This window comes from Paramisgurnus dabryanus, chromosome 17 (genome assembly GCF_030506205.2).
Source record: "Paramisgurnus dabryanus chromosome 17, PD_genome_1.1, whole genome shotgun sequence".
Lineage (NCBI taxonomy): Eukaryota > Metazoa > Chordata > Actinopteri > Cypriniformes > Cobitidae > Paramisgurnus > Paramisgurnus dabryanus.
This window is the reverse complement of record NC_133353.1, coordinates 36,955,600-37,010,034: the sequence shown is the minus strand read 5'-3', so window position 1 is coordinate 37,010,034 and position 54,435 is coordinate 36,955,600. Positions and strand designations below refer to the sequence as shown.

The following is a 54,435-nucleotide window of genomic DNA, read 5'->3' as shown; positions in this document are numbered from 1 at the left end:
ACTCTTTGTTCAACATCTTAACCAAAACACATCAAAACTTAAACAAATTCACAGGAGATCTTCTGACAGTAAGAGAAAAGACCAAAAGCACAGATGTAAAGTAGCCATAAATAGTAGTTACAATTAACCCCTGTGTTAGTACTACTTGCTCACCACAATACTCAATATAAACTCTATAATGTCAACTGTTTTCAAGAATAGTTTGTGAAACAGCTGTGCAGCTTTTCCTAAAACTCAATCAGACTGTTGTCTTCCTACACACTGTGTTAAGTGTTGACAGAACTGGAAATAATAAATGAAATGATAATTGTATTGTATTGTGGGATGCAGAGAGCACACTGTTGCATGCTGCATATTTTGGCAGGTGGATTAAATCATTTGTATATTAAATGCATGCAGAAAATGTGCAAACTACATACTACTGTATATACTGCTGAAAAATAATCAGAACAGTGATATTACAATAAATGTTCAAACTATTAAATGTACACATAAAAAGTGTTATTACAATATACAGTGATACAGTTTAAATGATATGCTAGATATCCTTATATTCTAGACTTAGACCTCTATAAATAGCAAATAATTGAATTATTAAAAAGAGAAGCTACGTAAGTATTCAAACTTTTAACTGTAAGGAAGAAATAAAGATTGATGTGTTTTTGTAAGATGTCCTGAATAAACATAAGGAGCTGAAAAAAACATTGAAACCACTGTGTTTAATAAAAGCTAACCCATGTTAGCAAAAGGTAACTTAAGAAAATCTAGTAGGTTGTTATCTATCTAAATTTATTTAAAGTCGCAATGAAATTGAAATGAAAAACTATATATGTATTTTTAATAGTGTGGTATTATTAACAAATGACTTATCTGTGAGCTTCATTATTTTTTAAAAATTCGTGTGTGCTCATAATCTTTAATCAAAAATGCAAATCTCCTCCCCTCCTCAAAACGATCTCTCTTCACTTCCGGTCAAAAGTATGGCAGGTGGGCGGGGTCCGGGAGAAGATCGCAGTGATTAGCAATTAGCAACACGACCCAACTTCAAACGATCCAATCAGATCTCGATGGACAAATTCAAATCCAGCCCTGCCTTATTTCATCTCAAAAGCCGTTTCATTCGGATATACGTCACCACGGGGAAAATAAGGCAATCGCTACTTCCGTTTCATGGCGACTTTAAAATAAAAACACCAAATTAACAGGATTTTAAGTAAGGAATAATTGACTACAGGCTGTTGAATAATTTAAAATAATCCACACCCAAGGTGGTATTCAAAGGACCGGAGTCAATATGTGGTTATCGAAATACCTGTGGAACATTTCTCAACCAATCAGAATACAGCATTCAACAGCCCAATGGTATAATTTCAAATAATTCAAAGGACCGTAGTCAATTATTCCTCTTATACCACGGTTACCACAAACATTGCTCTGGTGCTTCTTTTTAAGACATTTGACAAGTTAGGTGTGCGGTTATCGAAAAATAATGCATACCCGAGGAACATTTCTCAACCAATCAAAATAAGGCATTCAACAGACCCGTAGTAAGAAATAATTGAAGACGAGCTGTAGAATTATTTAAAACAATGCACACCCAAGGTGGTAATGTAGCATAACGCAAAGTGGAGTGTGCATTATTTTCAATTATACCACGGGTCTGTTGAATGCTGATAAGAAATGTTCCGTGGGTGGGTATGCATTAATTTCTGATAACTGCACACTTAACTTGTCAAATGTCTTAAAAATAGGCACCAGAGCAATGTTTGTGGTAACTCTGCTTCGCGCCGCATTGCACCTTGGGTGTGCATTATTTTCTTATAATTCAATGGCCCGTCGTCAATTATTCCTTACATATATTCAACAGCCCTGTGAAATAGCATGGTATAATCTCTCAGCTATAAACCAGATAGATATATTTGATATTATAATGCATATTTGATATTTATTATACTAAAGCAATACTGAAATGATTATTGGTAACAGGGTTGACTAGTAAAATTAAATGCTGCAGTTAAAGTGAAAACAAACGGGGAAAACTGTTGATAACAAAATGTATTTTTGCTGTAGAAGTCTGAATGATATCATACATTAATTTTATGGAATGCAAATAAAACATAAAACAACTTTCAGTCATTACATTTCACAGGTGTGCTACTCTACAAACTAATAAACCAAAGATCCTATGATGAAACAGACAACATCATTTAGTTTATCTCAATTGCAGCATATGGTGAAGTTTAACACTGAACAAATAAAGACATGTTTGAGGTGAAACACACCTGACGTGTCGATACATGATAACACTGTTAGATGAAGGATGTTTGAAGAGCGATGATAAGAAAGCTCCAGATGTCAAGATGTGAAGATGTTTAAAAGGCAGTGAGTCTCATGACTGTAGTACATCGAAGACATCATGATCTTCACACTGTTGTCTTGTCTTCTACTCAACACTGCTGTCCAGGCAGTAAGACATCTGCACCATCACACACAAAACATCTTAAAGGTTAATGCATGTAATTAATATGAGCAATATATTTATTTATTTATTATTATGTGTGTATTTATGTTGTGTAGGCATTGGACACCTGGACTAACGGCACCACTGATCCAAATGAAGAATGTGTTTGTGAGGCGTTCCTGCCCAATGGCACTTTTCCAAACGGAGAGCTGATTTTACTGGAGAGCACATCGATTGAGATCCAGCGCAAACTGGAGATCGAGATCAACAAGGTTTCCATCAAGACCTAAAGCAATGTTAACATCTAAATTGCATATATAAAAAGTGTAATGGTTCTTGTGTTGTGCTTGTACAGCTGGAGATGTATGAGGCTCAGGTAAAGGTCTACATTTCAAAGATAGTGAATCTGACGGTGTTAATAGAGTCGATGGAGGCTGATCCGGATTCATACAATGAACTTCACATAGAGGAGGTGAAGATCAAGATCAAACAGGTGGAGGCTTTAATCATGGAGCTACAGGCGTCTGTACAAATAACATCTGCTGTTCTTATAACTATACGGGAACAGGTAACACAAACATGACCTCTCATCAATCAATCAATTTAACCAGCATCATTACACTAATACCACATCTTGTTTCTAGCTTTGTGTCATTGTGTTTGACTTTGTCAGACAGTATATACAAACATTCAAAATTAAACTAACAATGAATGATAATGTGTGAATGTGAAAGATGATCCAGATGTTGTTTTGATGGAAACAGATTGATGTTATGATCTCTGCGCTGACTCATCTGGAGATCACATACGACAGAAACCTTGTTCTGGTCACACGTCGACAATACATCATTCTTCAACAGAAACTGCTGGAGTGTGAGAGACGCCACAATGAAATCTTTAACCCCAACATCGGTGAGTTTCCCTGAACCATTCCAGTCTAACTAACCTGGATTTCTTTATAACTCATGTCATGTTAATGTTTATTGCAGGAGTCTGCAGTCACGGTGGAATTAACCGAATCAGTAAGCCGATCATCAGTCAGCTGAATGCCAATCTGAATTCAGGTTATAAGTACGGAGGTTGGGGTAAAGACTCGAGTCCAGTGTCAGGTTCAGAGGATATGTACTGGTACGCTGGTGCTGCTGACACAGTGTTCAGTACAGTCACACTTTACTCCGACTATTATAAACTCATCATCAGACAAGCCTTTCAAACAAATCAGCTTTACGTTGCATATAAATATGACTGGAGAGGCAGTGGTAATAATTACATTGTGCGCTCCAATGCTCTTTACTACCAATACAATAACCCGTTCAGTATGGCAAAGTTTAACCTGACCAGCGCCACGGTCCAGACCAAAGTGCTTCCAGAAGCCACCACCAGATTCTCCTATCATTACTCTCCAAACCAGAATCTGGACTTTGCGGCCGATGAGTCCGGACTGTGGGTCACTTACGCTACAGAGGCTTCCAATGGTAAACTGGTGTTGGGAAAGATCGACGAAAACTCACTTGAACTACAGGAGGTTTGGCAGACGAGTGTTTTTAAACCATCTGTAGGTAATGTGTTCATGGTGTGCGGTGTACTGTACGCCACTCGATCTGTTGACTCTAAAACTGAAGAGATCTTTTACACCTTTAACACTCACACCAGACAGGAGACTTATGTTAGTATTCAGTTTGAGAAGTTTCAGGACTCCTACGTTTACTTAGACTACAACCCCACCGATCAGAAACTTTACATGTACAACAATGGTTACTATGTCAACTATCATGTTTGGTTCAACCAGGATGATACTCCTAAGATAAACCATGAAAACTAATCTGAATGATGAATATTTTTACATTCAGCTCTTCTGGACTGAATGTTTTATATTTCTGTTTCTCTAATAAACTCTTTCAAGCATTCTCGAGTCAGAGTCATTCCTATTATATCAGTGCATGTTGAATTTGTCAAATAAACTTTATAATGTCTCATAAATTAAAAATCTTCATTCATACACATTAAATACTGAGAAAAAAACATGCATATATATCTCAACAGCAAAAAATAATGTGAGGTTCACTTGTCATCCTGCTTCACTGTTTCTCTTTATTTTTAAGGAATATGGAAAAGATCATTTGGGGCACAAGTAATGGGGCTTATATTTGAATTATACCAAATTTTTTTGGCATGCACTGTAATGTGTTGTCCAGACATAAAACAAAAGCAGGATCTAAATGTTTAGCTCCATAGATCTAAGTGCAGATAGTAAAGTAATCCATGGCATGAAGGACAAGGACAAAAATCAGAAATATGAACAAGAGTAACAACGTTGCATCACATAAAGACAGCATACATTCAATAACCAACCAGAGACAAAGGAAACATGAGGGCTATATATATATATATATATATATATATATATATATATATATATATATATATATATATATATATATATATATATATATATATGGAAATTAGAAACTAGAAACAGCCATGACGATGAACAATATCAAAATAAAAGACATGAACGTGAGAACTTCAAAATAAAAGACTTGAACAATGAACAAGACAAGAACCCTTACATGCACAAATAGAATCCGTACGGTATGCCTCACAATTTGCACAATTTTATATGTTGGCAAAATCAGTAATATTAATAATACTGTATCTATATTTTGATAGGTGTAGGTTAGCTCTAATAAATCACTTCAACCAACATGACACTTTAGAAAAGCATAAATCTGCCTAAAATAATTACACAATTCTCTCTCCTATAAGTCATTTGTCCAAAAGCTTTAATGCATGGAATTTAATTGAAAAAAATGTAATTCACAAGTCAAAACTTAAAATAGTAGGTTGAATTGACTTGCAAAACCGAGTTGTTTTTAACTGTTTTAACTGTTATATGATATAAGTCTGTGTAGCTTAACAAAGGTAATTAATAAAATGTAGACATTTACTGATGCAACTTCACTGTAAAAATACTTTGCTGCCTTAATTTTTTGTTGTTGAATCAACTCAGATTTAAAAGTTATTTAAACTCTCTATTGTTTATCTTGACTATAGAGATGAGTTGTTATAACTTAAGATGAGTTATTAAAACTTATAAATATAGTTGAAAAAAGTCAACTTCATTTTATAACAAGTCATCTCCTGTCAAGATAAATAATAGTAATAGCAGTTGACATGACTAGTAAATCTGAGTTGATTTAAGAAAAAACTTTAAGGCAGCAAAGATTTTTTTACAGTGTTAATTTAAATATCTATCTGTCCAATATATATCTGTAAATATCTAGATGTTTAAATGTTGCTGCACTGTAAAACATTTTTGCTGCCTTAAGTTTTTTGTTGAATCAACTTAGATTTACTAGTCATGTCAACTTACTATTATTTATCTCGAATAGAGATGAGTTGTTATAACTTATAAAATGAAGTTGACTTCTTTCAACTATATTTGATAAGTTACAACAACTCATCTCTATTCAAAATAAATAATAGTAAGTTCAATTGGACATCTAAAATTATTTCTTATGAGGTCTGTGTGTATTAGGTTCTGACTTTAAACAGTGTTACACTCATTACTAGACCATGACTAATATTATTCCAGTCAATCAATTTAACATCTGAAGACAATCTCCAACAAATTATTGCATTTTTTAACGAATGTATACATTATTTAATTTATAAATTATAGAATCATTACAAAGTAATTTGAATATAAAGATGGCATAAAATAAAGAACTTACTGTATGTTATGAAACTTTTCACATTCCTCTAGAGGTGTTTTTTTAGGGATTATTAGTAACTCAGGTATAGAAAAACACCTGACATACAGTGCAGTATGTGTGTGTGCGTGTGTGTGTGTGGGGGGGGTGAGTCAACATGAACAATTTATGAGATATAAACTGTTACACTCATCAAACACACAGGAGATCTTTATATCCACACTGACTGAAGACCATAAGCTTTAAACTGACAACTAAAACTGTTGATCCTCATTTATGGAGGGACGGACAGACACATATATGACCAAGGCTTGACCGTTATGATCCAATTTTACATCCTACAGGTCACATGACTATTATAAAGAGGCTTCAAAACAAATTTACCAGGTTTTATAAACAAGCTTTTTTTCAGGTCCTTCAAGTTTCAATAATCCACAATCTCATTCAGACCACCAATAAAATATGTACGACATCATAAGTAAATATTGAGCAATTCAATGTTTATCTATTATACAATAACCTGCAATGATTATGGGAGTAGTCCATATGTTTGAGATGAACTCTGATAAGTTATTGTATATAAAGTCACAGTTGTGTTGATATCTGACACATACAAAGTACAGACGGCTTCATCATGATGTTTCTGCTGCTGCTGCTGGTCGGTCCTGCTCACGCCTGGGTGGTAAGAGTCGACAGATATCATAAATAACTTCTATTAAATGAAGAATAAAGTATTGAGAGAGATTCTGATCTTCTCCTGCAGTCTTTAGAGGACTGGGGCTCAGGCAGTGTCGAAGGATCTGTTGGAGAGTTTGGACAGTGTGTTTGTAACGTTTTTCTGCCAGATACGACATTCCCAGCCGACCGTATGGAGAACATGCAGACATCATCAAATGATCTCTCTATAGAGGTCAAGCTCCAGATCAACAAGGTACAGCTGATTCAAACTTTTACTGAAGAGTCAAGAGTTTACACTGAACATCATGGGATGATGACATAATACAGAATCAATACGGCACAAAACAGCAGAAGTTTGATTTATAATTCAGTGTTTGATTTTTAAACTGATTTTAAACAGTTTCATATTTATAGTCACTGTATATATACTGTATGTTATATGTTATTTTGTTGATGTTTTTTGTAGATAAAGGCATCATGCTTTTATCAATAACATATAAAGAGATCTGATGCAAAACGCCCTGCTGAAAAAACCAGCATACCAGCAAGACCAGCATATGTTGTGTTTTGGTGCTGGTTTGCTAGTGAACACCAGCTAAACCAGCATCAAACCAGCATCAGCACCAGCATTAGCACCAGCTAAACCAGCACCAAACCAGCATTAGCACCAGCTAAACCAGCACCAAACCAGCATTAGCAACAGCTAAACCAGCATTAGCACCAGCATCCCATGCTGGTCATACCAGCATATGTTGTGTTTTGATGCTGGTATGCTGGTGACCACCAGCTAAGCCAGCATAGACCAGCATAACTCCCATGCTGGTCTATGTACACTGTAAAAAATTCTGTAGAAATTACAATGGTATTGCAGCTGGGTTGCCGGTAACTTACCGTAGATTTAAATTTATGTTATTGACTGGCAACATTTTGTTCAAAGTTAAATGAACATTAAACATTTACAAGTCTTTGTCTTTACAGAATAAAACAAAAAAAAACAGCATCAAGCAAAACATTCTGGGAAACAAAATCTGATGCAAAAAAACAGAAAACGGTTGATGATGATTTCTAGTTCCCAGAATGCTTTGCATGAGGCTGTTATTGTACAGTTTTATTCTGTAAAGATAAAGACTTGTTAATATTTTAAATTAATTCAATTTTGAACAAACTCTTGCCAGTAAATAACATAAATTTAAATCTACGGTAATTTACCGGCAACCCAGCTGCAATACCATTGTAATTTCTACGGATATTTTTAACAGTGTACCCAGTCTCACCCCATGGCGTCAATATTTGACGACACTTGACCATGCGTCAATATGTTGACGCGGAGGGTACCTTTCGCGTAATTTTTTGACGAACTGGGGACTTCAATACTATTACGTCCGTTGCATTCTCTTTCCTATTTTCTTACCATTTTCGCGTCGGTTTAGGGTTAGATTTACATAATGACATCCCTACCCAAAACCTAACTCTAACCCCAACGCCAGGTGACAACTGTTTAATTTCGCGTACACTGTTTAATTTTGCGTAATCTAACCCTAAACCGACACGAAAATGGTAAGAAAATAGGAAAGAGAATGCAACGGACGTAATAGTATTCAAGTCCCCAGTTCGTCAAAAAATGACGCGAAAGGTATACCCTCCGCATCAACATATTGACGGATGGTCAAGTGTCGTCAAATATTGACGCCATGGGGTGAGACTGTGTAGGAACTTCAGCAGGGGTCCTCTAAGTGCATCTGACATGTTTTCTTGTAAAACAAGACTCTTAATGGATTCTGCCCAAAAACCGGTATTTCTAAATGGCCTGAGGTCGGGTTTAAGCAAAAGTATTTTATAGCAACCTGATCTCACGAATTTCCGTGGCATAGTCACGGAATTTTTTGCTCATTTTTCCGTGGCATTCTCACGGATTGGTTACTCAACTGTTTTGTCCTATTTTCTTACCATTGTCGCTTTGGTTTAGGGTTAGATTTACATAAAATGACATCCCTACCCAAACCCAACTCTAACCCCAACGCCAGGCGACAATTGATTAAAGTTTAGAAAATATAAAAGAATACATCAAAAAAAATAGTATAAACCAATACTTAAAGTGAAATCCTAACGCAAACACCAAATCTAACCCTAAACCGAAGCGACAATGGTTTGAAAATAGGAAAAAACAGTTGAGTAACCAATCCGTGAGAATGCCACGGAAAAGAAAGTCCGTGTCAGGGCCACGGAAATATGAGGAGATCCGTGAAAATGCCACGGAAAAATGAGCAAAAAATTCCATGACTATCCCACGGAACTTCATGAGATCATGTTGCAACATAGACATGCAGACAGCATTATATCCTTAGCCTATCTCATTTTTAAGGGAGGTGGCATTTAGCAGCTTTTGTGTCTGAGCTCCTCATATGCAGTTTTAGACAGTTTGATTTTATTAAAGGTTCAGTAGAATGTAAAACTGTATTTATCATAGATGAATAATAAGAGTTGTGTACATATCATGAGCCTCAAACACGATTGTTTCCTCCTTCTTATGTAAACCTTGTGCATGCAAAAGACGCTGGAAAACAGACCAATCTCAACATAACACAGACAGTGACGTTACAGCCAAGATGTACACCCAACATTAAATTAATTACAATGTTGTTACAATGATAAAAACAAAGATGTGAATGCTGAGTTAGCGCTATATGCTAGTTAATGCTATATGCTAGTTAACACTATATGCTAGTTAATGCTATATGCTAGCGTTTAGGCTAAAGTTCTACTATTGACGTTACAGTTACGTTTTGCAGGTCCATACAAAAAAACATAAACTTACCACTCAGAAACGTCCATTAACAATCTCCAAACAATTGATTATTCCTCAAAATCTGATAGAGACTCAAACATAAGATCTGTTTACACACACACACAGAGCTACTGAAGGAGAAACAGCCAATCAGAGCAGAGCTAAACATTATTATTCATGACCCTTTCAAATAAGGTAATAATAGATAATTTCATTCTAAAGACAAATCCTAGGGTTGTAAATGGACATGAAAAACTGACTCTGGGTCATTTTTGCACTTAATAAAGCCACAAACCTTCTGTGTAGATATTAGAAAACAATTGAACAGATTATTACAATGCATTCTTTGACATCTTTAACAGAATTGTTCTTATTTGCTCAAGACCAAAGTGTTTTCTGTCAGAACAGATGTGCGATTCACGGAAGATGCTGATCATTCAGTGTAATGTAGTAGAATAGACTGAATGTTTGATGTTTTATTTATTCAGGTGATCAGTCTGAAGGGTCAGCTGTCTGTTCTTCTGAGCGAGCTCTCAAACCTGACTATTCGTCTGGAGGTTCTGGAAAGCGGACCTGACAAATACATCAAACTTGAGTTTGAACTTCTCAGAATTGAGCTCAGAGAGTTTGAAGCTCTGGTCACACAGCTGAAATTATCTCTGAACTTCTCTTCACCGGCCATTGAGAGTCTCTATGCAGAGGTACAGTTGTTGTCTTCAGCTCTACACATCTCATTATAGTATTCATGCACTGTAAAAAACATATTGTGAAATTCACAGTAATTAACTGGCAGCAATTGACAAGTAACTTACTTTAGAAAAAGCACAGTAAGTTACTTGTCAATTGCTGCCAGTTAAATACTGTGATTTTGCCGTACTGTAAGTTACTTGTCAATGGCTGCCAGTTAACTACTGTGATTTTTCCGTACAGTAAGTTACTTGTCAATTGCTGCCAGTTAACTACTGTGATTTTTCCGTACAGTAAGTTACTTGTCAATTGCTGCCAGTTAACTACTGTGATTTTTCCGTACAGTAAGTTACTTGTCAATTGCTGCCAGTTAACTACTGTGATTTTTCCGTACAGTAAGTTACTTGTCAATTGCTGCCAGTTAACTACTGTGATTTTTCCGTACAGTAAGTTACTTGTCAATGGCTGCCAGTTAACTACTGTGATTTTTCCGTACAGTAAGTTACTTGTCAATTGCTGCCAGTTAACTACTGTGATTTTTCCGTACAGTAAGTTACTTGTCAATGGCTGCCAGTTAAATACTGTGATTTCTTTTCCACAGTAAGTTACTTGTCAATGGCTGCCAGTTAACTACTGTGATTTCTTTTCTACAGTAAGTTACTATTGTCAATGGCTGCCAGGTAACTACTGTGATTTTTTTCCACAGTAATTTACTGGCAGTCATTGACAAGTAACTAAGCAGAGATTATATGTTTTTAATATATAGTTCATTGTGGTTTTCCCTACAGCATTTGATTGGTTAGTTATTTTCTGTAAACATTCATCAATGTTAAAATAAAGTTGTAACGGCCAGCCTTAAAGGTTGAGTTACAATTATTTAAAAACTCAAGACTGTTAAAAGAAGGAAATACAAAAAACAATTCTAAAACAATATAAAAGTCCAAGCGTGTTAAAAGTCCAAATGTGCAAAGTTTCCACTGTGTATATAAAATCCAAGAAAGTGATATTCAAAGTCCATAAAACGTAACTGGACAGGTAAGCCCAAATACACAAACTCCACAACCCAGCAACCGCTTGTTTTAGCTATAGCGTCAGCTAACCATGTGCTCCTGCTCCTTCCTTTTATACAAAGTTCCATGTCATGTGACCCCTCACATGACAGGCAGACGAAGCAAAATAAAAGACATACACACCAGGGCCGTGCAGAGACAATTGGAGGGGCAGGTGCTCAAAGAATAAAAAGGGCACTTTGCTCGCCGACACGCAAGCACACAACTGAAACAAATAATAAAGTAATACAGAATAGAAAGATGATAAGTCTAACGTTTTTCTTTATTTTCCTTGCAAATAGAGTGAGACAGAAAAATCTTTATAGACTGAATTTTATATCTATATATTTATGCATTTGGCAGCAGCTTTTATCCAAAACGACTTACAGTGCATTTCATTTAGTGTTTGTGTGTGTCAACACAGTATATGCAGTTTTGAAATTATATGATATCATATATTGCATTGTGACATTAAGATATTATTACGTTTACAGGTGTTTTTGTTGTCATATTTAAAATATAGTTCTATTCTATTCTAATCCTGTTCGAAATTTGTATACAAAGAGAGTAGCCTACATATTTTAGTTTTGAATCGTGTTTGTGTTGTGTTTTTGCACACTTTGATGCCTTGATGACAGGGCAATAAAATATTGACATTCATCTCTCCTTTCATTCATTTCATGAAGCCTCTAGTACTTTCTTTATTTTCAGGTAAACTAAAACTGGTTGCAAAGCTGGAGAGGTTTTGACTCAGTTAATAATTTAGCACGAGTATAGCTATATTACCCAACATCAGCTCACAATGTCTTTTATCAAAGGCGAGTCCAGGAATCGTAAATTCAATGTGATACAAAAATGAAGAGTTTTTTTACCGTATTCATCGGATCTTGCTCTTCCAACAAACTCCGCGTGACAAGTGGATGACATTAGAACAGCGCGAGAGCGATTTGAAATCAAACTCCTCCGTATTATTTCCCGAATATTTCGCGCGGTACTTTGATGTCATGTGCGATTCGGTTCTTGCATTGCTGCGTGAAGTTGAGCACACCTAAAAACTCGAGACAGCTACCTGTATGAACTCCCGGCAGAGAACGTCCCTGCCTTTGCCTCATCCATTGTTTTTATATGGGAAGAATGTTTTATTTTCAGCGTGAGAAATACAAGGTGTGGCGTGTGAAGGCTGAAATGCGTGAGACTTGAGAGCCCTGTTTGCATCTAACGTTCTAGAGATGTTAATACACACAGACAGCAATAAACAAAAGCTGTGCATGCTCTCCTCACGTTGTTCTTGTAAAATAATAATAATATAACAAGCATACCACTAGGTTCAATGCCGGCTCGAGGGGGATCCTCCCTGTACTGCGCACCGTGTCGTGCACGTGTGGGCGCTGCTAGCGCTGTGAGCTTTCCCTAAAGAGATTGTCCAATAAAAGGTCAATACGTCATCATGTGACTAATTTTATTTGCGGCTAAATTATTTTTTATTAATTTTACTAATAGTTAGATTGGGCAGGCCTTCACAAAAGGGCATTTAATAACAAAAAATGCCTTGACAAAAAGGGCACTTTGGTCATCCAGGGGTAAAGGGGCAGGTGCTTGGGCACCCGCCGCCCCCCCCTCTGCACGTGCCTGATACACACCTAAAATAGCAAAAGGATAAAATGGCTAAGAAAACACGTAAAACTAATTTGAACTCAAATATACATAAGTCACAATATAATGAGTGGTAAAACATGTATCTTGTGTGATCATGTCACAACGTTAATTATCTAATTTAAATATGCTAAATTACAAAACAATACAATAAGTTTTCTGATTTGAGGGAAAATGCTACTATTTCACAGATATGTACTAAATTAAAAAAATTTTTTTACAGTCAAATACATTCAATAAATGCATGCTAACATTTGTAAAATAACATTTTAATTTGGATGAAAAAGTATGAATTCCCAAGAAATGTATCTTAAAACATCTTAAACTTTTGTTACAATCTAAAAATATCTAAATATAATTCAGTACAATCTGTAAATAAAACAAAATCATTAATTATAAATCAAAAGTACACTTCAAGTAAACTGTTAAAGTTTCCTCTAATTTTTATTAAACACAATATTACTGTGAAGTATAATAACTGAAATGCAAAACAAATTTATGTCTACAATATTTTCACTCCAAAATAAATAGTTCTAACACAAACATTGATTCTAAAAATGATTCTAAATTCAGAATCCTAATTTTACAGTGTATAAGTAACATTAAAATATGCCCAAAAAGGTCAGTGAAACCATACCACAACAGACAATGTTAAGAGATTGAAAAGCTGTTTTCATTTAAATTGCTAGTAATCTACTGGATCCTACAGTATGAATATTTACAAGATTTACTAAAAGTTAGAATGTATGTTTTAATTCTATTCAACATGCTTAAACACATTATTGTTTAATTTACATTAAACGTGCCTGTATTGACATTTAAGTACGAAATAATATCAGCTTTGAGTGGACTAGTTATCAGATGTTTAAGTGAATCACCAAAACATGACTCCAAACAATGGACCTTTTCCAATAGATTATGTATCATATATGTGAACAAAGTTATTTATTAAGTTATTTATACACACTTCACTTTGATGAAACTGTGCAATTTTATTTTCTGTGTGCAGGTTTAGCCACTGGTAAAACTCTAATGGGACTGCTCTCCATTCAGATGGCTTATGTGTTTTCATGTCTCACCAGCATATGGCCAAGATGATTTCAGTGTAATACTGTTTAAAGTATCTATTAGCCTACCATGTATATTTTCTCTAAAATTAAATATTTTAGCAGCAAAAGAAGTCACTGAAGAAGAAGCTAAGCAAGTTAACCCACAAACGAAGAAGAAACAGCAACTTGTTGTGTATAATTTGAGAAGACCAGTAATGATGGAAGTAAATAAACATCGACTTTTGATGCAATTTGAGTTAAATCACTCCTCAACTTGGCTCATTTTTGTTTTCACTGTCACAAACGGAAATACCTATGACGCAGATTTTTTTACCTGACGGGAGGGGTTCTGGTGGACCAATCTGACGCGCTGTAGATAGACGCGCGTCAGTAGATCTGATGCGCTGTTAAAAATTTTGTGAGGTGCGCGTCAGGCTACGCAGAGCTATGCACAGGCTAGGGACCTATGCACGACTATAAATCGCCCTTTAAACTGACATACTGGGTGCATCCCAATTCAGGGGCTGTGGCCTTCCAAGGCCGTATCTGAAGGCAAATGACATCACCGGGCTGTGACGAAGGCTGTCACAATTCGAAGGCTCATTCATATAAAAGCCTCTTACTGTGGCCTTTTCCCCACTGATTCCGAGTTAGGGCTGTAACGCTATAGCTTGTCCCATTATAAAGACCTGCCTGATTATGCATCAAAAATCATAATCATTCAAAATAAAACAAAATCATTCAAAATATTCTTTATTATCATGAAAATACCTGAAACTATTTGAAGAACAGCAATATAAATATTCTTGTAGACATTTCCTGGAACAGCGTTTGCAATGCTAGCCTAGTTCTTCTGTGGCACAAAGGGAGTTTCTGCACGAGAGCGCCCCCTGGCTTTTGGATGTGGCGGCATTTCACCGTAATTCATGCAAATTCATTAATTGAGAAAACGCGCATTTGCACGATAAATCGTTACAGCCCTACCGAGGATCCATAGATGTATCCTTCACAGCCTTGGCTATCCCAAAATTCAATATGAAGTCTGGGTATTTTGAAATAAACATTCAAAACTGTAGTTAAATAAAATTGTATATTTTGCTAATTAAAGGTCCTTGTGTCTGTTTTACTATTATAAATGATGTTTTAGTGATGTAAATTAATATTATTGCTGCAATGTTGTGTGTTGCATTTTGCTTTTGTATATTTCTAAGGTTGGTGAATTTTACATACTGTTGGATAGTTTAATCTGCATCAATGTGTTATATTTTCTAAAGTATACAAAGAACAATTCCCGCACACTATCTGCTTGCTGAAAAAATGTATTTAATGAAAGTTGCGTTGCAACGTTTCGATCAACTGATCTTCATCAGGCAACTGATGAAGATCATGTTGCTCTTTATGTTGCCTGATGAAGATCAGTTGATCGAAACGTTGCAACGCAACTTTCATTAAATACATTTTTTCAGCAAGCAGATAGTGTGCGGGAATTGTTCTTTGTATATTTTGAGACTTTTTGTCGTCTTATCCTACGCACCCATCTATTGACTTCAGGTGTGCGACGCTAATTTGTTTGAATATTTTCTAAAGTAAAATAAAAAAATCTGCCACCATATTTATTTTTAAAAGTCTGATAGGTCTCAGCTTTTGTGTCCCAGTGACAAGCGTAGTGGGCGGGAAAAGCAAGTGATGCCCCCGTAGGCTAGACCGTCTCATTTCATTTCACTCCGTGGCGTTTAGAGGCTGCTGCCTTCAAATATTGAGCCTTGCCTTCAAAGTCCGCGGCCTTAAAAGGATCCAGACCCTGAATTGGGATGCACCCTCAGTTTGTTCAACAGTCATTGGCCAGTTTACTGAATGACAGTCATATTAACCAATTATACTCAAAGCAACATGATGAGTCAGCCAATACAATTTGGTAACACTTTTTTTCGATAGTCCACTTTAAACATTTTACTAATTATAAGTAACTTTGCAACTATTTATCCTACCAATCTTTACCGTATTAGTAGACTGTCTGCTTAATATCTATTCACACTTTATTGTGATGATATTGTGATAAGTATCTTTGCAGGTGCATGTCAACTTATTCCACTAACCCTAACCTCTTCCCTAACCCTAACAGTCTACTAATACTCTAAGGACAGTTAGACAGTTAGTTGAGATATAGTTGCAAATTAGTGAAAGTTGGTTCACATAGTTGAAAAGTTATTTATAGTTGTATAAGTATTAAGTGTAACCTACAATTTATTTCAGTGTGGTAGCATATTTAATGGAATGTTGTGTGTACCATATTGTAGACAAAACAATAATCATAGTGACTTTCTCCTTTAAAGAAATAGAAAATAAGTCTAATTTGTCATTACTAGCATAATACTCAAATATAATATAATAAATATACTTTAAAAAGGAATTCCCAACAAAGATTATTGAAGAAATAATTTTCTTCAGTTTATTTTGAGTATCCTTAATAAGATTAGACATCAGCATGTTGCTAACAAAAATTGTTGTTGACTGGACTTAAAAACATTTACTGTAAAATGTGCTGTAACACATCATGAAGTTTGATTTCTCAGAGTTTTTAAAAATAAAACTCAATCGGGTTTAAATGTCAGGAGTTCCTGTCGGGATGAAAGTAACACTTGTTACTCTTCTCCTACTGCCAATACTGTTGCATTATGTTGAAAATGTATATTTTTTTATTTGATTTAATTTTATTGTGTTCAAACTGTTAAAAATGTTTTTTTTTCAACAATTCAAGTTTGTACTGTCAGGTTGCTTTAGAAACATTTGATGAAACCAAAATTTAACCGAAAATACATATAAACAAGATCATAGTCATGTTTATTTACTAAAAACAAGTGTAACACAAAAATCTATCTTGTTCTGTTCTGCTTTTGAGCCACCTATGTGTTACTTTCGTCCCTGCTGACAGAGTCTAAGGCCATTTTGTTTCCAAAATTTCACCTGGAATTCATAGTCCACACTTGAGTTACTGATCACAGCAAAAATATATCTGTCTAAAACTTTATCTTTTAAAATTAAGTTTTTCTGAAAAATTGTACTTTCGCCCCTGCTCACCCCTACTGTGAGTATCTACAGTACATTGTTGGTTACTGTGAGTCTCTACAGTACAATGTTGGTTACTGTGAGTCTCTACAGTACAATGTTGGTTACTGTGAGTCTCTACAGTACAATGTTGGTTACTGTGAGTATCTACAGTACATTGCTGGTTACTGTGAATCTTTGCAGGATATTTTATTTACTGTGATTTTCTACAGCACATACCTTTTTACTGTGATTTTTACAGTTTAAAAACACTACTGTGATTTCACACTGAATGCACTGTAATCCACTGTGAACTTTATTACAGTTATTTGCTGTGCATGAACACAGTTAATTACTGTAGATTTCACAAGCATTTTTTACAGTGTGTATTGACATGTAGTTTTTGTTTCTTTACAGATTCGTAATATGAGTTCAATCGTCGACCAATTGGAAAGCTATGACAAGAGCAACCTGGAGGTGATTCGGATCGAGTTTGCCAAACTTCAGAAGAAACTGGAGAAATGTCAGGATGATAGAGAGGACGTCTCCAATGCACAGATAGGTGGGTGAATATTTGAGCCGGTCACAAATGTGAAGTTGTTGTGAAATTGATCTTGAAACTTTACGCAAACATTATTGTCATTTCTTAGGCTCCTGTAAGCACAGAGGTATTCTCCGGATGGGAAAGCCAATCATCAGTCAGCTGAATGCCAATCTGAATTCAGGTTATAAGTACGGAGGTTGGGGTAAAGACTCGAGTCCAGTGTCAGGTTCAGAGGATATGTACTGGTACGCTGGTGCTGCTGACACGCTGTTCAGTACAGTCACACTTTACTCCGACTATTATAAACTCATCATCAGACAAGCCTATCAAACAAATCAGCTTTACGTTGCATATAAATATGACTGGAGAGGCAGTGGTAATAATTACATTGTGCGCTCCAATGCTCTTTACTACCAATACAATAACCCGTTCAGTATGGCAAAGTTTAACCTGACCAGTGCCACGGTCCAGACCAAAGTGCTTCCAGAAGCCACCACCAGATTCTCCTATCATTACTCTCCAAACCAGAATCTGGACTTTGCGGCCGATGAGTCCGGACTGTGGGTCACTTACGCTACAGAGGCTTCCAATGGTAAACTGGTGTTGGGAAAGATCGACGAAAACTCACTTGAACTACAGGAGGTTTGGCAGACGAGTGTTTTTAAACAGTCGGTCACAAATGCATTCATGGTCTGCGGTGTACTGTACGCCACTCGATCTGTAGATACTATGACAGAGGAGATATTTTACACATACGACACAAACACTGATAAAGAGACTTATGTCAGCATTCAGTTTGAGAAGTTTCAGGATTTTTATGTGTATCTAGACTACAATCCTGCAGATCAGAGACTTTACATGTACAACAATGGTTACTATGTGTATTATAATGTGAAGTTCAGGGATGCTTAGTGAATCTCCTGCTTCAGCAATACTTTCATCTGAGGAAATTAATGTATGAATTTAGAAATGACTGTAATAAACTCTACCAGCATCACAATATTGTCAGATCTCTTTCACTTCTCATTCATGTCTTATATGTATACGCTTATGTTTTGCATCAGGGTCCTGATCAGTCTGTTTAAAAACCTGTTATAAACATAGTTTTTTTTGTTTCAATGCGACATGAATATTATTTCATTATTTTATAAATAATGGCCAAAAAATATATTGGTGAAAAATACTTTTTAAAAAACATATTCCAAATATATATTTTAGCAAATATATTTTGGCCATTTTTGGTATATATATATTTAAAACATATTTATGTGTCATATGGGATGAACATTATCCTATACTTATACTTGCCACATGAGTAAATCATTGTATGACACTAAATATGAGTTAAAAAATTCAAAGCTGATATGAGAAAAGAGTCAAAATAGTAAGTGATACATTAAACATGTTAGTAGTAGTGATGGATATGACTCTCAGTGTGTTTTAATAGTTTTAGTGGTTGTTGTCAGGGTATAACATCAGAATAACACGACTGACCAATCAAAATCAACTAGTATTTCTGCAATATGATTCACATTATAATTATAACATTGATTCAACATCACAAAATAAAAAATGATTGTCTTTTAATTGTTATATCACATAACGTGTATTTAAATTTTATTTTTCCTTTGTCAGTTATGCTTCTAATAATTCTATTAAAAACTATTAATTAAGCACAGCTTATATGCAATATCTAATCCGCAAGAAATGTTATATTAACACTTTAAATGAAATAGCCTCGGTTATTTTTATATGATATTGCAGTTTATTCAAACCCAAGAAGAATATGAAAATAGAAATGAGGCAGTGCGCCTGCGGTGTTGTGACGTCACCGCGTGACATAATGATCCACCAATAGGAGCGCTTCTGGTCTCGTGTCAGGACGCTCTGCAGGAAGACAAGCGCCTGGTGCTGATGCTGCGGAGGACGCGACGCGACGCTCGCACAAGGTTTGTTTTTGTCAGAAGTTGTGTTTGTCTGTCTTGTGTTGTTTGTGTATGTGAATGCGTGTCATGTCATCATCATTACTATGGGCTGAGACTGAGGAAATGCTTGCGATTCTGCGGCGTGACGTCAAGAGCGACACCGCAACGCGCCCTCACGACGCTTCTTTAATTCATTTAACGTTATTTGTGTTTTGTTTCAGCAACATTGTGTGTTTTCTGATTCAAATACATTTAACTACCGAGCCCTTACAAATGATTACTGCGGTAAACACAGTTAAATGTTCTTTGATTCTTGTTGTTGTTACTTATATATAATATATGTAATGTCCTTAAACAGTGTAAGAAGGTTTTGTTTAATGTTTGATCTATATAAAGGCATCATCACAGTGTGTGTCTAAACAACTTGAGCAGGTCTGTTAAGAGCAGATTTTTGTCGTTATTTGTCAGATGATGGTACTCAAATTATTGATCTGATGTGATGGTGTTGCATTATAATCTTTATGGTTTGCTTGTGATGATTTAATTCAGACTGCAGGTCCGTGAGAGACGATGGTTCGATGGAAACACTGAGTGACATGGATGTGACATCATGTGACATAACTCAGGGTCAAAGGTGACTTTAAGAATACATGAGTATACTGTATTTTGTTTATTATTTGCCTGTTTGTCTTATTAATGATTGTTAATGTACACGTTGTGTTCAGCTTGAAACTTCTTAAATATGAGATTTTGGCTTTTTATAGTTTTTTGAATAATTCAGTGAATAAAATGCATGACACATGAAAGATTCCTCATTTCATTTAAGTTTCTTCTCTTTTTATTTGAAACTAAATGAATGCAAACTAAAATATATTTACAGATCCTTGATCAGGTTCCTGTGGACGTTTATCATTCTGATAGACAAATATGGCAGTGAGAGATTATCTGTTAGACGCCGCTCAGCAGATCCGCATGGCTCTGGATAGAGAAGTTAATGAAGATTATGAAGCGGCGTTCAGCTACTATAAGAACGGAGTCGATCTGCTGATGAATGGAGTTCAAGGTGCTTTATATCTTAAAAATATCAAGTCATTTCATGTTTATATTCATTATTACGTCCAGTATTAGACAATACCAAGTGTATAAATGATCCAGCAATAACATTGTACAGTATTTATGAAGTATTATGGCTTAAAACTAACCAGACACATAAGACCTTGTCTGATATGGTGGATAGCAATGGTTCTTAAGCTGGGATCGGTCAATCATAGCTGAGTTTTTCATGTCTCCAGTGGATCCCAACAAGGAGAGACGTGAGGCTGTGAAGCGCAAGACGACTCAATATCTGAAGAGAGCCGAGGAGATTTTCATCTCTTACCTACAGGACAACATCTCAAAGGGATCCAGTCACTTAGGAGTGAGTACAGTTAGTATTCACAGTGACATCTGAGTTTATATGATGTGTGGCTCATTTGATGAATATTTGGGATATTCAGTCCATACTCACATACAAAATCATCAGATTCTTCTATTACTTTTGTCTGTTTGTTTTGTGAATTATCTAAGTTTGTTTTGTTTTGTTGTTTCAGGGTTACAGCAGTTTAAGGTTCAGATCCATCAGACATCTGAGTTCACCGGTGGAGAATCTGGCCATGTGTAGAGTGATCGGTGTCATTGATAAAGTGAGTATAAAATCTATCTGATGTATGGACGACGTCACTCTTCAGTGTCTCAGCAGCTGAACGCTCGCTCTTCTTCATAAATACAGAAGTGAAACATGAAACAGTCAAACATCTGTGTCTTTCTGCTTTTCTACAGGTGCTGACAGTTGAAAGTGTGATAAGCAGAGAGACGTTCATCGTGAAGGTACTGAAGCTTCAGTCTTTCTGCTGGACTCTCAATCAACTTTCTCAGATCTTTTGATGTTCCTCAGATGAACATGAACATGTACATGAACATTAGTTTAGTACATTCTCATTAGAAAATGTATATATCATAGTGTAAATTAAAGACACTACAACATTTCACTGATTCAAAAAATACATTAAACTGATCGGATGAGAGTCTCATGTAGCGGTGTACGTAAGGAATAATTGCTGACATGCCGTTGAATTATTCGAAAATAATGCACACCCAAGGTGATAATGTAAAACGACGTGTAGCGGAGGTGTGCGTTATTATTAAATCGTTCAAAGGACCGGAGTCAATTATTCCTCTTATACCACGGTTATACTACAGACATTGATCTGGTGGTTATTTTAAGACATTTAACAGGTCAGGTGTGCGTTTTACAGAATACTAATCAACACTCGTGGAACATTTCTTAACCAGAATCAGTATCAGAATACAGCGTTCAACAGACCTGTGGTATAATGTATGATATACTATGGTCAGAAGAACATTATGATGGTGATAAATGAAGGATTCTGCTTTGTTTTCTCCACAGAGTTTAGCCAAGTCCAGCTGGGAGAGTCGTGACAGATCAACCATTATTCCTCAGGGTGTCCCGTTCATGGTGAAGTTACTCAAGTATTACATCAGTGAAGACTCAGTGTTTCTTCATCTAGAACATGTTCAAGGTGAGTCAGACACATTACACATCATCATGATCTACAGAGAAGACAATGATGACAAGAAAGATGACCAGTTCATATTTAAACTCTTCATGGACAACACAGAAGATTATAGAAACATCACACAAGATTCAGAGTCAGATGTGCCCCCTTTGTGTACGGTGCATCCATTCGTGCCCCCCAAAGAAAATTTATAACATTAAACATTGTAAAACTGAACATTTGAGTTAAACAAAACATATTAAATTATACAATGTAGTGCGGTTGGTTAGTAGCCTTATTTTTCTGAGGTTTACTTTCACAGAATTTATGATAAATGAATGTTTTTAATAAAATGTCATAAAACTGGGCCAAATCAAATCTTTCTTTCACATAAAAAAATAAAACAATTTGAACTGAAATTTTTCAGTGTTCAGTGCATTGAATATTTAACACATTAAATGTGAATTTTATTTGTATTATTTATTTGACCTGACTGTTTTTTTCCTATAACCCTTTTCACACACAGATTATGAAAACAGGATTTATCAGAGGATTGTTTGATTTCAGTTCATTTATACTGCCAATGATTTTCCAGAATCTGTGCATGCGTTTACACATCCCACACGTTTTCAAAACAACACACCACTTACAGCATTTGTTTACACCGGACACGTTCCTTAAATATTACTGCATTATTATTGGGTTCCCTTTACGAGAGTGATCCAAGATAACAAATCCAGGATGTGTTTGCATTCACACAGAAGGCATGCTGGCAATTTTTGTTTAATTTTCTGGGATCAACACACTGTGTGAAAAGGAGTTTATGTTTCTTTGTGTTATTATGCGTTATGTGGCTTTGCAGAAATGCATATTATGAAACGTGCTGTAGAAATCCATTTGAATTGAACATTTCTCTTATTATCGGTCTTGCAGACACTGCAATACTGAAGTACTCTATAGAAAATGCTTATGAATGATTTATTACTACTTTAGGATCTGTCTAAAGCTTTCAGATGTGAAGAATAATAAGATGACATCATGATATGATAATACTGTGATTGTTTATATTAATTGTTGTGTTACTGAGTCTGTGTGTGTCTCTCTCTGTGTGTGCAGGTGGAAGGCTCTTTACCAGACTGCATAAGGTCAGAATAAAAGCTGTCACAGAGAATCCAGACTGTTTTAATCTCAACCAACACAAGATTCATTTGAAGAACAGCTTCACGCTTCCTAACCTCAGCCAGAAGGATGACCTGAAGGAGAACAGCCTGGATCATCAATGTCTTCATTCCTACAGTAAAGTTTCTCAGTGTTTGTATGCGGTGAGGACACAAGAACCTCTCGCCTCTGTCGGTCAGCGTGTAACGTCTTTAACTCAGGATAACCTTCCTCTTCCCGTTCATCCCTGTGTGATCGTGGATACTCGGGATCCACTCGATGTCACTTCTGACCTTTTAGGAAACGACGTCCGCATCGAGCGGATGGACTCTAGCATAGATCTGAACGGAGCGTGGAATGATTTGGAACCGGATCAGAATCTGAAGAACTTCACAGTTTCAGGGTCTGTTTTGGGAATGGACGTGGCAGCTCGGATCACTCCGGCTTCTTTATTTGGTGAAGGCGCACAAGTGACGCTCTGTAGCACCGTAGATGTTCTTCCACAGAGAGTGAGGATCGTTCCCAACGCTTCCCATTTACCTTCACAAAGCCAAGAGCGATCCGTCCATCACACTACACCTTGTGAAAACGGACACGCTTCACAGTTTGTGGCTGAATTAAGTGTCGTTAATTCTCCAAAGCAAGAAGGAATCTCTTTGGATATCACAAAGATGAACCTGTCATATAAATCACCAGAATCTCTTTTGACCCAGATGGGTTCTGATAGAGATGTCGTGGACGGTTTGAGCAGAAACTTCAGTGCCGAATCAAAGCGAGATGGATGTGGTCTTCCAGAAGAAAAGGTTCGATTGTGGGGAGCTCAGATTCTTTTGGCTTTGGAGAGCCTTCATGAACAGGGAATCATCTGTCAGGACCTGAACCCACGAAACATTCTCCTGCGTGACAGCGGTACGATACCTCATATACAAACTACTATACACTAATATGCATTATAGCAGACACAAGATTTCATTTCTTACATGAAGGCTGTAGGGAGTTTAGTCCACTCATTTGAATGGTCAAACATGAATCTCTGTCGGTTCACATTAAAAGTGTATTTTTGATACATGTCTGTAGCTGTAGTTTCAGTCATGTGGTATTGAATCTCTGACAGGTGATCATTCTGACCAGACAGGGTTTATTTCTTTCTATAAACAGAATCTCCTCCAGAGTTCCTCTTTCTTATTTAATGAAAGCGGTTGTCATCATTTTCCATCAGCACAAAGACAGAAAAAAAACATTTGTTTTTAGCATTGTAACAACATTGTAATTAATTTAATGTTTAATTTAATGTTGTGGTGTTCATCTGGACTGTAACGTCACAGTGTATTAGTTTAGTGCTTATATTTTTGAATCTTAACAATATAAAAGTTGTACAGAAGAAACCAGTATTCTGCCCAACATCATATAGAAGTGATGTAGTATTTCACTAAGATTCATTATTGTAGATTGATGTGAATTGGTGTAAATGTTGCTCTGACAGGTGAGGCGTGTCTGACATACTTTGGCCAGTGGACGGAGGTTCAGACTGAAATTTGCCCAACAGCAGTGGATCAGATGTACTGTGCCCCAGGTCAAAGCATTTCAGACTCACATATCACACACATGCATTCATAATATAACACACTACTAAATGAAAACAAATGTATTGTTTTTATTTGTTTGCAATAGAAATTGGAGGCGTGTCTAAAATCACGGAGGCGTGTGATTGGTGGAGTTTTGGAGCCGTACTGTATGAACTTCTTAGTGGATTGGTGTGTAAACTTCTTTAATCTCTCACAATCTCTCTGATAATGGTGTGTTGTGTATAAAAGTAAAGTATATGAGTGTGTGTTTGTGTAGCCTGTGTGGCGCTGTCATCCATCAGGTATTCATCCTCACACTCCTCTTTACATCCCTGACACCCTGAGCACTGCGGCTGCGTCTCTTCTCACTGAGGTTAGTATTAGATTTGTTTTCAAGGCATATATATAAATGCGTAGTTCTGAAATATTCTATGTTCTTAAAAATCATTTCATCTGAAGGTGTGTGGTTAAATGCTTGAAATTACTTTTGTAGACAAAAATATAGCTGTGTGCCAAACAGACTAATTTCTGTATTTTAAAATATTAATTTTGAAATAGAATGACTAAGACTGAATATTAAAGGAAAAGCAGCCTATAAGAGCTCAGATTAAATGTGAACTCCTTCAATATTCTTTAAAATTCATCATAAGGTGAAACTTTACGAGGATGTTTTTGCAATTTCTAGACAAAGGAGGATTGCACTTCAGATAATAAAATATAACAGTTTTGATTTATTTTGGATAATTTTAGTCACCAACATCATTCCCACAGTTACATTTGTGTTATGCCATAGTTTTCATGAGTTTATATTTATTCTGCAATGTGGAAAAATCTAAAAATAAAGAACATGTAAGTGTTTCAAAACGTTATATATGTATATGTGTAGAGATCGATTAAATGATGATTTTGCAGTGTGACAGAATTGATGTTTTTTTTTTGTCTTTTGTAGTTGCTGCAGTTTGATGCGTGTTATCGTCTGGGCTCTGGAGGAGGAGGTGTAATGGACATTAAATGTCATCCGTTCTTTAACTCCGTCCCTTGGCGTAGACTCAGCAGTTAAACCACCGGCGGTGCCTTCTGAATGTTTTCATCTCTTTGTGGATTCAAACACTTTTCACACTTAAAGAAAACCTTTGACTGCGAGATTTATTTTTCACCTGTTGAGATTTGGACAGCTGCCCTATGAACTCGTCTCATGTTTTCTGTGCTGATTTTATTAAAGCAGAATTCTGTGGCATGAATGTAAAGATGGTGAACTGTGGGTGAGATCACATTAGCCAAAAGACATGAGCACACAGATGAATGTGTAGATGTTTGGAAACACTGAATCATGCTGCGTTTGATGAGATCTTAACAGTTCCAGCTTCTCCAGATGACTAAATCTTTATATTTAATTAAGTGTGACCAAGGGTGGCTCAGTGGGTAGCACTGTTGTCTCACAGCAAGAAAGTCTCCGGTTCGAGCCCCGGCTGGGTCAGGTGGCCTTTCTGTGTGCAGTCCCTGTGTCAGTGTTTAGTCCGGGTACTCTGGTTTCCTCCTACAGGCCAAAAACATGCAGTATAGGTGAAAAGGGAATGCCAATTTGTGTGTGGATCAAATTGTGTATGGGTTAACCAGTTCCCGATATGAATACAGCAATAGATGCTGACATGGTGTTAAGAACCAACAAACTTAGTGTGACCCTCAAGATACCGTAATACCACAGCAAGTGTTGGCTGTTTAAAGAAACAAGGTTGAAACTCTAAAGTCTGTTTCAGTTTTTCATTTCTATTGGTGAAGCTCATCAGATGTAAGGGAATCTCTGATTGTTGTACTTGACCTCCATCTGCTGGTATAAACGGCACAATGCAGTGAAATGAAGGGAACGTCAGTATTGATGCATGTATGAAGATGCTGAGAGTCGATCAGTGTTTCATTTAAGGGCATTAAAACTTCATTTTACTGCAATATTACTGAAACCAAATGTGTTCCAAACTGAGTTTTATTTTTTAACATTGTTTATGTTAAAATGTGACTGCAATTATTAAAATCATTCATTTGTACTCATTTATTACACAGGCTGTTGAGCCGTTGTTGCTTCTGTCTGTAGTTTTAAAATGAAGATGAACAGAACTGAAGAGTATACAGTCTTGTTCAAAATAATAGCAGTACAATGTGACTAACCAGAATAATCAAGGTTTTTAGTATATTTTTTATTGCTACGTGGCAAACAAGTTACCAGTAGGTTCAGTAGATTCTCAGAAAACAAACAAGACCCAGCATTCATGATATGCACGCTCTTAAGGCTGTGCAATTGGGCAATTAGTTGAAAGGGGTGTGTTAAAAAAAATAGCAGTGTCTACCTTTGACTGTACAAACTCAAAACTATTTTGTACAAACTTTTTTTTTCTGGGATTTAGCAATCCTGTGAATCACTAAACTAATATTTAGTTGTATGACCACAGTTTTTTAAAACTGCTTGACATCTGTGTGGCATGGAGTCAACCAACTTGTGGCACCTCTCAGCTGTTATTCCACACCATGATTCTTTAACAACATTCCACAATTCATTCACATTTCTTGGTTTTGCTTCAGAAACAGCATTTTTGATATCACCCCACAAGTTCTCAATTGGATTAAGGTCTGGAGATTGGGCTGGCCACTCCATAACATTAATTTTGTTGGTTTGGAACCAAGACTTTGCCCGTTTACTAGTGTGTTTTGGGTCATTGTCTTGTTGAAACAACCATTTCAAGGGCATGTCCTCTTCAGCATAGGGCAACATGACCTCTTCAAGTATTTTAACATATGCAAACTGATCCATGATCCCTGGTATGCGATACATAGGCCCAACACCATAGTAGGAGAAACATGCCCATATCATGCTCCATGCTTCACTGTCTTCACTGTGTACTGTGGCTTGAATTCAGAGTTTGGGGGTCGTCTCACAAACTGCCTGTGGCCCTTGGACCCAAAAAGAACAATTTTACTCTCATCAGTTCACAAAATGTTCCTCCATTTCTCTTTAGGCCAGTTGATGTGTTCTTTGGCAAATTGTAACCTCTTCTGCACATGCCTTTTTTTAACAGAGGGACTTTGCGGGGGATTCTTGAAAATAGATTAGCTTCACACAGACGTCTTCTAACTGTCACAGTACTTACAGGTAACTCCAGACTGTATTTGATCATCCTGGAGGTGATCATTGGCTGAGCCTTTGCCATTCTGGTTATTCTTCTATCCATTTTGATGGTTGTCTTCCGTTTTCTTCCACGTCTCTCTGGTTTTGCTCTCCATTTTAAGGCATTGGAGATCATTTTAGCTGAACAGCCTATCATTTTTTGCACCTTTTTATAGGTTTTCCCCTCTCCAATCAACTTTTTAATCAAAGTACGCTGTTCTTCTGAACAATGTCTTGAACGACCCATTTTCCTCAGCTTTCAAATGCATGTTCAACAAGTGTTGGCTTCATCCTTAAATAGGGGCCATCTGATTCACACCTGTTTCTTCACAAAATTGATGACCTCAGTGATTGAATGCCACACTGCTATTTTTTTTAACACACCCCTTTCAACTAATTGCCCAATTGCACAGCCTTAAGAGCGTGCATATCATGAATGCTGGGTCTTGTTTGTTTTCTGAGAATCTACTGAACCTACTGGTAACTTGTTTGCCACGTAGCAATAAAAAATATACTAAAAACCTTGATTATTCTGGTTAGTCACATTGTACTGCTGTTATTTTGAACAAGACTGTATACTGTAGGACCATCACATCTAGACACCATGGGTGCTTTCCCGGACAGGGATTATCTTAAACCAGGACTAGACATGTCAGTGCAAGATGTTTTCATTTTGGACAGCTTTTACATTTATTTTAGTCTAGGACTAGTCTAATCTGACCCCATGAGTTGAACTTCACAGTGATGTGATTGACCGTAGTTTAGGATCACAGTCGTTCCTGTCCGGTTCATCTGAATGAGACGAGCGAGCTGATAGACCGCTCAGAATTTAAAGCTGGATGAGTTGTTGAGTTGGTTGTACTGTTAAAGAGACCAAATAGAAATCTTTCAAGAAATGTCGTAGAGAGAGACATGGGTCTAAAGTATATTTTTTTGACTGCCTGAGTTTGTTTAAACTTTCCACTTTTTCCACCAGCAATGCCAGAGTGACCCGACATACCTAAAAACCCCTGATGTGGCACAGCCAGGGACGCCACTGGGGAGGAGGAGGAGGGGGTGTTAAGGGCCCATGCACTATTAAGGGCCCTCAGATATCATTTTTTATAAGTAGTAACATCATGGGTGTGGTAGAGAGCCCAACCTCTTCATTCTTTCATAGGGCCCAAAATTGCTAGTGGTGCCCCTTATGTCCTATATACTGATCAAATATAACCACTTATCAACTAATCATCTCATCCTATTTGGTTTGTAATCATTTAAATCGTGAGAATAACAAACCAAGTGACCACAAAACCATCTTTAGTATATGACCAAACTATTAGTTCTGTCACCACATCCTGACGTTTAGCTGAAGATACGATCGACTGTAATGTTCTCCTGAAACTCGTGTGCGTGTTAAACTCGACCACACAAGAAGAAACCTTGTCTGATGTCTTCAACTTCTCAACACATCTGTGTTCACACACGTCTGTGTTCATAAAGTACTTAAAAATAAACTTGAAATACAAGAAACATCTTCAGGAATGGCCCAGATTAGTCAGACACGAGAGAAGAGCTGAAGAGGGATTGAAAGCAGTTTTTCTACCGATTTCTGGACAGTTACCCCAAAACATCACAGAATTTATTTAATCTAATGCTGTTATATTCACAATTTTTTTTTGTTGTCATCACGAACAATGAACTGACTTGTGTTAGTAAAAATCTATAAATCAACATTTTAAATGATATTGTGCTATAAGAAAGGTTTTTATGCATTCAGCAGATCTTTAATGTTATAAATACGCAAATTGATCCAGTGTATTAGGACCAGTGTTGGGCAAGTTTAACAAAGAAAGTAATGAATTACTAGTTACTAATGACATCTTCAATCATGCTATAAGATTACTGTACACATTACTAAATATAATCTTAAAAGTATTTTAAATCTTATTTCGTACATGATACAAAGATCGGCTTGAAACAGATCAAATAAATCATATAAAAGTGCATCAAACTTTTCAAGGTCCAATTCTCACTTCTTAACTAACTACTTTTGCCTAAATATAGTCCTAATTACTTCTTATTAATACTTAGTAAAGTAGTTGTTAAGTATTGGTAGGATTAAGGATGTAGAATAAAGTTTTGCAGATTCATGCATTAATGTGTGCTTCATAAGTATTAATAAACAACCAATATCTCAGTAATATTAATGCTAATAACCAACCAGTTAATAGTTACCATTATACTTATTAACTCGCCAAAATATTTAAAGTGAGAAGGATACATAAAAACATAAAGAATGCATTTTAACCTTAGACATAATGGTAATGTTTAAATATGCACATATAAGCCGTGTACTGTAATTTATTTATACGGCGGGTCTGTTGAATGCTTCTTTCTGATTGGGTGTTGATTATTTTTCAATAAACGCACACCTGACCTGACCTGACCTTTCAAATGTCTTAAAATAACCACCAGAGCAAAGTCTTTGTGTTTCATTTTTTTTTTATTGTTTAAAACCTTTTTTCTTCCTCATATAGTTTTGGTTGACAGAATCTGTTCCTTTGGAGTTGTGTGGATAATATTGTGGTGTTGTAAACCAAAGTGCGTACAAAAAGAGGTTTCTTGAACACGCCGAGACATAGTGTTTCTGGATTGTTGTTCATTTGATAGAGGTTATTTTTAACACGGAAAAGATTAAATATGACATATTGTATATAACTATAATCTTTTTTTTTCCATTTCGAGAACAAAATTGCACAGATTGCTTCTTATGCGCCCAATTGTACATACAATTAAGGAGAAAGGAGAGCGGGAAACTCTTAATAGCCAGCAGATAACAGAGTAAAACAACATTAACATGAAGCTAATCAATGTAAATCCCAATCCGATCACCCGCTCCATGTATTATTCTAAGATGTGTCCACTAAATTATGTGTGGTTACAGGGATCCTGCGTGAGATGAAGACGACACGTTTCTGTGTTCAGAAGGGATGGCTGGCGGTTGGAGCTCGCTCACATGTCCAACAAGAGCACACGAGGATCCTCCACCACTGATTTGATCTTCCTGAGGAAAGTGACCGCCTCTCTGCCGTCAATCAAACGGTGGTCGTATGTCAGAGCTACGTACATCATAGGTCTGATCTCAACCTGAACACAAATCAAAAACAGCGTTGAGATTAAGAGCATCCAAATCTTATGTTTTTATGAAGTGATTAAATCAATTGTCAGAAATTTGCATCTCATCATCACATCTGACCTTCCCATTAATGGCTACGGGCCGATCGAAAATGCCGTGCATGCCCAGGATAGCAGACTGTGGAGGGTTGATGATCGGTGTCCCAAACATGGATCCAAAAACACCTCCGTTGCTGATGGTGAATGTGCCTCCGTCCATGTCCTCCACCGCCAGCTCATTCTTACGAGCCTTTAGCAGAAGAGACACAAAACAAATGTGTGTAAAATAACACGACTACCCAAAAACATCTCATTTAATTAAACATACAAGCAGAAAGATTTCACTCAGATTTTATAAAGACACCGAATAAACCGCAACCTTTTTTAGAAATTACACAGTTTGATCTTTTCTCGTTCATCTGCTGTTTATTTAGGTCATGTAACATATTAAGCTAAATAAAGATGATGGTTAGTTGTTCCATTTTCCAACTAAATAACCGCCTCATCACCAGACAGCAGCTCAGTGTTGAAGCACGCAAAAACAGTCGCGTCCCATTTCTCTCTGTGAGAAACACTGAAGGATTTCTAGCATCACTTCTTACCTTCTCACCCAACTCATTAATAGTTTTCTCAATGTCTGTAAAGTTCATTCCCTCCACGCCTCGGATGACAGGAACCACCAGACCCTGTGTCAGATCAGAGTTTAACAGTCATACACTACACGACACAACCAGTTTAATCTCACTATATAAGAGGAGTTATTCAGTCTTTACTTTACAAATCATGACATGACAGACTGTGCTAAAATAATCATTATTTGTTATTTTAAGTTGAGTAATTCCATACAAATGTCACCCTTACCATAAAAATCAAGTTTTTATCAACTGGATATTCCAGATATCAATATTTGGTGACGTAAATACCAATGCAAGGGTCTTCATATAAGTTTTAAAACATTAAGTGAAGCTTTCAGAATTGTCACATCCATAACATTTCTTCCTCAAATGCGCACACAAAAATTATAATAAGATAAATATGAAATTTAATAGTCACTGCACATAGTCCTAACATAATTAAGTACATTTTAATAAAAAATTCAGTGCGTTCAAGTCAAAAATCTGAATATGAAGTGTATAAAATCCATCAATTCAAGTGAAATGAACTTCAATTTATCAGCACATGTTGTAAGGAATACCCATAATCCTTTGCGCCTGATTATTTAAGCTTTTTCATACAATAAGAACTGATGAAATTCTTAACTACTTAAATATTTGTTAATAAAATGTCAAAGATTTCAGCTTTTATATTATCGATGTTGTTTTGTTGTAAATGTGTGTTATAATGCCATTTATAACACTAAGAGTAACTAAGTCTATACAACTATGTTAAACAAAATAACAAACAGTTAATACAATCTACCATGCAACAGTACATATGAATTATTTAATATTTTTAGGACAGCAATACTTCAATATTAAACAAGTAATAGACTTTACCTAAACAATTCAAATAAATCTAACTTCTATAATAAAAATAATCAAGTGACATTTACTTAATTATTTAACAAATTGTTCATGCATTATTAAGTAGATTTTATTTGATTTTGGTATGTAAGTATGTAAAAAAGCAGTACATTTTATTTAAAGGACACATATAATAAAAAGTGCTATAATTGGATCCCCAGTGCTTCTATCAACCTAACAAATGTGAAAAAGATCAAACCAGTAACTTCAAAAATTGAAAATATTTTAAAGGACTCACACAAAAACTGCATTTTTGCTCACACCTACAAAGTGGCAATATTAACACCTTATAATACATTATCTAGATGGTATTTTGAGCTCAAACTTCACATATGTACTCTGGGGACACCAAAGATTTATTTGACATCTTAAAAAAGACTTGTGAAATGGACCTGTTAAAAAAGTTTGTGCAAATTGTTAGAAGGTTTTTTTTCGGTGTTCCTACTAAGTATGCTGTCCCACAAAAACTTGTGTCCTGTTTTGTCACATCCATAACACATGGAGACGTGACTCGTGCTGGCAAAATGAGTCTAAATTCACACTGTGTAATTTTAAGCTATAAGGTCAAAATAAATAAATATAAATGTTGGTAAATTGAGGTTTTCCTAAAAATAAGTACTGTAAGTCTTCGTCTAACAATCTCAAAGCTTCAAACCGTCATTTAACATCTCAAATGATTTTTATTTGTATGTTTTCTGGGAGGTGTATCGTCCTAAATGCTAATACAAAGATGCTCCATCCACATGCGCAGGAATTAGAAAATAAAGTTCAGGAATGGATTGATGTTAAAAGAGTTACTAAGAGAGATAAGACATGAAAACGATCTTCCTTGTGCTGACTGACAGATCTGAAGCATGCACAACATAGACCCCCATATATAAAACATCTACACAGAATTACAGTTATAAAAAGATCTGAATTCACACAGATATAATCTGTTATGTCTTAAGTTAATGTTTGGTTAACTGTTGGGTATCTGATGTGAAAGATTATATTACAGTCCATCTTAAAGCTGTCTGTCTCAATGTCAATTAACAATAAAAGAAAGAAAAGGTTGAACACATATTTTCCTATAGATATTATTTTTGACTTTGTGCTAAATCTATTAGTTTCACTTTGATTTTACAGTATGGAGGCACTGATTTTGCTTTTCAACCTTCACAAATCTGTCAAAATAAAAATTCGACACAATTTGATATGATCCTAATATAGCCAATATTACGCACTTTAATTATTTATTGTACTCTGTTCTTGTACAAATGACAATAATGGGCATTGACTTTGAGATAACAACTGTCATGCGATTCATCTGTGAGATCTATAAGAGGGCAGATGTGTAAAAGTTACCTTTGGTGTAGCAACAGCCACACTGATGTCCACATAATCCCTGTACACAATCTCTTTGGTTGTGTCATCAATCACTGTAAAGTTGAACACAAGAGTTGAAGACAGTGAGCGATCACACACACAAATATATGTAGGATGAAGATGGCTGCAGTTGGACTCATATAGACACACGCTGGTCTGATGAAAGCATGTTTAACGCTGGATTTAATGTAGGCCAAACCACTGAGGGTTTGGAAGGAAACAGAAGGGGGGTTGAACATGTTTCTTTAGACACAGAACAGACGACCACAGAACCGCATACATTTGCCAGCGGTGCTATCTGAAGTGAAGACCTGAACTAGAGCAAGGCTCAAGCGTGTGTGTGTTTGCGTGCGTGTGTGTGTGTGTGTTTGTGTACCTGCATTAACAGCAGGTTGGTCTGAAAGAGCGTACGCCGCCGCTTTCACAAATGCTGACATGAAGCCCAGTTTGACACCATGTTTCTTCAGGAAAGCATCCTTATACTGTTTCCTCATCTCTGTGATGTTGCTGTCAAAGAAAAATAAAAACATGTCAGACAAACACTCAAGTCCTTCAAAATCCAGTACAACTTTCTCCGATGGCTTTCATGCACAAAAATGTGTCAATCCAACTGAATTGAATCCGATTGCAGGTTACGACCGTACAGTTTACATGCACCCTAAAAACAGAGGACTTGGCAACACAGCACACAGCATCTCTCGTGGAGTTCAGGATTTATCTCTGGATAAAAGTCAAAGTTGAGTTGGAGAAAGTTGTTCTTAAGATGTTTTCAGATATAGATAAAGAAAAGCCACTTTTCAAAAGGCCCCACACTGCTTTATTTCTTTCTGTAATGTTATGAAAGACATGAACGCTGCAGAATGTACAACACATGACCCCATTACATTTAATAATGCACGTTGCCATTGCCTTGTTTCTGTGACGAGAATCCTGTGATATGCAAATAAAAGGGATAATATAAGAAGTGAACTAAAGCACAATTCTTCTGCGCATGTGCATAAATTATTTTTGCATCCAATTGAGAAAATACTTTCATGCGTTTACATGCAGATTTTTCTCCTGATGATCGGATCACAGATCAGACTACATCGCCCCTTTCAATACAATTGAAATTTGCATCCGATCGACCACAATCGTATTAATTAAGGTGTTTACATTACAAGGCTTTTCAATCCGATAGAACCATCAATTCGATTACAAACTGATTATTTGGTTGCATGTAAACGTAATTATTGTAACATGAAATGAATGACAGGACTCAAGTCTTTATTACTGTTGAGCTTTAAAGGACAAACACTGACACGTGTCCTGCTGAGAAATGTGACACAACTACAAAGTATTTACATTAAAAACATGACATAATAAAAGAGTTTTTATTGCAGGTAAACTTTCGTTTTTAAACAGAAACGTTTACTGAAAAATGTTGCGGACAACGTCTGGTCGGGTTTTTAAAGTATGGATGAAAAAGGCCGGCTGAAGCTCTTTGTAATTCTCTATTTTCCTGTCTCTAACCCCGTTTAGCGTCTCGTGTTTCTCCGCTAACAGAATTAAGGCCGTCCCAAGACACACGCTCTCAGAGAAAGAAGAGAAGACGTGATAAAAATCTTCACTTTCCCGATCCTTCAAATCTTATTGGCTCGTCATAATAGCCCATAACGTCGCGGGCGTCTCGCGCGCTCCCTCCGAAGGGCGATCTCGAGGGACGTCGGGGCAGATGCTAGCGGGCCGCCGCCGTGCGTGCTCTTCTTGGTCTACAGACCGGCCCCGCCCGCCGGAGTCTTCCTCCATCCCATCGATGTCAATGAGATTAATGTGAGAACACGAACCCGCGGCAGCTGAAAGGCGATACGGCCATTTACACGGATGAGAAATCGTCAAAGAGTCCTCTTCAGGGGTCAGGGACGGAGACTGTGGACATTAACGTTTCCTTGTAAATTAATAAAGCGCTTTTTACCCTTCTTATCTTTGTTTTTACCAACATTAGGAGCAAATATTTACATTCCAGGCTTTAAGTGGGGATTTTGTTTCAGAAATCTCTTCCTGTACGCCAGATTCCAATCTATAACCATTTGGATGGACATTGCGCAGCTTCTAATCAGATTTGGGCAATAAGTGAAATTTTTACAGGGCCATCAGCAGGCACTACATTGTATTAAAAATAAAGCGGTTTTAGTGCGGCTCGGAAAGGAAAATCTCAACACGCCGCCGGGTCGAAGATAAATAAGACATATTTGAAATTAGTCTTTGTTCTGACCAACTATAAATCCTATCAATGTAAAAAGTTTAGGGGTAACAAAGATCCAGATGCCCTAAATGTCATTTCTCATAAAGTCTAAATCTGTACAGTATTTATTTAATTTGATTCAGTGCTGTTTAATGTTGAAATACTGAATTATTTTAATATTACTTTATTCACAAACTTATATGAAGTGTAGATGACCTATATTGAGAGATCTTTCATCACTTCTAGGACAAATGTCAACATAAATACGCTATGTTCTGAATTTTTGACAGTAATGGGTCATATAGTTTTTCTGGATTTCTCTTCGATTGTGGGTACATTGGATTAGATTCAGTTGAAACTTCTCTAACATCTGCAGAAACAAACTGAGCTGAGCTGACAGTAGCTGTGTTTACATGGACAATTTAAATGGTTCAATCCAAATGAAAATGCTCCATGTAAACACCTCAATCAGAATAAAAAAAGAGAGTCAAAACCATTAAAAATCTAACGGCTTTGAGAGGAGTGGTTTATACCTTTTGTAATCTCTCAAAATGACACTCGACTGGATGGATAAGGTTTAATCCTCTTTTTCTTTACTTTATTAATAGAGGTGCATTTACGCCACCTACTGGACTGGAGTGTGGAGCATATGCGCATGTGCAATGATGAAGAATTGGCGTAATTACACAAAGAAGGTGAGCTTGTGTTGTTGAAGGAAGGCACATGAAGTGACCGTCTTGTCGTTCTTAAATTATAAATCCTAATCTAAATCTCCTTCCAATCCTCTGTAAAGTGTATATTTTATCAAAACTATATTTGTGTAATGTGCGCGTGTCAAATGATCAAATCTGATTGATGCTTGTGCCATGTAAACACGCACATCAATCCCATCACATTATTAGGTGTTCATGTAAACGCTATGATAGTATTCATCAATCAGAAAGATTTCATTCCGATGGAGGTGAAAGGTGTCCATGTAAACGTAGCTACTTGTGCAATAATATTGACTGCTTTGAGTTTTCTGTTGAAGGTACAAACCTCATGTCCACTTCATTAAAGGTGGTTAACATTGCACACGTGTTTTGTGCTTCTTTAAGCCTCTGAGCGATCCTCAGTCTCATGCGGTTCATCTTCACCTGATCATAAACACAAACTGATGTTATCACAACATCTAACAGAGACTAAAACTCTTTCAAATCTAACAAATATAAATCTAGAGGTACATGCTGATAGATCTCCTTTAGTAACTTCATTCAATGATTTAGAGGTTTCTTTACAACTTTAAAAACAACAGAAATGAACAGTCAAATAAAGAGATTATAAACCAATTGGGTGAAAAAAACAATAAATCTGAAATGAATGTTTTTACATTTACTCATTAATGAAATGCATTCATGTTTCTTCTACACAAGTAAAGAGATGTCGTACCCTGTGTTCTGATCGAGCAGCTTTAGCTTCAGTATCAAGAGCAGATGAAGGAGGAGCAGCACTGGGTTTAATGGCTGAAACTACAAGAGAGAGATTTCTCATTATAATACACACAACACAACAAGATTTTATAAAACCAATGGGTTTGGACATCTTTGCTACATGCACAGTGTCATCACATCATATTTAGACTAATGTTGACATTTCACATCTGTTTTGTTTCACTCAGATAATACAACATATACCATATATTTCTTCAACACAACAAGCATTACATTACATCATTTGTCAGCTTCTGTATAGACAACTGCACGTCAATTTATTACAATGCGGTCTTATTTTAAAACCGAAAGTAAAAGTTTTCCTCATGGAAGGTCTGCATTTGTTAAAAATGAGTTAATCAAATATTTCAAATCAATATTTTTTACCTTACATATGAGGTACATATCTGTGTAATAAGCAGGATAATGTGCAGGCAGACGGTTGTTTTTGAGAAATGAGGCCCGACAACCTGCTGCCTATACATTAACCCTTAAGTATCGAGTAGATACTGAGAGAATTAAACAAGACCACACGCTCACAGGGAGCACACAAAACTAAGGTTTATCATTTATGGGAATGAATGTGTGCAAACAATGACTCTTGACATTAACTAACCTGGTTTAGACTGGATGGGTTGACCAGGCAGAGGAGGCACAGGGGGCATTGTGGTGGGGATTGGCCCCGCAGCAGCAGCAGCAGGAGGAGGAGGAGGAGGAGGAGCAGCGGTGGTCACAGGAGGCTCTGCTGCAGGAGGAGGCGCAGCTGCAGTCGTACCAGCTCCAGCTATAAGATTAAACCACACACTCACAGTGTCATTTATTTATAATAATGACCACATCCTCTCTCTCAAGACAGGACATTCACTTCACACACACTTCAACATCTCAACAACAACAACAACCACTTTCCTTAACTGCTGTATGTACACTACATGTGTTAGCATGACACTGTTGACATAGTTAACTGTAAAAAATCTATATTATCCAGACATGTGCCAGTATTAGGGTTATATGTCAGGATATTAGGCATTATATTTACAAAAGATTCTAACAAATAGTGTGAGACAAATCTTGTCTTATCTTAAAACTTAATGTAAACGTCTTTTCCTCATGGAAGGTAAATATTAATAATCAATATTTTAAGGCTTCTCTCCTTAGTTATGAGGCTTCTATTTAATAATAATATTAATATAATAATAATAGCTGTGTAATTTTTGGGATAATGTACAGGCAGCACGAAATAAACCCCTTCAGTGTGATACAAGACCCTCCGCTGATACCCTGATCACACTGTTGGTGCTAATCTCTGAAATAACAACCTGCTGCCTATACATTATCCCTTACATAATATCTTAAATCTGAACAATAACAGAATGTTGATGATCAACAAATATAACAAAGCGTTACGAGTAGACTCAAGCTTTCGGAAATGATCTTCACTTTATAATGAATCTGCATGTTTACATTTAATAATAGCAGAGGTAAAGATTCAGTATAAGTCGTCATCCTTCATCATATACAGTACAGTCAGACAGGCATTATTTACACTAAACTGTTTATATTGAAGGGGTTTTTACTCTGGTGCTTATGTGTGTTCAGCTAAACTAAAACTATTTGTCTAACAGGTTCTAATCTGTATTTTATACAGCATTAGTAAATATCGGCACAGGTCCAATCCAAATCCATGTCACGACTTTTAATAGCGGTATAGATGGTATATTGACAGCAGACAGGAGAGTATTTACAGGAAGTGTGCCAGTAATGTATAACCAGAAGATCACCCACATATAAAAATAGTCACAGCAGGTCATAAAACATACTTTATTACTGATATACGTTTATGAGCCTGAGAATTCTGCATTTAAACCCCACAGTACAACTGATCCTTTAACCACACTGAGTGTCTTTCTTTCTTGTTTTTATTAAAACAAATAATCTTCTGTAGTAAATGAGAGAACATCACAGGTGTAATCTATAGATCTTAAGATGCATTTAACCTTGAATGATTTCATTTCCCACATGAAACACACAGATAGTGTGCTAATAACAGCTCTTTATCAGTTCATTTAGATCAAGATATGTTGAACCTTTGACATGTTATAGTCATCATGATAAAACATAAATGCTAAAATACAGAACAGGAGATGATGGATATTAAAAAGCGAAGTGTCTTATGATCAAGATATATATTATTTACTCATGTGGTGCTATAAGATCTTGGTCATATCACCCATCATTACAAACAGCTAATATATTAGAAACAAGAAATGTAGTCGTGGACACTGCACAGGGATCATGTGACTATTACTAACCTCCTTTCTTCAGTCTGAATAGAGGAGTCCCTCCTTCCACTTTACCCCCATCAGGAACCAGTAACTCCTCGATGACTCCTGCGGCAGGAGAGGGAACCTGAACCGATGTCTGTGTAATAATGAAGGGCAATCCTGTTATCTGTATACTGACACATTCACTTAAACACAACACTTTACTGAAAACAGCTTCTCAAAGCCTGATGCACATACATACATACATACATCTATAGAGTACAATTCCCTGCTGAAATACACACACACACACACACACACACACACACACACACACACACACACACACACACACACACACACACACATATATAAATATATAAATGATTAATACAAATGCACTGAATTTTTGACCACTATTTTCTACTGAAACTGGAATAAAACATCACTTTTAGTTTTTAGAGAAAATGGGGCAATTATGAGATGAGGCAACAAACTGCAGTGTGCACATGAAACAATTCAAGTGTAATTTTAGTTAAAGAGGACAGACGCCAGCAATGCAATGAATAATCTGGATGATCTTATCTGCTGTTATCTTGTCCAGTATTTTAATCTTGATGCATTAATAGGATTTAATGAGAGAAACGTTTTCTGATTTGAAACTTGAATATAAACAAGTTATCTGTCAGTGCTGATCATCTCAAAATTTAATTGTAGTCCTCAAGCCAAACTCAAGGTCTTATCAAATTAAAAAACAAATAGTAAAGTAACGCAGTCCTAGTAAATGTGACAACACAGAATCACATTCAAAACAAGTATTTATTTTATTGCCAGGAATAGACACTAGATTTTTTTTGGCACTTACCTTATCAGTTTCAATTTCACAGACAACCTCATCCTCAGAGACTGTGTCTCCAACAGCTAGAAAGAGATGAAAGTTTAGTGAATGTGACACAAACTGATGAGACGTGCTTAAAGACAAATCTAGAAGACGTCTTACCCTTCTCCCACCTCACATCTCCCTCTGTGACAGACTCGGCAAACGCTGGAGTTTTTACCGTTATTACTTCATTCCCTGTAATTCAATCAGAAGACATTTTAACATTGCATTTTAGTCTTGCACAGTCAGCCACACAAGATAAGTGACTGATTTAATATAAACTGAATGTAATCATAATTCAAAAATAAATGTTGTTTTCTTTTAATTGTTTGTTTTTATTATATTTAGTTTTTATATGCAAGCACAGGGTTTCCCGCAGTATATTTCATTTAAGGCGGCCCGCCTAAGCTTGGAAACCCTACCGCCTTCACTAGGTCTTCAAAAAAAAAAAAACATTCGCTGCACAAAAGGCCATCAAGTTCATCTCGGAGATTAGCGAGTACGCGCATCACACCGCGAGCGGGGACGCGCACCACACGGCCGAAATGAGAAAGACGTGGTCCGGACCGTCACTGTCTGGAGGATAACTAGCCAGTTGATAAAACATCTCTGAGAATAGTATCATAATTCATTCATAATCTAGTATGTGTTCATGTTTTGTCATAGTTTCTTCAAAATGAAGTTTTATTTGAGAATTTTTTTTTTTTATTCAAATATTTTAATTTTCATCATGACGCATACACCCGCCCCTTTGATTGCCACGCCCTCGGCCCCGCCCACCCATGCAACCCTACCACCTTAGCTAACAAATTTTCTGCGGGAAACCCTGCAAGCAATATTACACATGCTAGATAAGCCCAGGAAGAAAACTGACTACACACACACGCAAGCACACTTATGAAAGTATATTGTGTTGTGAATTGAATACATACTGTGAGCTGGAGTTGTGTTGAAGTATCTAATCTGATAGACACTTGACCTGGTCTCACATGTCCTGAGAAAAGTAAAAACAAAAATCATCTCAATGCGACACATTGAACTGTAAAGCTGTAAGGAACGCCATCAAATTCTTTCCCAAATGATTCTGTTCACTAAATGAAGTGTCTCTTTCACTATACTTACAGACTGTTCCTAAAGGTGACACATTGACTAGCTGATATACCTGTAGGAAAAACACACACATTTATGTTTCCCATCTTATTTCAGACAGTACCAATAAAAAGCTATATTAGACTTCACACTTTAATACAGTCAACCCAACAGAGCCGTGACTCACCTGATGTGGCCCGTCTAGCGAGAACACTATTACCCTAAAAGACAAAATACAAACATCAGGGTGCATCTCAAACAATAACAGCACACCAAAAGAAACAACTTTCTCATTTAAAGGGGACATATCATGCAAATCTGACTTTTTCCATGTTTAAGTGCAATAATTGGGTCTCCAGTGCTTCTATAAACATAAAAGATGTGAAAAAGATCAACCCAGTAACTTAGTTTTTGGTACACCAATCTCTGCAAGCATGTGAAAAATAGCTCATTGAAATGTGTCTCCCCTTGTGATGTCAGAAGGGGATCCTATTATAATAATACCACCCCTTATTCTGTACTATCCAACCACAGCACTGACATTTAGTTCAGAGATCAGCTCATTTGCATTTTAAAGGACACACCCAAAACAGCACATTTTTGCTCATACCTACAAAGTGGCAATTTTAACATCTAATCATAAATTATCTGTGGGGTATTTTCAGCTAAAACTTCACACCAAAAATGTATTTGACATTTTAAAAAAGTCTTGTGAAATGTCCCCTTTAAGATTTCCTGAGCAAAACATACAGCAATAAACATCATGATTCTGACAGAGAGGAACATACAGATTCTGTACATTAACACAAACACACAACTGACATGCTGCCATTACACAACACACACACACACACACACAAAATGCATACAAGTCAATTACAGAGTCTATCCCAGAGCGTGTTGTGTAGAAAATGAAGAAATGCGTGGATAGCCCAAAAGCTTAGCTTTAAACACATCTAGTTTCTGTAGAACATTGTGTGTTTGTCATGTGTGATTATAAAACTAAAAAGACATCAGCAGCAGTGTGAAGTGTGTGTAGTGACAGTCAGGCACAGATGTCAGTCATGTGATTTATTGATTCTACAGGCTCAACAAGAACTGGACGACATCTATATAATGACTAAAGGGGCGACTAAATAAACATCATGAAATGATACACAGAGGATGACATAGAAATAATACAATTATTAAATTAATTCAAATTTGAAAACAACACTTGTTAAACTAAAGTGCCAAGCCACAGCATGTAAATAATGTTCAAAATGGCCATAACATTCCAGCCTACCAGACGTATTTCACTCATTTTTTAATCATATAAAAAATAACGTTTAGTTAACAGAATATAAGCTTCCTTAAAGAAGTTTGAGAACATAATTAAATCAAAATCTAACCAAATAATAAACATCAAGAACATAACACAGCACATGAAGACACAGTTCAGTAGATTAGAGGACACTTCTCTTCTGCACGTGCACTGTCATTTGATCATATGATGAAAAAACATTGAGTGAATATACAGATGATGAGACAAATAAACTCACAAATGATGTGAAATCTCTTATAATATTCAAAACGATATCAAACACCCTGACACCTGCGCGCGTGGACTGTGACAGCAGATGATGACCTCACTCTTCTTCTCTGGTGTTTATTTGAGCCTTGTGTATGTTTACGTTAACACTTTTACACAAAGCGCATGTTTAAATGTGATGACAGTGATGTAAACACACGCTCGTGTGATGTTTTATTGATTTGTGATTGTATTTGTCCTGCTGTCCTTGGGCCTGCGCGCGGCCTGCCGCTGTCCTCCACACTACTCTCGTTAATATGTCGAGTTTAAGCGCGCTCACATCGCAAGGAGAAACGCGGGACGGGTTCGGAACACACGTACCTGTCGAATGGCGCTAATGGATCGCCCGAGGCTCCGGGTGAGACAGCGGGAACGAGACAACATATCGTCGGTGTGGACCTCACGCACTGCAGCTCTCACAGCTCCGCCGGAAGCACCGTCACAGAGCGGAAGCAGCGCGGGACAAACCAACGTCAGTTAGGGGAGGAGTGGACGGAACCATTTATTTGTCACTTGTAGATAAATAAAATACAATGTTTCAATGGCAACTTTGGCAATAGCAACTTTGTTTATATAGCACAATTAAAACACAAGTTGACCAATGTGCTTTACAATGAAATAATTAAAAAACAAAGAAAGAAAACATATCATACTAAAAAAACTTAAAACACACATCCTCATATGCAACAATTTTCAACTATTACTATTTCAATTGACTAATCTAGCATGTAAAATAGTAAACTTAATGGAAATAATTGTGTATATTTAATAAACTGAATAAACAAAATAAATGATAAATGTAACAAGGTTTTGCCAAATTGACTTTCATTTATATGAAATGACTTCAAAACAAGTACTTTTCTGAAGATGAAAATACCAGTAAAGACGTGTTATTTTTAGTGATATTTACATACTACATTAGATTCTACACTGTTTCTGATTGGCTGGTGTGTTGATTAAAGGCCGGGTTTAGCCACACCCACATAACTGGAGCGAGAGTAGAGCGCGAGCGCAGCACACACTGCTGTCAGTCAAGCGTCTCCAGAGCAACAGGTAAGCGCGCGCCTCTCCTCTCATCATGTGCTTTACATCAGATGCTTTATTATCAGTTCTACTTTCTGGTCAACTTTATGATTTAAACAACGCAAATCTTTTTTAAATAGTTATGTAGGCTAATAGTATTATGAAGTACATGTGTGCACGCAAACATAAACTTACTCAAAAATGTGTTTTATTGCTTACATTGAACATTTACAACAAAGCTTATGTGTTTTTCTCTTACATACATTTTACATTGGAATCATTTGTAATCTTTGTAGAAATGTGTATACGGATTTATGGAGAATTTGATGAACAAAAATCTTTGGATGAATAACTGAAAGGTTAAATAGAAAAGAAATGTGTTTAAAATGAAATGCACAATTAATGTAGTTATTATTTGGTCTTGGAATATTTATATTCTCTTATTTGTTTGTAGATGAGCAATAACAGGTGTAATGCTCAAAATTTTAACATATCATAGACATTTACAATATGATGAATTGAATTAAATATGAACTATTTGGTTTGCCTGGAATCGAGCCAAGCTTCAGCAGATGTTATAATGTTTGCTTCAATTCAAGCAGTTTGTTGCATATCAGTGCATAATGTCATTTAGATTTTCCTTCATGCATTTAATGATTTTTTTAATCCCACAGTTTTACAGCTTATGACTGCACACAGCAGCCGCCACAACCAAGAGACATGAATCTGAGTCCATCTGAACAAAGCATGCACAAACCGAGCGAGGACTGCACGGAGGTCAATAAAGCCGATCTCCTAGCCCCCTGTTTTCGTAGAAACGCATATGATGAAACCCTCACGTCTTACCACAACGGCTCCATTATATCTCACCTACTGCGTAAAACTATTCACAATAAACTGACAGCCCTCGACAGCAACCTCCTTTACTTGCCGACGGCTAACGTTTCCGGTACCAGCATGGTCGATTCTGAATCCAGCGTGACAGATTTTTCTCAAGACACTCAGAGCTGCATGTCCTTCAAAGACAGAACCGATGACCTGTCCTGTGGAAGTCAGAACTTGGGTACAGACGTCGAGTCTCCGTTGACCGAGCACCTCCAAGCGAAGCGTGCACGGGTGGAGAACATTATACGAGGCATGGCTGGCTCACCCAATTCCAGGTCACACGAAGAAGGAGATGAATGCGAAGCCATGCGCTGTAGACGAGACGCTCTGAAGGAAAACAAGCGTAAACAGAGACTTCCTCAACACCAGGAACCCAGTCAGATCAATGGGCAACCAAGCATCAAAAACAACCGTGCTAAGACGAGCAAAGACGAGGAGTGTCACAAACTGAAGGAGCAGCTCCAGAGCATGCAGCGCCTCCTCCATCAGCTTCAGGAGAAGATCTCTCACGTCTACGACCAGAATTACTGTGGGAATGAGGAAAGGGAACATGATCGTGACATCCGGCAATCTCTGAGTTTGAGCGTCATTGGAAAACTCAACAAAAGTCTTGGCACCATCGCAGGGAGCAACAAAGACAAACTGAACGTGCATGATAACGGTTTTACCTCAGACAGGGAGGTGAAGAACCTCCAGGAGACTCTGAAATGTGAACTGACCAGGACTGTAAGTGAAACCATTGACACGGTCTTCAGAAAACACTCGATGGCTTTACTAACACAGTCATCACAGCCATGTCAGAGTCCAGCGCACTCAGAAACGGAGAAGCAAACTCATGGAGATTCGCCTCCGGAGATCTCAGACTCCGACGAAATGACCGCAGAGCGCTTCGAGAGCACACCTGTCAACAGCCCCGAACACCAGACCGAAGCTCTGTCCCTTGTGGTTCGTAAACCTTCCCTGAATCAGTTCAACTCGGTCAGCCAGGGTATAAAGAGACCCTACCCGCTCCACCAGACTCCTTTCCAGTTTGGCTACAATGCTCCTTTTCATGACAGTCAGATCCTGGAGCACCTTTTGAAATATGGACCTCATTCGACCTTCTCTACACTCCCCTGTCTGCCTCCATCATTGGAAAGGTCATCACCAGACTCCATGGATCATACCTGGGAAACCATGAGATCCAAGGTAACCTCCAGTCATTTGACTTCGCACCATCGGCCCGGACCTCCTGGACTTGTGGCGGTAGATACGCTCTGCCTGCCGCATGTTAAAATGGAGTGCGGTGATCTTCAGAGTATGGCGGAGAGAAGCTCTTTCATCTCACTCAATATATCCTTTATAATCTCCTAAAATTGTTTTCATTATAGATTTTATATAGCATGTAAAAAAGAGTATAGATAGTGGGTAGCATACATCATATCATTTTATCCTATAGGTGTAAAGTAGAGATTCTGAAACTGCCCAGTAAAGATGACACTGACCAGCAAGCAATAGCCGTCATTTCACTGTCTAGGTTGTAACTACAGACCCGATATAACCTAGGCTATAAGTAACCCGGCCAAAATAAACTTGAATATGTTACATGTGGTTTTTGTAAAAGTAACTTGAGTTGTCCCATCAAGTAAGCAGTCAAGAGTGATTATCATCAGGTGTTTGCTTTTATTTATTTTTGAGCTGCGGTGTTTTAAACGCAAGATCGCTTGTTGGGTGTAGATTACTCTTATTTTAAGCCCAATGCTGTCAGGAAGTAAAAAAAAATAAATGATCTTTCTTAAGTGTGAAATGTTAAATATTTTATATTTAGCCTAAAACACAAGTGTGTTTAAAGCATTAATTCTTCAAGAGCAAAAGTGTTAAGTGTTTTTGCGAGTGACAGACGGTGGACTTTCATGTCATCTGTAGATTCAATTCTTTGTTTAGCTGTAGTCTTCATTGTTATGTTGACTGTTTTTATTGAATAATAGTTAACATGGAGATATTGCTGAACAAACTACCGGCTCTCAGACTCGACGAACAATCGTTGAATTGAGTGCAGCCGTGTGCAGTTGTGCTCACGCAGACTTCAAGGAGAATTTCTGCTTTGATCTCGGTAACCCCAAAGAAAATTGTAGCATCTTCTTTAATCTGGGCTCAGTAATGACTTTAAGTCCAGGAAAAGACAAATAAAAAGGAATACACGGCTTTGATAAGAATTGTTAGGAACAAAAGCCAATTTTCAAAGGCAGAAAAAGCAACAGTTTCTCTTCTGGAAATTCTCTGATTTTGACTTGAAAAGGTGCAGAATGTGTTCGTGCACTCTCAATGTGATTGGAGTGGATGAGAGAGAGGTCACTTTTGCTTGTTTGTAAAAAGCAGACTCTCAGCTATCATTATACGCCATCATCAATGTCGTATTTTAGTTTACAGAATGCTTTGCTTTTAACATCATTCGATTTCTATAATGCACTTTTAAAAGTGAGATTATTTATTTCCTTTCTGTGTATGACTCTCTCATTGGATTCAATGGTTTTTGACTTTTAATAAATACAAACAGATGGGTCAGATTCAAGAAAAGCTTTCTGATATTCTTTGTCACGTAAAACAAAATCTCCTTTAGAAAGCAAACCAAATTTGACGTTTTTCACATTTTAAGTGCTGCTTAAATGTTAAAGGAGGTAAAGTGATACCAGCATCCTCCTGGAGAAAATTTCATTTCTTTATTATATTAACACTCAGTGTTTTACAACAAAGCAATTACCATTGGCAGATAAGAGGCGAGCGGCTCAGACTGAAGGTCTCTAATTCGAGTCCTAAATCTAATTTGTGTGGCTCTTTTTCTAGTTAACACATGTTGTCGTGTCTTAATCGACTCTCTGGTCAATACAGAGCTGTCCGATGTCATTCGTTTGAAACAATGAATAGCAGATGTCAGTGGACTTTTGGAGAGGAATTATTGCTGCCTTTGTTTAGTTTTTATTCCGAAAGAATTGCATATGAATTTTTCAGTTTAATCCCTGAAGTTTTTGTCTATAAAATAATTGGCTTTAATATCGTTGTTGTTTTTCAAGCCTTAACTTTCTATACATTCAGGAGGGTCTGACCCCAAATCACCTGAAGAAAGCCAAACTCATGTTCTTCTACACGCGCTATCCAAGCTCAAACTTACTCAAGAACTTCTTCCCTGATGTCAAGGTAAACACATTTACTCTTTCATCAACTGGAGCAAATTTGTGTTCAACTAAAGAAATGAATGAATAAATGAGTGGAATGATCTCATTGCACTTAATAGTTTAATTCTAGAATTCACTGCCCTTTAAATAATAGGAGATTATTATCATATAAAGAAGTGCTTACTGTTGCTTCAGAAAAATCAACACAAAATGAGATGCTTGAGCGATGAGCAAATGTTCCTGAATGATGGGGAAGTGAGTCCTGAATTGCTGGTTTAACTTTGACAAAGTTTCTCAAGTCAGCAAAAGAAGACAAAAGGCTTGACGAAGAGAAAAACAAGCTCTTCTATTCAACTTTAACCCTTCGGCTCACCAGCTTTCACGAGTTAACAATAGAAGAGCAGAGTTTTGTGATGAGTCAACACAAAAACTGAAGAAAGATTTCACTGCTGCTCCTGTCAGACTACTAACAGACTAACACACAGTTTACAGATCCAATCTCATTTAACTTAGGAAATTATTTTTACTAGCCGTACAATACAGATCTGGTAATAAATCATTCATAATGATATTTATCTTTAAAATAAGTTCTGTATCAACCCCAGTAGATTTTAAATGTTTCATTGTTCAGCAAACACATAAGTTGTAAATATAAACATTATTTTATCAACTTTTTAATTCCTTATAAACTTTTAAAGGGATAGTTCACCCAAAAATGAAAATTCTGTCATCATTTTCTTACTCTCCTGTTCTTACAAACATGTATGAATTTCTTTCTTCTGATCAACACAAAGGAAGATATTTTGAGAAATGTTCCAAACCATTCTTGAACCCCATTGACTTACATAGTAGGAAAAATACTAGTAGTGGCCTGATCGATCCCACAGATCCAATGTTAGATCCAGCTCACTACATCTCTCTCATGTAAGGGAAAAATGACTCAAAATAATTACTCTGATCTGAGAAAACAAAGTGATGTATTAATAAAATTAAGATCATTAAATGGTTGCGTTCTCGGTGGCCTGACTAACTTCATGGGACTAGAAGCAGATTTAGCAGGTAGTTTTATACCAAACACAGACAGTGGAAATGAACTGTTTCACAACACTCTTGTGATGTTAATAAAAGCCTTGAAATAAAGACCATTAGAGACTCATCAGCATTCAATGACCCAACATAAGATTAAACAACATTAAGAAAATAATGTAGAATAGAAACTAGATAAAATAAACATGAATGTATGTCAACTGAACACAAATGTATGTTTCTACTCAGATCTATCAAGCCAAAAGATACGTTTGTAGAAACATTTATATTCAAGCTTTTTTTGCTTGATTTTAAATAAATCTTTTGCATTCAATGTGACTGATTTGCGTCACATTACGTCACTTTCACTTTATTTCAGATCAATGTTATATTTCTGTCATGATGACACAAACTGTACTGTATAACTCTGGAAAGAAACTTACAGACATGAACTAAAATCAATGAAAGGTGATGCGGGTGACCAGGAGCGGTTAAAGTGAAGTGTAAGTGTGTGACTGAGGACTCTCATCTGTTCCTGATCAACACTTCTGTGGGAAGACACAGCAGACAATGCCGGAGTTAATCCCAGTGTCTGATTCCATCCATGTCAACACTCACTGAACGTATCCAAGAGGAAAACTTTCCTTCTGACACCACCAGCGCTGTAGTTTTCTCAGAGCTGAGAGAAGTGAGCGTCTTTGATGAAGTTTCACCCTCTGGGTATTTTTAATTATAAGATCAGAAGTGTTGTGAAACCTCACTATGGCTTGCTGTTTTCTGTGACAACACAGATGGGTGCTGTATGAAATTTGTTGTGGTTGCTTACTGACCCAAGTCAAAAGTGTTCATCCTTGAGTGTTTATGATGCTCAAGTCTGTCCTCCTTCAGGGTGAAACTAAAGAGATTTTTTCATGTCAGTAAACTGTGCAGAATGCTGCTTATTGTTTTGTTGTTTTAATGGCTGTCAAATGGAAATGTTTTGTGTTTTGTTTGTAGTTTAACCGCTGCATCACATCTCAGCTGATCAAGTGGTTCAGTAACTTTCGGGAGTTTTACTACATCCAGATGGAGAAGTTTGCGCGTCAGGCCATCACTGATGGTGTTAATGATGTGAAGGATATAAACGTCAACAGAGAGTCTGAACTCTTCCGTGCCCTCAACATGCACTACAACAAAGCCAATGACTTCCAGGTATGTACACGTTTATCTATAAGTTCACGTATATTCTATCCCAGCTGATATCATGGAGGACATGTTTACTATTTTCTAAGAAAGTCTTTCAGTGTGCTGTTATTAAGGATCTATAGACATGAGTTGTAATAATTGTGTTTAGTCTTCCTTCCAAAATCTAAACCATAAATTGCAGCTGGTCCAGGACTCCTTCAATGGAGCCCATCACGCCTGTTCTTTACCATTGGCTTCCTGTTAAATATCGAATCCTTTCAAAATGTTGCTTTTCACCTCTAGGCTCTTAATAATTGATCCTCATCTTACCTGTCTGACCTTCTACAACATTACATTCCTTCACGTGCCCTCAGATCTTCTTTTTCTTCTATGTTAGTTCAACCACATGTGTATTTGATCAGTATGGGATCAAGGGTTTTTAGCTTTACACCCCTTTCCTGTAGAATAATCTCCCCAAGACATCCGAAATAGCGACGTTCTTCATATTTTTAAATCTTGACTCAAAACGTAATTATTAGGCTTATATATGATAGGACATGTGTTCATTAATGTTTTATTGTTATTATGTCTTAGTATACATTTTAGTTGTTTACTGTATTTTTAATGTTTTAGATTATCTGTAAGGTGACCCTGAGTGTCATGAAAGGTGGCTAAAAATAAAATGAATTATTATTATTATTTATGGTCAGTGCTGAATACAAATAAATGTGTCCTTTAGCACATGATCTATGTATGATGGATGTGTGTGTATTTTCTTGCTTAGTATTTTTGTCTTGTTTTTAGTACAAATATCTAAATAATTCTAAAGATGCATTTTTTGATGGGAAAAATGGCCAATGAAAATAAGTCTAATTTTTAGACAAAAAACATTATAAATGAATTTGTGCTTAAAACAAGCAAAATGTCTGCCAATTGAATAAGAACATTTTTTAGTGTTTAGTGTCAAGATTTTTCCTTACCCCCTTAGCAGATTTTTTTTTTTGCTTGTTTTATATACAAATTCTCTTCAATAAAAAAAAATTGACTTATTTTCTTAGGTTATTTTGCTCATTCAGAAAATGCATCTTGATTTAAGAATTTTTAGATATTTGTATTGAAAACAAGACTTAGAATTTTTTTTTTTAGCAGTGAATTCATTTTTTTGCAGTGTATTTATCTCTCATATATCTCAGTCCATATAGTGTTATTATTTTGATAAAACACAAAAGTATTGTAATTTCTACAGCTTTGGTACTGATCAGAAAGTAATGTTAGATTTATAATAAGAATGAGGAATTAGCTGCTGTCGTTCTGTAGGTTGCAGTTATTAATTATTACTAGCTGGTTTACCTCAAATCAGAAAGTGAGTTTTAATTTTTTCCGGCATACGCATCAGTGTTATGGTGGTGTACACCTGCCCGTCTCCCAGCGGTCAACACCGTGCCGCATCAAACTGTGGGAAGAGGAAGCCACAGAATCTACTAAAACAACTTGAGATTATGTCCTGAACACGCCTGAGCGCTGTTTAGATTGCTACTGATGCGAAAGAAGCCAGAAATCCCGAGAGCGATTGGGAACGAACAGAGACAGTTGTCTTTACCTCAGGACCAAGACATTCCTTTCCCAGGACAAGCTTTTGTGTCTAGAGATGCACGAGAATAAAAACAGACACCAGTGAGTACAGTACAGCTGCTGCTCTCATGCCGCCGGATAGATCCACTTTCTTCCCACAAGTCCTTCAAAGTGATGTGAAGCCGTGGCTGAATTCCTGCCATGAGAACCGAGCAACCAACTTCATTGCTTGATTCTCATGATTCTGAGCAATGAACCGTAAAAGAAATGAAAGCGTCCATCTATGTCAGTAACCTAATGATTCTGACACTGTATTTGGTTTATTGCCACAGTGAGCTTGTAAATGAAAGCATGCATAAATGTGCAAGATGGGTTTAGTGTCGATTCAGATGCACGTGTATTGTTTGTAATGATTTTAAATTGTTTGTCCGTCAGGTTCCAGACAGATTTTTGGAGGTTGCTGAAATCACACTTCAGGAGTTTTACGGTGCCATTTCTCTGTCCAAAGACTCCGATCCTTCATGGAAAAAAGCCATCTACAAAGTCATCTGTAAACTGGACAGTGATGTTCCTGAGGATTTCAAGTCTCCTTCGTACATGTAGACAGAGAGAGACATTTTAATTTAAAACAACATTTAACGTGTTTTGATTTAGAAAGAATTTGCATATGTTGAGACTGACTACTACACAATGTTTATTGTCAACAGTTTCCCTAGATACTGTTATTATGATTATTCATTTGAATTAATGGACATTAACCGTTTGTCATATTTTCTATATAGTATTTGCAAATTAAATAAACAGAATATTTTGACACAACAATGTAAGGAGCACTTCTTCTGCAGTAGTGATGATGTTTTTAATGAATTGTGCAGTATGTGTGAAGTTCAGGAGTTTGCTTCTAGAGATGTCAGATTTTAGCAAAGACAAGTGTGGAGTTTCAGTGTCAACTAAAGTACAGTGAGCAGAGAGAATAGTGTTTGTCTACTGTTGTCACTGTTATAAGCTATACTGAATTATGTTTGTTTGTTAAGTTAATTTTAAGTTGGTATATTTGCTTTCTACCACACTATAGACCAATGTGGGGTGTTTTAAGTTTAGTTCATGGTTCTGAAATGATTGAATAAACATTTATAATTTGTATTTTATTGTGGATTTGTCTGTTACAGTTTCTCATGAAGAATTAGTTTCATTTATGTTAAACAAGCGTGAATCTGCATCATTAAGCTGTAAAATATGAAAAGATTTATGTCAGAAAAAAAGAAAAATCCATACTGCATGTAAAAGGATTTTACCTCTATATCTTTATTTATCATGTGTATCAGTTTGAATATTATTGTTCATGATCATCTTGCATTGTGTGTGCTTTTCTTTGAATAATAAAAGATTCATGTTTCAGGTCAGCAGTAGAGACTCTTAATGATTTTTGAGGGTTCAAATAGAATAATATTCTCTAAAGCAGACATTCAACATTTGTCATGATTCACTTATGCTCATGTCTTTCCAAACACACATTCATTTCTTTCTCTTATAAAACACAAATTGATGTTTAGCAGAATAATCATGTTGCTCTTTTCCAAACAATGACAGATTATGAGCAAAACGTCATTAAATCATTTAAAGTTGTTCATGATTCATGTGCTACATTTCATTTTCTTAAGTCATACTGTACAATCGCATTTTTTATATCAATCTTCACCTTAGATTTAACGTAAAAATTTAAATCTCATTTGGCATTGTAATCAGATATTAAATGGCACCTTGATGTGTTGGCACCAAAACTTTTTTATATGAAGCTTGACAGATGAAGACACTGGTAACCCTTGTGGGTTGTTCAAATTCATTATACCTTTCAGGTTGTTTGTGTACAAAAAAATGCAAAAAAAATATCAGATGATTTTTTTTTTAAATGTGTTAATCACCCTCAGTACTGATCAAAATTACCAAATGTTTACACAACATCCATGATTTTAACTCTTTAATTGCCAAGTTCCACAACAGATGCAAGTGTTAAATGTTCTTTTTTTGTTCTGTGCACCACTTGTA

The 54,435-nt window shown here is 36.5% G+C and overlaps 5 protein-coding genes across 6 annotated transcripts; 4 read left to right on the top strand and 1 right to left on the bottom strand.

The window, feature by feature from the left end:
- The first annotated feature begins 2,416 nt into the window (after nt 1-2,416).
- olfm4.1 (olfactomedin 4, tandem duplicate 1) lies at nt 2,417-4,359 on the top strand. The gene is made up of 5 exons (XM_065267466.1): nt 2,417-2,467; nt 2,578-2,733; nt 2,817-3,029; nt 3,226-3,373; nt 3,451-4,359. Exons 1-5 carry the CDS (start codon nt 2,417-2,419, stop codon nt 4,281-4,283), a joined length of 1,401 nt encoding a protein of 466 aa, XP_065123538.1. The 3' UTR covers nt 4,284-4,359.
- Nucleotides 4,360-6,804: 2,445 nt separating this feature from the next.
- olfm4.2 (olfactomedin 4, tandem duplicate 2) lies at nt 6,805-18,632 on the top strand. Its single transcript, XM_065267505.2, has 5 exons — nt 6,805-6,856; nt 6,938-7,105; nt 10,126-10,338; nt 17,538-17,682; nt 17,771-18,632. Exons 1-5 carry the CDS (start codon nt 6,809-6,811, stop codon nt 18,574-18,576), a joined length of 1,380 nt encoding a protein of 459 aa, XP_065123577.1. The 5' UTR covers nt 6,805-6,808; the 3' UTR covers nt 18,577-18,632.
- Nucleotides 18,633-19,522: 890 nt separating this feature from the next.
- Nucleotides 19,523-26,924, top strand: rps6kl1 (ribosomal protein S6 kinase-like 1). 2 transcript variants are annotated; one of them, XM_065288052.2, is made up of 12 exons: nt 19,523-19,613; nt 20,139-20,223; nt 20,511-20,652; nt 20,882-21,006; nt 21,179-21,271; nt 21,408-21,455; nt 22,036-22,168; nt 23,261-24,211; nt 24,786-24,875; nt 24,974-25,056; nt 25,145-25,240; nt 25,817-26,924. In XM_065288052.2, the coding sequence occupies exons 3-12, from the start codon at nt 20,517-20,519 to the stop codon at nt 25,925-25,927; spliced, it is 1,866 nt and encodes a 621-aa protein (XP_065144124.2). In that variant the 5' UTR covers nt 19,523-19,613; nt 20,139-20,223; nt 20,511-20,516; the 3' UTR covers nt 25,928-26,924. The 2 variants fall into 2 exon arrangements, with proteins under 2 accessions (XP_065144124.2, XP_065144123.2); XM_065288051.2 differs by having other exon boundaries at nt 20,470-20,652; nt 25,817-26,923.
- A 3,566-nt stretch (nt 26,925-30,490) lies between these two features.
- Nucleotides 30,491-44,024, bottom strand: dlst (dihydrolipoamide S-succinyltransferase). The gene is made up of 15 exons (XM_065267313.2): nt 43,889-44,024; nt 42,185-42,218; nt 42,031-42,070; nt 41,841-41,902; nt 41,029-41,103; nt 40,894-40,949; nt 40,077-40,185; nt 38,381-38,548; nt 37,724-37,803; nt 37,334-37,431; nt 34,448-34,578; nt 34,051-34,124; nt 31,783-31,866; nt 31,263-31,430; nt 30,491-31,153 (listed from the first exon to the last, which is right to left on the bottom strand). The coding sequence occupies exons 1-15, from the start codon at nt 43,949-43,951 to the stop codon at nt 31,019-31,021; spliced, it is 1,377 nt and encodes a 458-aa protein (XP_065123385.1). The 5' UTR covers nt 43,952-44,024; the 3' UTR covers nt 30,491-31,018.
- A 541-nt stretch (nt 44,025-44,565) lies between these two features.
- Nucleotides 44,566-53,713, top strand: prox2 (prospero homeobox 2). Its single transcript, XM_065267442.2, has 5 exons — nt 44,566-44,620; nt 45,265-46,807; nt 48,542-48,649; nt 50,650-50,844; nt 52,825-53,713. The coding sequence occupies exons 2-5, from the start codon at nt 45,311-45,313 to the stop codon at nt 52,990-52,992; spliced, it is 1,968 nt and encodes a 655-aa protein (XP_065123514.1). The 5' UTR covers nt 44,566-44,620; nt 45,265-45,310; the 3' UTR covers nt 52,993-53,713.
- The last annotated feature ends 722 nt before the right edge of the window (nt 53,714-54,435 follow it).

Coding starts and splice junctions, on each gene's coding strand:
- olfm4.1 (XM_065267466.1), top strand. CDS start 2,417: ATGATCTTCACACTGTTGTCTTGTCTTCTACTCAACACTGCTGTCCAG. Junction 2,468..2,577: donor TCAACACTGCTGTCCAGGCA/GTAAGACATCTG, acceptor TATGTTGTGTAG/GCATTGGACACCTGGACTAA. Junction 3,030..3,225: donor TTATAACTATACGGGAACAG/GTAACACAAACA, acceptor TGATGGAAACAG/ATTGATGTTATGATCTCTGC.
- olfm4.2 (XM_065267505.2), top strand. CDS start 6,809: ATGATGTTTCTGCTGCTGCTGCTGGTCGGTCCTGCTCACGCCTGGGTG. Junction 7,106..10,125: donor TCAAGCTCCAGATCAACAAG/GTACAGCTGATT, acceptor TTATTTATTCAG/GTGATCAGTCTGAAGGGTCA. Junction 10,339..17,537: donor TTGAGAGTCTCTATGCAGAG/GTACAGTTGTTG, acceptor GTTTCTTTACAG/ATTCGTAATATGAGTTCAAT.
- rps6kl1 (XM_065288052.2), top strand. CDS start 20,517: ATGGCAGTGAGAGATTATCTGTTAGACGCCGCTCAGCAGATCCGCATG. Junction 21,007..21,178: donor AGGGATCCAGTCACTTAGGA/GTGAGTACAGTT, acceptor TTGTTGTTTCAG/GGTTACAGCAGTTTAAGGTT. Junction 25,241..25,816: donor CTGCGTCTCTTCTCACTGAG/GTTAGTATTAGA, acceptor TGTCTTTTGTAG/TTGCTGCAGTTTGATGCGTG.
- dlst (XM_065267313.2), bottom strand. CDS start 43,951: ATGTTGTCTCGTTCCCGCTGTCTCACCCGGAGCCTCGGGCGATCCATT. Junction 38,549..40,076: donor ATTCAGACTGAAGAAAGGAG/GTTAGTAATAGT, acceptor TTAATCTTATAG/CTGGAGCTGGTACGACTGCA. Junction 31,431..31,782: donor TTAATGAGTTGGGTGAGAAG/GTAAGAAGTGAT, acceptor CTTCTGCTAAAG/GCTCGTAAGAATGAGCTGGC.
- prox2 (XM_065267442.2), top strand. CDS start 45,311: ATGAATCTGAGTCCATCTGAACAAAGCATGCACAAACCGAGCGAGGAC. Junction 48,650..50,649: donor ACTTCTTCCCTGATGTCAAG/GTAAACACATTT, acceptor TTTTGTTTGTAG/TTTAACCGCTGCATCACATC. Junction 50,845..52,824: donor ACAAAGCCAATGACTTCCAG/GTATGTACACGT, acceptor TTTGTCCGTCAG/GTTCCAGACAGATTTTTGGA.